Source organism: Hemicordylus capensis, chromosome 3 (assembly GCF_027244095.1).
Source record: "Hemicordylus capensis ecotype Gifberg chromosome 3, rHemCap1.1.pri, whole genome shotgun sequence".
NCBI lineage: Eukaryota > Metazoa > Chordata > Lepidosauria > Squamata > Cordylidae > Hemicordylus > Hemicordylus capensis.
In genome coordinates this window covers 349656750-349713820 of record NC_069659.1, presented here as the reverse complement: position 1 = coordinate 349713820, position 57071 = coordinate 349656750, and the positions used below count along the sequence as shown (strand labels likewise).

Below are 57071 nucleotides of genomic sequence, written 5' to 3'. Positions count from 1 at the left end.
CAAAGTTGTGCAGCCCTGTCCTAGAGCCAAATAAAATTTGTCAAGGCTTAGATTAGACAGCTGGAAGAAATTCAGTTTCAGGCTTAGTTCTTGCCAAGAGGGTAACTAAGCCTAATTATGTATCACCAGACTGCTGAGAGTAGGGGTGATGTTCCCATGACTGAATAATCCATATTAAAAAGATGCCTGCATATAGAAAACTGTGGTGTGGTAGGGAGAAGGGTTCTATCCTAGTCTCTTCACTACATCAATTTTTTACACACAGGGATTTTTTTTTTTAATGGGGGGGGGGTATTTTAATTTTTTTTAATATGCAAGTTGTCACCTGCAGTCTGGAGTAGAACAGCTCAGACCACGTGTACCACATCAGTGATCACTAGGTCTGTTTCAAGTCTGTAACATGACACTTTTGGGGGGCAGATGGGGGGAGGAAACCCATAATGCACCTTGCTTTTGGGTTCAGTGGTGTGCGGCTAGTCGTCATTCCCCTATAGCTGGAGAACTCAAGCTGCACTAACAGTCTTGAGCTGTTTCTTGTTGCTGCTCAAACTATGCGTGAACTGGCTCTAGTGAAAAGCTTTGTGCCTGGAGCTTGTTAAGGTGTTAGGAAAGTGGTCTCTGGTGCTTGAGCTGTGTTCTGGCTGTTTCACACACCAAGTCATCACTTGATGTTGTAGTCATCAAGTGCACATAGGAATGTACCCATGAGACTACAGCTGAACTGCTGTTTTGGTGCAAACGGAATATTCTAAACCCTACATCAAATTTTAAGATCAGAAAAACAAGTTTTTCTTGTGAGTCTCTAGTTGTCCTAAATTCTGGCAACAGGTCCTGTGCACTCCAGGATAGCTGAACCATCTAAACATACTTTGTGGCTTAGTGGGGTAGACATTTTGTTTTGGGGGGTGGGGGGGGAGAGATTGCAAACTTATATCTAACAATCCTTTCATAAGACTACAGATTTATCATTTATCTGAGTGGGGTGTGGTGGGGAGAGTACTTCTCTCAACTTCCAACCACATCACAGATCTATCAGTGGCTACTAGTGACAAGAGCCAGTATGGTGTAGTGGCTAGAGTGCTGGACTAGGACCGGGAGACCCAAGTTCAAATCCCCATTCAGCCATGAGACTAGCTGGGTGACTCTGGACCAGTCACATATCTCTCAGCCTAACCTACTTCACAGGGTTGTTGGGAGGAAAAACTTAAGTATGTAGTACACTGCTCTGGGCTCCTTGGAGGAAGAGCGGGATATAAAATGTAAAATAATAATAATAACAGTAGTCAGAGGGCTATAGGCCACTTCCAGCCTCAGAGGCAGGATGCCTCTGACTACAAGTTGCAGGGGAGTTACAGCAGGAGTGAGGGCATGCCCTCACTTCTTGCATGTGGGCTTCTCAGAGGCATCTGGTGGGCTGTTGTAGGAAACAGAATGCTGGACTGGATGGGCCTTGGGCCTAATCTAGCAGGTCTGCTGTTGTGTTCACATCCACTTCAAGGCCACAGAGTAGACAGCACCTTAATATTAAGCTACTGACAAAATATTAAGGTGCTATAAAATCAGGAAAATAGCCATTAATTTATAAATATAAAATATTGTCCACTATAATAAAGGGATGACAATGGAGCCTCTGCTTGTGTCTGCTGGGCCCAAACACCAAGAGGATGCCACTGCAAATAGGTGATGTCCTACAGCCTGATCCTATGTGTGTTGGTTCTGCTGAATACAGGATTGCAGCAAGCTGGTGTCCTTTTCTCCTCCCACTCTGACAGAGAACAGCTTCCCCATTTTTATACTTTTATAGAAAGGAGGATGAATCGTTGGCATTTACCTGAATGGTCATTCTCCTCAGACGTATGGATTGTATCCGAGGAACATGGGTTGTCGCCACCTACTGCTCCGAGACAGGGCCAATCAGAAAAGATCTTGATAGCAGGAGGGAGGGACAACCCCCTCGCCTCTTCAGTCATTAACAAAGCGCTTCGAAGCTCCAAAAAAGGCAAACTAGAATAAACACTGTAGAAAACTAAAGTAAGGCAAGGTGCCCAAAGAAGCAACTGACAAGGATGCCTGGCCCAAGCCTAACACTGAAACACCCCCTCAATTAAACCACAGAACAGAGGAGGAAAACACCACCCCACAGTAATATAGGGTACAGCAGAAGAAGGACAATCAGAGGGGAACAGGATCAGACACACAATTGGGTGGGTTGGATACAATCCATACGTCTGAGGAGAATGACCATTCAGGTAAGTGCCAACGATTCATTCTCCCTCAGACGAGGATTGTATCCGAGGAACATGGGACATACCCAAGCTATAACCCAAATTGGGAGGGCACACACCAGAAGGTCTGATCCTGAGTAGGGACCACCCTCTGCAATACACGTCGGCCAAAGGATGCATCTGCAGAGGCCCAATCGTGTATCTTATAGTGTTTAACGAAGGTAGAAAGGGACGCCCAAGTGGCAGCTCTACAAATATCAGCTAAGGGGGCCAAGGTAGACAAGGCCGCAGAGGCTGCTGCGCTCCGGGTGGAGTGAGCGGTAATACCCTTAGGCGCAGTCTCTCCTGCCGCGGCGTAGGCCAGCTGGATAGTTTGGCAGATCCAGCGTGCCAGGGAGGAGACAGAGACCTTCCTACCCATAGAACTGGCACGAAAGGACACAAAAAGGGATTCGGAGACCCTGAAAGATTTAGTCCGCCTCAAGTAAATACGGATCGCACGACGGACGTCCAATTTGTGCCATTCCCTCTCCTTTGGGGAGGAAGGATTAGGACAAAAGGAGGGGAGCATCTGCTCCTGCGCCCTGTGAAAGATGGAGTTCACCTTGGGAAGGTAAGTGGGGTCAGTGCGAAGAATCACATAGTCAGGAAAAACCAGGCACAGCTCCTTCCTGACGGACAAGGCACCCAAATCGGAGACCCGACGGGCTGACGTGATGGCTATCAAGAACAAAACTTTCAAGGTTAGAATCCGTAGAGGAACAGCGCGCAAAGGTTCGAATGGTGCCTTTGAGAGGGCCCCGAGAACTAAATTGAGATCCCACGTGGGAAAACAATGGATGGGAGGGGGCTTTAAGGCAGCTGCTCCCTTCAGGAAACGCTGTACATGGGGATGTGCAGCCATGGAAGGGACTCCTGGAACCCCTAGCACAGACGAAATAGCGAACACATGGCGACGCAGAGTGTTGGGACGGAGGCCCTTATCTAGACCCATCTGCAAGAAACCTAAGACCTGCGTCGCCGAAGCCGCCAGAGGGTCCCCCCCGGAGGCGAGACACCACTGAGTATAGGCTTGCCAGGTGGACTGGTATATACGAGCCGTGGACGGCCGCCTCGAGGCCAAGATAGTATCCTGGACCGCAATGGGGTATCCACAACGCGCTAGAGAGTCCCGCTCAATCTCCAAGTGTGAAGATTGAGCCACACTGGGTCTGGATGAAGGACGGGACCCTGGTGGAGAAGATGCGCTCGAGTTCCCAGAGGTAGAGGGGGCTCTATCGAGAGGGCGACCAGGTCCGAAAACCACGGCCGCCGTGGCCAATGCGGAGCCACGAGGATGACCTCTGCTTTCTGGTATCTGATCCTCCACACCGTCCGGGATAACACCGCAAAGGGTGGGAAAGCATAGAGCAGACCCTGCGGCCAGGGGGACATCAGAGCATCCACCGCCTCTGCCCCCGGAGATGGAAACCTGGAGAAAAATCTGGGTACCTTGGAGTTGACTGCAAGTGCAAAGAGGTCGACTAGGGGAACCCCGAACTGGAGGACAATCTCCCTGAACGCTCGATCGTCCAGGATCCATTCCCCCTGATCCAGCTGAGACCGGCTTAGCCAGTCTGCCACCGAGTTGTCCACCCCGCTGATATGATTGGCCTCCAATGAGGCCAGGTTCTTTTCTGCCCAGCACAACAGAGTCTCAGCTTCGCACATTAAGGGCCAAGACCTCGTTCCCCCCTGACGATTGAGATGTGCCTTGGCGGTGGCATTGTCGGTGCGCACAAGCACGTGCCGACCTCGAATCTCGGGAAGGAATCGAGCCAGGACTAGCCGAATCGCCCGGAGCTCCAACTAATTGATGGATTGGCGACGCTCTACGTCTGACCACGGACCCTGAGCCACCTGAGGGCCGCAGTGACCTCCTCATCCTGAGAGACTTGCGTCGGTCGTCACCACGACCTGGTCGACCGGCAGGAAACTCACCCCCCTGCGGAGAGCCTGGGACATCCACCACCTGAGGGACAGATGAACACGAGAAGTCAGGGACACCTTGAGTCTCGACCTGCTCATGATGAGTTCCTGAAGGGGTAGAAGGAGCCACTGTAGAGGACGAGAATGAAAACGCGCCCAGGGCACAATCCCGATCGTGGAAGCCATCAGGCCCTGTAAGTGGGAGAGATACAGAATTTGTGCCTGAGTTTGACCCCACAGCTTGCAGCAAGTGGCAAGCAACTTTTGTCTCCTTTCGTCGGTGAGATGGACCGTCCCCCAAGACATGTCTATTATCACCCCCAAATGTTGAATCACATTGCTGGGGACCAGGGAACTCTTTTTGTGGTTTACTAGAAACCCGTGACTGGCTAAGACCGCTAGGGTCTCCCTGATGTCCAGAAGGCCTTTGTCCTAAGATGGCGACCTTATTAAAAGGTCGTCCAGAAAAGGGTAAAGATGTATCCCCCTGGTCCTCAAGTGCGCCACGAGTGCCACCATAATCTTGGTGAACACTCGCGGCACAGTCGAGAGACCGAAGGGGAGCGCCCAGTACTGGTAATGGACCCCTGCATACGCAAACCGCAGAAACCTCCTGTCCAGAGGGTGAATGGGAACATGCAGGTAGGCCTCCTTGAGGTCTATGGAGACCAAGTAGTCCCCTTCCTGGAGGGCCATGAGGATGGACCTCAGGGTTTCCATCCGAAAATGCCTCCCCTTGAGGAAGCGATTGACGAACTTTAAGTCCAAAATGGCCCTCCATTCTGTGGTCTTTTTTGGAACCAAAAATAGTATAGAATAAACTCCATGTCCCGCCTCCTCTGGGGGGACCAGCTCGATTGCCCTGATGTCGAGCAGGTGGCGAATTACCTTGAGCATCAGGGCCTGCTTGCGTATGTTGCAGGATAGCGGAGAGGAGAGGAACCGGTCCGGGGGCCGGGATAGGAACTCCAGGCTGTAACCCTGGGAAACTATGCGCTGAACCCAGGCATCTGTGGACGTCCGGGTCCACTGGTGGGCAAAGAATGCCAGCCGGCCGCCCACCTGCGACTCCGGCACAGAGTCATTGTGGAGAGGGGCGTTTGAACCCGGACTTCACATACTGGCCTGAATGCTGGAACTTCCCTTGAGGCCGGTCTCTGGAGAAGCCCTGGGGTCTGGACCAAGAAGGCTTGTCCTGCTTGTTCTGTTGGGCATGAAAATTAGACCGGTACCCCTTCTGCCCAAAGCTGCTTGAGGAGTGGGAGGAAAAGGAAGAAGCATTAGAGAAGGATCTGCGCTCCTGCCGCTGAACGGAGGAGGGCATAGCCTTTTTCTTGTCTTTAGTCTCGACTAGCACAGGCTCCAATACTTCCCCAAAAAGCTTACCCCCTTTAAAGGAAGAATTGGCCAAATTGCTCCTCGACTTCTGATCAACTTTCCAGTTTTTGAGCCATAAGTGTCTCCTGACTGTGATGTCAGAAGCCATAGCCCGGGCAGACAGCTGGACAGCATCCAGGGAGCTGTCAGCCATAAAGGCAGAAGCCTTGCCTAACTTATTGAGACCTTGACGAAGGGCCACGAGCTCCGGCGGAACCATGGGAAGAAGGTCCCTAACCCATAAAACAGACGCTCGAGCAAAAATGGAATTGGCCACCGAAGCCCTGACAGCGAGGGCCGAGGCTTCATGTGATCTACGTAACGCAGCATCACACTTCTTGTCCTCCACATTACGAAGAACCTCATCCCCGTCCTTTGGAAGGACTGCCCCAGTTACGAGAGCAGCGACCTCCTTGTCCACCGGAGGGACCTGTAACATATCCATAACTGGTTTGGGAATAGTGTAAAGTCACCTAACCCCGGGTGGAGGACCCTTGCTTTCTAAGGGCCGGTCCTATTCACTTCGAATAATGTCTAGAAATATCTGGGGACAAGGGACAGCCACTTCCGTGGCCTTCAGCGAAGGTAACACAGCCAGATCCCCTTCTGGCACCTCCTGTGGTGGAGAAACAAACCCCTCCAAGCGGAGGGACTTCCGGGCCTTATGAAGGAGAACTGGGAAATCAGTTTGACTAAACAAACGATAGGGGGCCTGGGAAGGCGGCAAAAACTCTCCTTCATCTCCAGACAGCTCCCCCTCCTCCTTGCCTGAATCAGAGTCCTCAGAAGGCTGTTCCCCTTCTTCCTCTGAAAATAAGACGGGTGCTGCTGAAGTAGCCCCTTGCCCAGAAGGGTGAGAAGGAGCACAGGGCGACAGGGTAGGCGGTCCCAAAGGTGCCCGCAAAGACCCAGGAGCGCACGGCTGAGGCAGCAAAACGAGAGGGTTTCCCGCCTGTTCCCCCGAAACGGCGGCCGAATCGACTGTTCCCGCCGCCTGGGGATTCAAAATGGATGCCGGAGTGGCGGAGACGGGAATTTGCCGGGCGAGATCAGGGACAAGTTTGCCAAACTCCTCCGCGACTACCCGCCGGAGGAGGGCAGCGAAACTTGGAGGAATCTCCTCCTCAGGCGCACCAGGAGACCTCCGTTCTAGAGAGGGAGGAGAGGGACAGGCACGCTTGGCGGCAGGCTCTCCCGAGCGTGAAGTCCCTACCTGGGAGCCTTGCTGTTCCGAATGGGGCCGGGGCGCCGCGCCACAGTCCATAACTGTCGGAGGAGACGGGATTCCCCCGCCTGGCTGATCCCCCGCCTGAGTCCCCGAGCCGCTCTCCAATAGCGGCGGGAGGGACTGGGTCCCCCCGCCAGACACCCCATGCCCTCGACCAACGCCCGCAGGCGATTGAGGTGCGACGCGCTTGGCCGCGCACGCTGCCGCCTTCTTCTCCTTAGAGAGCTTTTGGGGCTTCTTCGGCTGGGGGGGCTGAGTCACGGGCGCGGGTGAGGTAGCCGCAGCCCACTCAGCATGGCACACCACCGGGGCGATGGAGTCCTCAGAGAGGGAGGGAGAGGCCTCCCTCTCACAGCGCGAGCCAGAAACCTCCATGGTTAAAAACTCACCGAGTGCTAGGACAGGTCTTTTCCCTCTTTATGCCCCGAACTGCCAGCTAAGAGAAGGCAGTAGAAAATACGAAGAGGTGAAAACTGGAGCGAAGCAAAAGGAGAGCACCTGCTTGGAGCGAGACCGGGCTAAGACTGAAGAGGCGAGGGGGTTGTCCCTCCCTCCTGCTATCAAGATCTTTTCTGATTGGCCCAGTCTCGGAGCAGTAGGTGGCGACAACCCATGTTCCTCGGATACACTCCTCGTCTGAGGGAGAACAATTATTCTGGATGGTGAAAACCCAAGTGGACTATTGAGGGGCTTCAAGAAAATGGGCAACAAAATGGCAAATGCGGTTTCAATGTGCAAAGTGATGCACACTGCAGCAAGAAATCCTGACTTCACATATTGGGCCAAATACGTTGATGGGGTCTGAAGTGGCAGTGGGTGACTAAGCAGAGAAGAGGTCTTGAAGTTGAGGATAGTTCTAGTTGAGAATGTCTGCTGAGTGCACAACAGCCATGAAGAGGTGAATCCTATGCTAGAGATGCTTTTTTTTAAAAGGGCAGAAAATAAAACTGCCAATACAGCAATGCCTTTATATCAGGCTTTGACAAACCTTCACCCCCTTTAAAAGTAACATACTTAGAACAGAAACAGGGCTACTTGGGACAAACACATTATTAAATAACTACCGTTGGGTGCCTGCATTTGGAATACTGTGTACAACTCTGGTAACTCCATTTAAAAAAAAAAAAGATATCCTAGAGGTGAAAAAGGCAAGGGGCAAATCCCTCCCTGCCATCTTTGAGATAGGGCTGGGAGAGAACCCTGTCTGCTACCTTGGAGAAACTGCTGCCAGTCAGTGTAGACAATAGTGAGTTAGATGGAGCACTGGCCTGACTCAGTATATGGCAGCTTCCTATGTTCCTAAGGTAGGCAACAACAGTGGAGGACTATCATCTTCATGTCCTGCTTTGGGGGCTTCTCAGGAGCACAAGAGAGTATATGCCTGTAGGCTTCCAGAGGCATCTGGTGGGCCACTGTGTGAAATAGGAAGCTGGACTAGATGGGCCTTGGGCCTGATCCAGCAGGGCTGTTCTTAACCATAGAACACAAAACATTGGACTTGATCAGGGCTGGACAACCTGAGGCTCTGCAGCTGCTGCTGTACTACAACTCCCATCATTCCCAGCTACAACTGCCCTAACAATTGTGGCTGGGAATTATGGGAGCTGTAGTACAACAGTAGCTGGAGGAATGGACTAGATACGGACCTTTAGTCTTGGCCAGCAAGGCTCTTATATTTACGAGACTTTGCAAAGATGATTACGCCCCAGCGCCTGGGGAAAAGGAGGAAGGTCAACCAGGGAGAGAGGAAATGAATATTCATGGCCAAGGAAGACAAGCACGAAAACAAAACTTCTGAACTTTATCCTACCCAGATGGTGTTGCCAACCTCGGTCCCAGCTAGCTAGCAGGCTCCTTCCTTGCAGGCGTTTCTAGCGCGGTCCGGTTCGTACTGTGGAAGGGAAAGGACGCTCGCCCTGCTAGTCCTCGCAACACGTGCACAGACACCAACATGCCGGCGTTCGGGGAGATGTCGCCCGTGCAGCTCTCAGCAAAAGTGTCACGTGTGGTCTGGGAAAGAAGTAGGACTGAGTCCTACTTCGGTTCCTAAGGACTCCTCCCTATCCCCTGGGAATGAGGGCATGGCTGGAGGTGCTTGGTCTGGAGACCCCCAACCCTACGCCGGCGAGGGGGAAATCAAGCCAGCCCCAGGCCACCACCCGCTTCTCCAACAGCAGCGTCTCCATACCCTTGCAAATAACGGTGAGGCAAGGCAGAAGCACCCCCTAAGGCCCGAGCTCGCCGGTGGCGGGAGTTTACCGCGGGGGAGGAACAACAGCAGCCCGCCCTGCGCCGCTCAGCTGGTGGAGTGGACGAGCCCAAGTAACATCCGGTGAGGGGGGAGACGCACTGTGCTGCTGGCTCGGAACTTCCCGCCCCCCCTCCTGCCCAGGTGGTTCCGCCTCCCGCCAGCCTTGCTGTTGGAAGCAGACGGGAAGAAGCGAGCTTGTTAGCTGCTCGGGAGCCGGCGCGGTGGTGATAGCAGCAGCCTGTGATCGGACGCGGGGAAAAGAGAGCGGCCACCCCCGTGAAGAAACCTCCGTCCTTGGGCTACTGCCGCAAGAGGGGAAAGCGCGACGACAGCCGCAGCAGCAGCCCCAGGCGACGGCCACCACCCTCACCCTCCTGGCGCGGGGTCCCACCGGAGCTGCGACACCTCCAGCCCGCCCTCCTTACTAGGAGGAAAGCAAAGCAAAGCTGCTCCCCTGCCCCGCTGCCGCCCTCGTCGCCGGCCCAGCAAGTTCGCCTTCTCTGCCCGCCGGCGCCGCGGAAAGAAGCCTGGCCTGGGGAGCGGCCGCCGGGTGCTCTCAGGTCGGAGCCCCCCTGCGCTGCATCCCAAAGGAGGAGGAGGAGAGGAGAAGGATGAGCGGCCCGGGAGAAGATGCAGGTGAGCCGGGCAGGGCGGCGGGTCTCGTCGGGCGTGGGCAGTGGCGGTACTGCGGGTGGGGGAGGGGGGTGGCAGCTAGAGATTGCTGGAACCGAAATGGGGTGGGGGGGTTGCTTGTCTACCCGCCCTTGTGGTGGGGAGCGAGGCTGGGCTGGATCCCCGCCGCGGAGTCGCCCCCTTTACTCCGGGCGAGGCCGGTGACTCCGGCGGGGTTGCGCGCAGGAAGGGCAGGCGGGTAAGCGGGGGGGGGAGCGGGCAGGGGCTTGGGCAGCAGTGTGGGGTCTTGGGGGAGCGGGGCGCTGCTGGGTCGGGGGTCTGCTGCTGCTCCTGGCCTGTCCTGCTCACCGTCACTTCTTTCTTTCCCCTTCCAGGCGCCAGCCCCCTGCGCAGCCCGGGCTCCCCCGGCTTCGACGAGGTGAGTCTGCCTGTCTGCCGCCTCCTCCTCCCCCCCCCCCGCCACCCCCGTCTCTTTCCCTTCTTCCTGGGCTGGCCGCTCCCTCGGTCGCCCCGGTGGGGTGAGAGGCCGCGGTCGTGTTGGGGGCATCCCCCGAGCGGCGGGAGGGGAGAAGAGCCGGGGGCGGTGAGAGAAAGCGCAAGAAGAAGCGGCAGCCCCCCGGAGAGGGGAGGAGGCCGCCGCGGGGGGTGACTCCGGATTGACTTCGCTTCGTTTTTCTCGCGGGGGTGGAGCGCCTTGGCTCTTCCCTTCTTTGCGGGCGCGGGGGGGGGGTGTAGGACTCGGTTCTTGTCGGGGGTGGGAGGAAACGAGGCTACTCTGGGTGGGTGGGGGGTGTCTCATTCGATTTCACTACTCTGAGCGTCTGGGGGGGGCTAGACGAATTGCGGGTGGGGGGGTGAATCCCCGAGGAGAAAGGGGAGGTGGGGGCAGAGGGAGGCGGGGCTTCGTGTCGAAGGCGCGGGTGGGGGGTGTTGCGCTCGGCGCATTTGGCGCGATGGCGGCTCCGCCCCCCGCGCTCTGGAGGCCGCCGGGCGGGGAGGGGTTCGGAGCGCCGCCGCCGCCGTCCCGCGTTTTCTGGGCTGGACGGCATGCGGGGGAGGGCGGGGCAGGAGGGAGAGGGCAGCTGCTCGGAAAGCCCTTGGAGCCGGTGGCGGCGGCGGAGGGGGGGATCGCGCTGGTGTGGGCGGCCGCCTGCTGCTGCTGCTTCCTGCGGAGCTGGGAGGCGGTGGCTTCCCCCGGCCCACCCCCGCACCGGTCTTCTCCCGGGACGGTCGCTGCAGCGCAGGCGCCATCTTAGGAGCCCGTGGGGCTGGGGTGGGAGCCGCGTTCCCGAGGGCGGCTGGGGGGGCAGGCAGAGTGTGGGGCGGGCGGTAGCAGCCGCGGGGGCTTGGCGAGGGAGACGCCTGAAGGGCCAGTCGCCTATTGGCGGAGAAGGGAGCCAGGAGCCCGCCGGCTCGCCCGCCCGCCCTCCAATATGGCTCTTCTGGTCGGTGTGTGTGCAGAGAGCCCGAAGAAGTAAAAACTTCATTCATATATACATACACTAAAAATTTGGCCTGATACGTGTGTGTCCAGGTAGTGTGCACAATTTAAAGCACAACAAATATAAAACAAAGTAAAAAACCAGCTGTGTAGAGTGAAAAAGTTAAAACAATTTCAAGCGCCAGAAACGATCGTTGAAAATTCTCAGTTAAAAGCCTGAGAAAACAGGTGTGTCCTGAAGGTCTTCCTAAAAGCAATCAGAGATGGAGATGCTCTTATTTTGACAGGGAGCCTACTCCTAAGCCCCTGGGGCAGCCACAGAGAAGGCCCAGCCCTGCCTCCAGGCGAGCCAGTGGCAACCACTGTGGACCTCATATACATTCTGAGTGGACCAGAAGGGCCTCACCCACTGCGGAAGAGATGTCTTGCACGCTGCTTTCTCACAACAATCCCTGAGAGGCACCATTCCCTGACTTAGTAGCCCCTGGAGTAGTCTGCCTTCATCATGGCTATTCCCTTTGGGCATCCTTGCAGTGCTTGCTTATTGCAGGGGAGCAGGATTAAGGGATGTGATTTTGGCAATGTGGCTGTAATGCTTCCCCGCCACCCCCACACATCTTTCTCTCCCTTCAAGAATGTGAATAACATCCCAGTGCTTTGGCCCTGAAGAAATCATTTAGATTTTTGCCCCTCGGTTCTGGCAAGGCTATGCATACACTTGCTTTATGGCATTGGTTCTCTTTTAGTGTCAGTCTGTTCATCCCCGTTTGTCCCACCTCAGATCTGTTTTATGTTAAGAAGCTGTTCCCTCCTCTCTCCTTTTTTAAAGGACTGGCAGTGGTGAGGGAGGAAGGAAGATAACAAGTTGTAGCATCTATCTATGACTGCTGAGAGGGGCACTTGTAGAAAAGCACTTGAGGACGTGTTATACTTTCCAGCTCCTTTCTTACTCAAGGGACTGCAAATTGCCCAATTCCCATTTGGGGCTTTTGCAGTGGCCTGAGTAAGGCCTGCTCTCCTCTGCCACAGGTGTTTATGGAAGTGATAGTTGTGAGTTCAGCTCTACCTTTCATGGAAGGGATGCTGGAGAGCCAGTGGTAGCCTGGCGCTTTTAAATGAGCTAATGCTAAAATCCATCACATTGAGCTTTGTCAAGTTGGTTGCAAAGGAAACCTTGACTTAACGGCTCTTCTTCCTCTTGAGTGGCTGCCATGGCATGCTTAGATGTGGGAGTGCAGTTCCCAGCTCCCTTGTTGTGACTGGAATTTGATCTGCTGCTGCTTCCCTTTGCCTGCAGTGGGAGGCTACATCTTGTTTTGTTTGCCCTGATAGGGAATCTACAGGGAACTGTCTTGACATTGCCATGGTTTATTATCATCGGGTAGTAGGGTAGTTCCTTGGAGCTCCTTTCCCTTGAGATCTGTCTCCTGCTTTCCCAAAAGCCCAGTAGTTAAACATATTGTACTTCCTCTGGGTTTTTATATGCAGGCAAAATCCAAGTTTCTGTGACTGCAGGAAATTGAGATCTCAACACTTTTGTGTATTTTGCTTTGGATAACGGTGGAAGAGTGATATTAAAGTCTTATCCCCTATGCTATGTTAAGGCAGGCTACTGCCAGTTATGGGCTTTTAGTGTATTGTTGGTGTTGTATTATAAGGTAGAAAAAAACCCTCTTCTTATTCTGAACTGCCCTACAACTACTAAAGTAAGCATGACTGGTTTTTTGTTGTTGTTGTTGTTGTTGTTGTTTTTGCTGCATGGGTGCAAATTACCCACATTACCCAAAGAGACTACATTATTCCCTTCCTAAAAGAACTGCATTGGCTGCCAATAAGCTTCTTGGCTAAATACAAAGTGCTGGTTATTACCTACAAAGCCTTGGATGGCTTGTGTTCAGGGTATTTAAGAGAGTGCTGCCTTCTTCATGAACCCCGCCACCATCGGGGGAGGTCTGGTTGCGGTTGCCGCTAGTGCAGCTCAGAATCATGGCCTTGCCTGGGGCTGCCCCACGACTCTGGAACGTGCTCCCAAATAAAACCAGAGCCTCCCTATCTCTGCTGGTTTTTTAGAAACAGCTGAAGACATACCTTTTTAATCAGGCTTCTAGTTAACAAGTCTTAAAGTGTATATTGAAATTTTAAACAGGGAAAAATTATTAGATCAGATTATTGGGCAGAAAATTATTAAATAAATAAATCTTTGTATCTTTCTAGCCGCCACAAAAAAGACACAGAACTGTAGAAGACTTCAACCAATTCTGCACCTTTGTGCTAGCCTATGCAGGCTACATCCCATACCCAAAGGAGGTAAGTGTTTATTTTGTCATGATGTTGCTGGGTGTCTGTCCTAAGTCTGCTTTTTGGTCCTGGAAGTTGGTGAGCCCTGTAATTTCTTCCCACCCTTTTCCTTCAGTCTATTTTATGACATTAAAAATTAACCTTGAAATAATGCAGATGCAGAACATTTAATCTCATGTTTTTCTCTCTCCCTTTTCCAGAATGAGCCTTGGCTTCTTAAAGGAAACATGAGCCCCCAGAACAGCACAGGCAGCACTCAAGACAGTGACAGCTGGACTTCATCCCAATCCTGTGACTCCCAGGTGTTGTCAGATGATGGAGGGAGCAGGAACTCTAAGTGCAAGGGTGCCGGGGACCTGCTCCTGAGCTGTTCCACCATTTCTAGCAGCTTCTGCGCAAGCCGACCACAGCAAACGAAGAAAAGGAAGCAGTCTGCAAAGAAGCTCATCTTGGACCGAGAGGTGGAGAAGGTGATGCCAGTGAGCATAAAAGACATCAAGCAGGAAAGAACTGAGCCAAGAGAAGAGGGTCATGGGAAAGGAGAGGAGCTTGAATTTTGTGCCCCAGGGGAAGAGCTCCATTCCAAATGTCTCCTGGAGCAATATGTAAAGGAGCAGAAGGACTGGATCCATGGGGTGCAGGCATCAGAGAAGCCAGAGAAACTGAACATGTGCAAGGAAGAAAGAATCAGTCCTGCCTGTTGGAGCACCATAGAGCAGAACAGTGAGGAAGAGCTCAGTAGAGATGGCTCTCAACTCAGTAGTAAGTGTGTGAATCTTGAGGCTTTTGGAAAGGTGTGGGGTTTTTTTAATTTCAGAAAGAGATTTCCCAGCCCTGCTGCTTGAGATCCTTCTCACTGGAGATGCCAGTGATTTGAAAATTAGTCTTTCTGCATGCAAAACATGTGTTGTACCATTACACTAGTCAGTGTTGTGATCAGAGTGCTAAATGCCCTATTTTCCATTGTCACTTGTTACATTTTATATACTGCTGTTCCGCATTGGTGCTCAAATTGGCTTGTGAAATTGGGATGGAGGGGAACAGGGCAAATGCATTACAGAAGAGTTTAAAGACTGTTTATATCTTAAACGTTGCTTGAGTGAAATTTAGTAGAGATGTTGGAAGGTGCAAGCAACTGTTTCAGTAGCCTGTATTGGCAGAGTTCAGAATACTAGTGCAGATGTGGGCACCCTAACTTATCTGGTCTTTCCCACCCATCTCTGTTACAGCTTCGTGTGGGGAGTTTGCAGCCTCAGGTGCTAAAGCAGATGGTGAGTAGATCATTGTGTAGTTGTAGCACCAAATTCCAGTAGGGGGAGCACGTGCCATTGCATTTCAGCCCAGCTGTTTTCAGAATGGCGGGGTGGGGGGGGGAGAGAAGAGCTATCTAAGTCAGGGGTGGGCAAACTTGGCCCTCCAGTTGTTGAGCTCCAACTCCCCAACAGTTGGAGGGCCAGGTTTGCCCACCTCTGATCCAAGTGATAATAGGCAGTTATTCAGAATCTTTTAAAACTGCAAAGGGTAGTACCAAAGCCTTGACTGTGTTGAGTGTCATGTGTAATAACAGTTTGGGGCTTCTTCTTAATACTGCTTTGTCTCATGCAGAGGATGACGCCTGGGATCTGATCACTTGCTTCTGCTTAAAGCCTTTTGCTGGGAGACCTATGATAGAGTGTAATGAATGTGCCACGTGGATCCACCTCTCCTGTGCCAAGATACGTAAATCCAATGTGCCTGACATCTTCATCTGCCAACGATGCCGTGATGCAAAGCAGGAGATCCGCCGCTCAAACCGAGCCCGCACTGTGCCACGCAAGCGCTTCTGTGACTGACTTAGGCTTGGGAGGTGGTGGGTTCTCTTTAAACTTGGACTTGATCCCAGGCTGGCAAGACAATCAAAATGCAGTAATTGTTACCTGGGGAATGAGTGAGGATCCTCTACCCTTTCAGCTTTCAGGACAGCAAAATGTCTTACTTAACTGGGGGGTTCTGCTCTCTTGAAAGGGCCTGCAAGCTGTGCTGTTGAGATCTCAGGGTGACATCAGAGCAGCAGATGCAAAGGTGCCTGGCAGACACAAGTGACTGGTTCTGTGGATTCCAGTGCACAATGCACTAAGTCAGCCAGAAGCCTCTCTATCATTGTGCAGATATGGCTTGGTGCCTTTCCTCATCAGCCTTACAGGAGTGGCCCAATTTAGTTTTTCTGTGGTATGATAGCTGCTCAGTTAGACTATGCCTCCCAATTTCTAGTTGTTTTGCCTAGATCTGAGCTATCCTCTGGAAAACGAGTTGAGCTTCTAGATGGCCTGTTCCAGAAGCTTGCTTTCTCAAAACTAAAGCACATCTAAAGTGGGCAGGTGTCTTCCTGGGCACACTCTGCTTGAGAGTGATTTCCTGTAGTTAGAGTGTGTGTCCTTCCTTTGCTCCTAGGAATGGCAACCTGAGCCAGTTGACATCAGACTTCACAGCTGAGGTCACTGTTTCTCCTCACTGCAAAGAGCCTGCCCTCTGCACAAATTGGATCACACTGTGCTATTCTCATTCTAGTCAAACTAGTCACAAGTAGTGGAGAGGAGGCAGAGCTACTAGTCACCTCATGTAAATATTTTGTACACAGATACTAGAAAACTAGCTGTATGTACTCCGAGCGCGCGCACACACACACACCCTGCTCCAATCGTAGACTTCCAGTTGCACTAGTATCTTCTTTGGAGGGAGTGCAGGAGTTGTGGGAGGAGACCAAAGTTGTGAGTGGTAGAGGTGATGGTGACTCTGCTGTAGAAGCTGAAGAGTGTGGCAGTAGTAGAGAACTATAGCCATGGCAGTGAGCTGTACTGAAGAAGCAGATTGGGTCCTGCTCTTTGTTTTTAAGCTGCTGTCCCCATTAAGAATCTTCCACTGAGGATGCCAGAGGTGAGGTTTGGTGAATGCTAAGAGAAAGAGACCTGTATACTATGCAAACCACTGCTTCTTGTTCTTGAAAACATGCCAACAGACCATGGCTTATTCTGGAGGGGACTTAGCTGCCTGCATTCTGCCCAACCCTCTGAGCCTCTCCTATTTGACCCATGTGCCTTCTATATCACATCTTGTGTACATATATATTCTGCCACATCTTTGGCCATACTTGTAACTGTTCCTTGTAGAAGGGATTTGCAGTAGCTTGAGGTGGGTCTTGGCTACTTAAAAAAAAAAGATGGGGCAGCCTGCCCTCTTAACACAGCAGGAAGGATTTAGGGAGCTACCCCATCAATCAGATATTTCTGTCCTCTTAAAGTGTTTACACTTTTATAGTTCATAGTCACTTTCTATTAAAGATGTATAGTAGTATATTCTGGTCCTTGCCCTGTGCTGAGTGTCTAGAACAAAATGTATAGAATAAAAACTTTTAATCCTTGTCACAGGTGTTTTTTGTTTTGCCTCAGTGCAGTATGTTCAAGTAGTTGCATTTATCTGGTATCTGGGGAGAGAACATCTTGCTAAACTCATGTACCAGCTCATGACTATCCACTTTGCACCAGTCCACTTGAATCTCTCTTTTTGTAAAGCTTAACTGCCTCGAATCTTTCATAAGATTGGTAGGATAACAGCCTTTGACACCATTTTTTTGTTTATTAAAAATAGGCTTACAGTGGAAGTATGTATTCAAAGCAGTTAGTTTTGGGGGGACCCCCCCAATCATCTGTGATGGTGAACAAGCTTTTTGCTGTTACACATCAGTTTTTGAAGTGCTTCAAGAACCTAGTAGAAATCAGCTGGGATCCAGTTTTAATGTTTATATAAAGCTTGATTTAATAGGGATTTCTATATATGTTAAGGCTCAGACCAAGCGGATTGATAAAAATTGATTTTTAAGAAGCATTTGAATAGGATTTTAATCATTAAAAGGGTATAATGAATGTTAATCAAATTCTACTGTTCTATGAACATAACAGCCACCTAACGGCACAGTGGGGAAGTAACTTGCCTAGGGAGCAAGAGGTTGCTGGTTCAAATCCTCACTGGTATGTTTCCCAGACTAGGAAACACCTATATCAGGCAGCAGCAATATAGGAAGATTACCCCTAGAAGCAGGGGTAAGCAGCAAGGTGGCCAAACTCGGGTAGTGAAATCCATAACTGATTGCGAAGAGCTCCAAAAGGATCTCTCCAAACTGGGTGAGTGGGCGACAAAGTGGCAAATGCGGTTCAATGTTGGCAAGTGTAAAGTGATGCACATTGGGATGAAAAACCCCAACTTCAAGTATATGCTGATGGGATCTGAGCTGTTGGTGACTGACCAGGAGAGGGATCTTGGGGTCGTGGTGGACAGCTCGTTGAAAGTGTCGACTCAATGTGCGGCAGCTGTTAAAAAGGCCAATTCCATGCTAGGGATCATTAGGAAGGGGATTGAAAATAAAACTGCTAATATTATAAATTCTGGTCACCACATCTAAAAAAGGACATTGTAGAACTGGAAAAGGTGCAGAAGAGGTCAATCAAGATGATCAAGGGCCTAGAGCACTTTTCTTATGAGGCTAGAATACACCACCTGGGGCTACTTAGTTTAGAAAAAAGACAGCTGCGGGGAGACATGATAGAGGTCTATTAATGCATGGTGTGGAGAAAGTGGATAGAGAAATTCTTCTCTTCCATAACACTAGAACTAGGGGTCATCCCATGAAATTGATTGCCAGGAAAACTAGGACCAGCAAACGGAAGTACTTTTTCACACAATGCATAATCAACTTGTGGAATTCTCTGCCACGAGATGTGGTGACAGCCAACAACCTGGATGGCTTTAAGAGGGGCTTGGATAACTTCATGGAGGAGAGGTCTATTGATGGCTACTAGGGAGGGCTGTAGGCCACTTCCAGCCTGGGGGTGGGCAGGATGCCTGAGTACCAGTTGCAGGGGAGTAACAGCAGGAGGGAGGGCATGCCCTCAACTCCTGCCTGTGGCTTCCAGCAGCATCTGGTGGGCCACTGTGTGAAACGGGATGCTGGACTAGATGGGCCTTGATTCAACAGGGCTGTTCTTATGCTGAAAGGCATCTCACACTGCAGGGGAGATGACAATGGCAAACCCCTCCTGTATTCTACCAAAAAACTACATGGCTCTGTGGTTGCCAGGAGTCAACACAACTTTATGAACATAGCAGTATGTGGGGATGAGTAGCAGACCTGATCAATCTTAATCTGCAGGTGATATACAGCATGTGCACACAGTCAAGCCTTTGCCGCCCCCCCCCCCGCTAAAAGTCCAAAGACATTAAGCCCATTCACATACTATGTTCAACTCGTTTTACAAGTGTACACTGTATACAAGTACAGATCTGTATTCACATGTTATGCTGAACACATATGGAAGTATGTACACTTTCTATATACACCATGCCTTTGAAGGGCCTGTACACAGGTTCACTTTTAGAATGAATACAAGTGTTCGGACAGCTGTACAGTCATACAGCATAACAACTGATTGGGCTGAAGGCCACAATGAATGGAGGATTTCAGTGGGGGAGTAGATCTGAGCAAGGAGGAAGTTTTTCCAAAGCTTGTTTCCATTTTCCTCGTGCATAAAGCAGTGGTTTTTTTAATCTGTGCGTGGAATGAGTTTTGTTGGTGACAGTATCAAGGCAGTGTGTGCACACATGCATTGACAATGGGGCCTTCCTGATTCACCCCAAGCGGGATCTAGAATTTACTGAGCACACACACGTCTTAGAGGAAACACTGGTGTACAGTGCTATTAACTCTCCAGAAATGGATTTGTGGAGGAAGGGAGAGGAGTGAGCGAGAACAGTATTCTTTACTGAAACTCGGGCCAGGTTTATTGAGCCTGTGCGAAGGTAAAGCTAGATACTCTGCAATCCCTATGGCACCATGTGGAAGTGACTGTTTCCACCATGCAGTGCTGTACTTCCCTCCCCCCCCCCCCGCCCCCACATCACTGAGCTCCTTTAAGGGAAATTCGGCCCCGTACCATTTTTGAAGGTGTGCTGGGAAGTGTGCCTTTTCCATAGAGCTCTTGAGTGGGCTTCATCTCTCTTAAAGGGTCCTCCCAGCACTGAGTACAGTACTGTACAGGAGGTTAGCATTGTGAGAACTGGCTCTCACATGTTTTTTTGCCAGAGTGGCTTCTGCTCAAAGTGAAGATCCATGGGGCTAGCCACACACCCCACACTTAGTATATATCTACAGAAGCAATGCTCAGTGCATGGAGGGTTCAAAATTTGTGCAGGGGAATGTTTCCTGTGCTCCGTGCTGCCTTGCACAGACACAGGCGAAATGTGGGAAAGTCTGGCTAGCCAGCAAACTATTGCTCCCCACTCATTCAATAAAATGCAGGAAGAGTGACTTCTCTACAGGGCTTTTGATAATCAACTCTGTTGCCCCTGCTCCAAAACAATCTTGCTAAGAGAGCAGTCGAGTAACTACCCCTGCTTTCTCTTTTCTGACCAGTTGAGCTTACACCAACATACTGCATGACATTTTTCACAAGTGTTTTTATTGAACATACTATCTTTTGTACAACAGAAGCCGTGGTCCACATTAAAGTTAACAGCTACTCAATCCAACTGGCTTATGTCTTACTACCAAACTAAGCTTTTCTAAACAAAACTGCAATCTGCAGTTGATTTTCTAAATATAAAATGAAGCATTATATAATTATCATCTTAAGCAGCAGATGGCCCTTTACTAAAGTGGGCATGGAAGGGATGTTTGGCAATGCAAAAGATCCAGTTTTCTGAGCAGTGTGGGGGCGGGGGAGCACCTAATCTCTGTTCACTGGAACACGTGGGATATCTTACGATAGATCACATGCTATCTTTGATACTGACAGAAACCTAGACTTTCAGCATACTCCAGAAATGAGCCCTGTACAATTCAATGGAACCAGTGCATGAATGGCAGGCTTAAATTCAGTCCTGGTTTACAATCAAGCCACCTGTCTCTTCATACCCAGGTACTCCATTCTCCTTTCTTTGGTTCAGAATGGTGGATGTCTAGCCATCATGTGGGCCTTTTCCTGGAAAAGAGTTTGGCTCTGTCTTGGGGGGTGGGGGGCAGCCTTCAAGCCCATGAAGCTCAACTACAAGTACTTTGGCTTCAACAAACATGTCCTTTCATTCTCCCAGTGGTTGGAAAGCAGAAGTCGTCACTTGAGAAGAGAGGCTGATCTTACATACTGCTTCTTGATGGGAAATTATCTGGAAGTTATTACAGTAGCAGTGCAGTTGTACGAAGTATGCAAGTAGGAGTTGTACTTGTTCTCTCCATCTCCACTGTCTAGCCATCTGCTTCCAAATGATCCCTGTTGCCTCTTCTGGTCCACTAATATAAAGTGATGACAAGCAGAGGGGACAGTCTGGTTGTGCCACTCTTTGCAGCAGAAAATGGCAGCAACTGTGCACTTTTCTCTGATCTCAAAATGTCAAGAGAATGCTTTTCCTTAAAAGCCACGAGAAAGGATACACACAGCCCCTGTAGTTTCATCATTCTGTGGCTAGTTGTCAGGCAAGGAGAAAGGTGTGATGTGTGGGAAAAAGGTAGACAGTACTGGGTTGCTCTAACTATTTGCAAGGATGTATTAAGGCACAGAAATGTGGTTTATTTTCCAATGCTGGGTAGGAAACTAACATTGCGTTACTGGCTGAAGGCACATCTTTCAAAAGGAGGGAATAAGTAAGGATCAGTGTTCCTCTAACAGGGGTTCCTAGATGTTGACTACAACGCCATAATCCCTAAGCAAAGGCTATTGCAGCTGGGGATGCTGGCAGTTGTAGTCAACAGCATCTGGGAATCCTTGTTAGAGAGAACACTAGTTAGGATTCCACCCCACAACTTTATTCTTCTTTAGCCCAAACTGCAGCACTTTGCTTCTGTTCCAGATGAGGAACCACAGCATCGGTGTAGAACTTCTCCAGCTTGGACACGGTAGTCTCCCAGAAAGCAGGATCAAAGTCCACTGGGGTGATCACAGTCTCTTTGTTGGTGTGAACCACAAGGTCTGCCTTCCCAAGGCCGGTGACTCCCATCTGGCACTGCACCTGTGTGTAATAGGGGTGGGTTTTCTTCAATGAGAAAGAATCTCCTTCTTTCTCCAGGCAAAAGGCTTTGTCCTTGCAGGCTTCTGTCATGGTCTTATCTCTGTGTTTATAGGGACACTTGACCTCCAAAACCCCCAGCTCTTTGCCGGTATCGGCTTCTCTGACAATCCCGTCAGGGCTGGCAGCAAGCCACGCCTTGCTCTTGTCAATGAAGAGGCCACAGTCGTCAACCTTCACTGGCTTGTTAGCCTTGCTGGACTTGAGTGCCTCATAGGCCTCTACCGCTTTCTTCTCATTGCGGATGCCCCAAGACATGGCTGGGGTCTGAACAGTGGAGCCAGATTCTACTACAGCTTTAAGGTATGACTGAGGCACTTCAGAGCTCCGGCCATTCGCAAACTTGCTGCTGGCAATCCTGGGAGCTACAGAGGCTGTGATACGGTTTTCCCGCCACTTGTGCCATTCGGGGTTGGTCCTCTGACCCCGCGTCACCCTTTCTATTTCAGCCACTTTTCCAGGGAGAGGTGGGGAGTGGAGACCACTTGCTTTGCCAGCAGCCTGCAATGGCTTCGCAGACACACTGGAAGAGGTTTGGGTTGCTGCGGCAGCATCAGACTTCTCTCTTCCGGCTGCTGAAGAGGCCTTCGCTCTTGCTCCACGGCTGTTCTTTGCATCTCCTTGCTCACTGCTGAGTGCTGCTGTGGACCTGGTTTGGCATCTTTGCCCTGTTCCTCTGGAGCTCGTGGCACAGGCTGGCTTTTCAACCTGCCCCCTTCTGCCACTTTCACTCTTAGCTGCTGGAGCACCTGAAGCTCTGCTGCTTGTGGGTGTTGTCCTGGATGAAGCAGAGGATCGAGGTGTTGCCGGGGCTGCTTTTGGCACAGTAGCAGCAGGCTGAGGGGAGGATACGTTGTCAGAAGTTTTCCTTGGTCTGCCCATTGTCTTTATTTGGGAGATTCACGTTCTGCAGGTACAGAGAGAAGAAAACAACTGGGGGAACACAGGTAATAAAAGGCAAAAACTATATCACAAAACCCATGAACAAGGACAAAGGCAATGATAACAGAGGCACAATGCAGGTAGTGACCAAATTAAACATGTAATAACAAATACCCACAGGCACCCATATTATGACAATAAATGAATACAGTGATAAGGGCTAAGCAAGCCCCACACGATAAAGAATGTTGAACTGGCAACAGTCACTGGAATGCTGGTCATAAACAATGATATATATGGTGCTGCTGTAGCGAAAGACAGTCCTCAAAAATGCGAAGTGCTGCACTCTGAACAAAAACCTTCGCCTGAAAGGCTAGGCACAGAATTCTAGAAAGTAGAACTGGAATCTTGACAGACTTCCTAGGTTGTGGTCTGTTTCGTAAGTATCTTCATCAGAAGTGTGGTAATCTGTGCATCAATGATCATGATAATGAAGCCTCAATCACACAAAATACATGGTGAAAACATGTAATAAATACAAACACACCAACCTTAAATCTGGAAAAGCCTTGTCACTAAAAGCAGCATCTCACCACCGTGCCTGCTCGGACATGCTATGATCCTTAATGAATGATGCTTAAACTTAAGAGTTAAATACTCTCCCCAACCATCAATCAATTATACAATGAGTGGGAATATTGGACCAGCTATGCTGATTTTAATATCCCTTTCTTTGTAATTTAATTATTTAAAGGAAACAGGAGAAGTCACAATTAACATTTAACCCATTGGGTATACATGTATTGAACTTGTGAATGAAAAATGATTCTTTTTGAAGAAGGATCCTCTGCTTATCTTGTTTGTTGAAGGACCTTGGTGTAAATTTAAACAGCACAAAAAACTTGAAATCATCGGGTGAGTGAGATTTCTCAACAAAATGTGGCACTAGTGGGGCATCTAATATACTATGCTTGAGCCTAGATCTGTGTTCAAGAGCACGGGTCTTAACAGGTCTTATAGTGCTCCCAATATACCACAGATTACATGGACACACTATGACATAAACAGTCCCTTTCGTCTTACAGTTAGCAAAGAATTTTAAGCTGACATGTTTCTTCAAACTCGGGTCCCAATATTCAGTGGTGGGAAGGCTGAACGAACAAGCTGCACAACTCCCACAGGGGTGGAAACCTTGTGCAGCCCTACTCACTGGTGGTCACTACCTGCATTGTGCCTCTGTTATCATTGCCTTTGTCCTTGTTCATGGGTTTTGTGGTACAGAGAGAAGGGAAGGTAAAACAGATTGCAGAAAGACAACCATCATTCCTTGTTCTAGCCCAGGGCTACACAACTGCAGCCTTCCTGCAACTGTTGGACTACAACTCCATGATTCCTGACTATTGGCCACTATGACTGGGAATGATGGAAGTTGTAATCCGGAAACAGCTGAAGGGCCATAGTTGTGCAGTGCTGTTCGAGCTGAAGACTTGGAAGTGGCAATGTGTCTCTCAATAGCAGCCAGAATGGCAATAACCACCAGTCTTAGAAAAATATAACCCACATCACATAATTAAGCTGTTAAGGACTTAATTTGGAGAGGAGAGCTGGTCTTGTGGTAGCAAGCATGACTTGTCCCCATAGCTAAGCAGGGTCTGCCCTGGTTGCATCTGAATGGGAGACTTGATGTGTCAGCACTGCAAGCTATTCCCCTCGGGGGATGCTGCTGCTCTGGGAAGAGCATCTAGGTTCCAAGTTACCTCCCTGGCTTCTCCAAGATAGGGCTGAGAGAGATCCCTGCCTGCAACCTTGGAGAAGCTGCTGCCAGTCTATGAAGACAATACTGAGCTAGATAGACCAATGGTCTAACTCAGTATATGGCAGTTTCCTATGTCTTGGGAGAGATATTGTGTCTATAGTCAATGGGTTTCCTCTTCCTGCTATCTGCAGGACAAATAAAATATCAGAAGCAGATGCCATTTTGTCCTTGTCGAGTGAGAAGATCTACAGTTAGGCAAGGAAATGCAGAATGGATTGTTAGCACTTCCATAAGCCCAAAAGGTTTCCTTTCAAACACTAAGTTAAGGCCTCCGCTCAATATAAGAGGGAATAGTCTGCTGTATTCCAGTTGTGCAGACTACAGACTTTAAACCATATTCTAACAAAAAACCAAGCATTTAAGGCTCTTCATCCGAAAAACTAGATCTCTCAAAGTAGTATTATAATTTTAAAATGCTTGCTCTATTTTTCTGAAGTTCTAGATTGCTAGTCTAAGTTAGGAGCCTCATCAGAGAAGTATCTAGTCCAGTCCTGAATGTTATTTCCCCTTCTATTTGAGTTTAGTATGCAGTCCCTTACAGTTCAGACTAGCAATTTTAAATATTAGGTATTTGGTCTGTCTGAACCAAAGCCCTAGAAGGGCTTGCAGCAAACTCACAGAAACGAAGCTTAATCCTGCATTCTCCGCCCAGAATCCCTGTTTACTCCCCTTGATGAGCACAGATAATAGAACAAGCATTCTCCTGCTGAGTTTCCTGTATCTCTACTACACCTTTTGAATTGGAGCTAGTTATCCCAAAGCCTGCTGGAGCTTGGCCATCATCACCTCATTCACAGATTTCAGAGACAAAGGAAGAGAAGCTCCCCAGAGCCATGAGTAACAATTGCCATGGCAATTGTGCATCTTTGTGTACCTTAACCATGCCCCTCCCCAGCTGCCATGTAAATAGCTTGCATACCAATTTGGCGCGCGGGGGGGGGGGGGGGGATTGCCCTAAGCATAAACAAAAAAGGGAATTAATCACCTCACTAGGCAATCATTTAGATGGGGCCCAAAGAAACTGAAAATCCCCCAAGGGGATGCAGCAAGAGTATAACAATCCAAAATCAGAGCTGTATCTATCTTAGGACCAACTAGAATATCAGAAGTTTTTCAGCAAGCCCAATTCTTCTCCAGAATTCTTCTTCAGGAAGTTAAGCAAAACAAAACAGGGGAGGAGGACAAGTTTTGGCTCAATGGAAAAGCCTCAACTGGGCCCATTTTTGACCCCCTGAATTTTGCTTAACTTCCTAATAACTCTTGTGAACTTATTTGAAAGGCTGATATAAATGCTTAATAACTAATCCTCCAAGTGTGTGGAAGCAAACAAGTTGTCACTAAGGCAGTCAACCAATTAAAGAAATCTTAGCCGATTATATGAGTGTTTGTTGATTATATTTTCATTTGAGTGAAACAATTATTTGCGGGGCGGGGGGGGAATGGCGTTCTGACAGTGCATGTCTATGTCAAAGCAAAAAGGCAGAAGCGGCATAGTCTCTTCTGTGTGATGAAGGGAAGGCACCTTCCATTTGTAGGGTTGTGGTTTTTTTTAAGTAGCTGTATTAAAAATGGGCTTGTTTTCTAATTAATCAGGGGATCTATTAGTCTATCAAAATGTTTTAAAATCAGTTAAGCTATTTTTCACAGAGGCACCAAAAAAGAAGAAGATCTCTCTCCTTGAAAGACAGCCTGGAAAACATATTTGGATTTCCCACTACATGGCAGGATAAACAGAAGACATTGGGTAGCATGGTGTAGTGGTTAGAGTGCTGGACTAGGACCGGGGAGACCCGAGTTCAAATCCCCATTCAGCCATGAACCTCACTGGGTGACTCTGGGTCAGCCGCTCCTCTCTCAGCCTAACCTACTTCACAGGGTTGTTGTGAAAGAGAAACTCAAGTATGTAGTACACCACTCTGGGCTCCTTGGAGGAAGAGTGGGATATAAATATAATAATAATAATATTAAAAAATATATAAAGCACACCTTCCTTCTGAACAGCACATGGACCATCCCTGCTTACAGAGTTTATTATTATTATTTTGCATTTATATCCTGCTCTTCCTCCAAGGAGCCCAGAGCGGTGTACTACATACTTAATTTTCTCCTCACAACAACCCTGCGAAGTAGGTTAGGCTGAGAGAGAACTGACTGGCCCAGAGTCACCCAGCTAGTATCATGGCTGAATGGGGGTTTTGAACTCAGGTCTCCCTGGTTCTAGTCCAGCACTCTAACAGGGGGCTCTTCAGTCTCACTGGATTTTCTCTAGCTTTTAGTCTTGAGGTTTAAAACCCTAAGGACCCTTTGTGAACCCTAAGGATTGTTTCTGGATAATAATTAGAACAGAGTCACTTTCTTGGGATCCAACAGAGACCTCTTTTTAACACAGACCTCATTAATACAGACATAGGTTTGCACCAAAACCATTCCCCTCACTGTGCCTTTCCCCTGGGGCCAGAAGATAACTTAGAAGTATGCATATACATACAGCTATACAAAAGGAGCACAGAGGAATACGAATGATAATGGTGTACCAACAATAGAATGACAAGGAGTGTCTGTTTGATCCTAGAAATAGAGGGCATGGCCCCATTTTCAACCAGCTCAGGGAGAAACTGGAATGGGCAAGGGACACTATGATTCCAACATCAACTTGTGAGTGAGTGTGTGCTACAATTGCATGTGCATACACACACACCCTGAGAATATGGCTCTCGGTTCATAATTCAGCTAAGAATCTCTATTTCCCTTTTTAAAAGCAGCAAGTTTCTACCCCTCATGGTTACAAAGAAATTTCCTCTTTGCTAATATAGCTCCACAAAGCCCTGAGGTCAACCGATAATGCATTATAAAGCTTATAATATTAAATTATTAATTTAAACTCTGCAAACAACTTGGCATGTACAGTAGAAGCCAGCAGAGCAGAACATACAACTCCTATCCTACAGTTTCAACAAAAAACACAAGATATATACTAAAAGAAACAAGAAGCTCCCCAACAACATTCTGAAAATAAGTGTCAGGCCTAGTAGGCCTCTTAGAAGAAGGAATTCCATAAGGAGGATGCCACAACAGAAAAGAACCTGCTTGCTTTCAACCTAAATCTAGCCTCCAATACAAATACAACAAATATTTATATGCCGCTTTTCAACAAAAGTTCCCAGAGCGGTTCACATAGATATAAATAAATAAATAAAATGGCTCCCTGTCCCCAAAGGGCTCACTCACACTCTTAAAAAAGAAACAGCGTGGTGTAGTGGTAAGAGTGCTGGACTAGGACAGGGGAGACCCGAGTTCAAATCCCCATTCAGCCATGATACTAGCTGGGTGACTCTGGGCCAGTCACTTCTCTCTCAGCCTAACCTACTTCACAGGGTTGTTGTGAAGAGAAACTCAAGTATGTAGTACACCGCTCTGGGCTCCTGGAGGAAGAGCGGGATATAAATGTAAAAAATAAACCAAACAAACAAAGGGTAGACACCAGCAACAGAAACTGGAGGGATGCTGTGCTGGGGGTGGAGAGGGCCATTTGCTCCCCCCACCCACAGGGCTAAAATAAAGAGAATCACCACTTTAAAAAGGTGCCTCTTTGCTCATTTAGCAGGGTACTAAGATTTTATTTTATTTATTTACTTATTTAACATATTTGCATACCACCCCAAACGCAAGTGTCTCAAGATGCAAAGATGGTTTTCAGAGTAGGGTCACTTTATGAGAGAGTGTGAGTGTGAGTTGGAAGGTGTCTCCTCTGGGAGGAAGCACTCTACACCAGGACTGCATAACTTCCAACTCCCAGAAGTAATTGGACTAGAGCTCGTATTATCCCCAGCCATAGTGGCTAATAGTCAGGAATTATAGGAGCTGCAATCCCAACATCTGCAGGAGGGCTGAAGCTGTGCAACTCTGTTCTAGACCAAACCACAGCCATTCAAGGCTTTAAAGAGCAAAACCAGCATTTCGAATTATGCTCAGAAGAAATTGGGATCTAATACAGAGTCTTAAAACAAGTGTGACGTGCTCCCAACAGCTCACTTAGGCCAATAATCTGGCTATGGTGTTTTGAACTAGCTGAAGCTTCCAAGAATTGTTCAAAGGCAGCCCCACGTGGAACATATTCTAATAGCCCAGTTTAGATAGCAGAGCATCACCCTATTACTAGACTTTATTACTTTTTATAATTTATATCAATCATATTATAGATTATAGTTATTGTTCTAATTTCATTGCCTTTGTACACTTACTTTCACAGATTCAAGCTTTAGGGCAATTTTATTTATAGTTCTTATGGTACCACCTATTAACCCTATAGTTATTATTTCTACAACTATTGGGCATAGACTTTATTGTTTTTAATGTCAGTTACCTTCATAGCTTCTTTCTATCTTATGCTGGTCAAAAACCAAAATAAAGATATTGATTAATGTACATGCATGCCTTGCACAATGCATGTGCATTGTAGTTACATCTTCCTAATCTAGGACTGGTTAATTGTAGAATACACTCTTGGACACAGCCATCACTTGATGCTGATGCTGCTATTGAAACCTCAGGTTCAGAGGTATCCCTCAGACAGAGCAGAGTTTTTCTGAGATTTCAGATCAGGTGATCCTCCAACTCCCAAGTGAATCTGACCTTCAATTACGGTTCAAATTGTCTGAGCTTCTGAGTTACACAGAACATTTCCTCACACTGAAGTATCATAAAAACTGAAGGGGGGAATGAGAGGATAGACATAGACGTATCGTATTGTGGATTTTTTTCAATCTTGCTCAGAAGCAAATCTGAGTTCCATGAGTCTTTAGAATTACAACTTCAATTATGTTCAACATAGGCAATATAGTGAGGTTTCAAGATGTATAAACTTCTCTCCCAAGGAGGCAAAGCTCTAATTTTTTTTAAGCACTTCCCTTCAAAATATAAGCCATCACCATTGTGAAACAATATTGCATCTCCAACAAAATATGCACAAAGGGATAACAGAAGGCTGAAAAAACAGAGCAGAGGATTGGGGTTGGGGGGCAGGCGGGTTTAGTGTATAGCAAAGAACCTAGTCCTTATATTAAAAGTTCCAGAAACTAATTCTGAAAGTAAAGTACATTCACTAGAAGCCAAATAATTCTGAAGGTAAAGTACATTCACTAGAAGCCAAACAAGATTCAGAATGTGCCTGTTTCTCACAATCTACTGACTAATTCATTCATATTTTGCTTCATCTCCCTAAAGCCTAAATTTTACATTAAAAAGCATTTGGGGACACAAGTTATTCAATCTGTCTTCCCATTGTAGGAATCTCTCCCTAATCCTAAGCATTTTATCTTGCAATACGCCTGTCCCTCTCCATAATCAATAACACTTACTATGCCAAAGCACTAACCCAAAACAGATTTATCCTGGGAACAGCATTCTCACTTCCTTGCTGTGATGAAATGGAAAGCAAAATGGAGAGCAAAACCATTCTTGGTTCCTAGATGACCAGGATGACTGATGCAGAGGCATGTCTGGGCACAACACTTTGCAGACTGTTTTTCAGATGACTCGAAATAGCAACTGGCCGATTACGCCTCTCTGTGGTCTACATATCCCAGTTCTAGCTGCGTAGGTGGGAGTGCAAGCTGAGATTTTATGAAATGCAACACTCCATGGAAGAAAATATTCCAGCAAAATGTTAGTGACTGGAACAGGGTGTGGGGGGAGGCAAGCACTACCGGATTAGACCAAAGGTTGATTGTGTCCAGCATCCTGTCTCCCACAGTGGCTACCCGGATGCCTTAGTGAGGAACACTGTGGAAGCGGAGGCTGAAAGGGTTTCATTCATTCAAAAGGGATCCAGGGGCAATCTGGGAAACAACAGGCCGGCTAGCTTATGTGCCGGGTAAATTGATGGAAAGCATACTTAAGGAAAAAACTGTTAAATGTATAGAACAGGCCTTGCTGAAGGAGAACCAGCATGGCTTTTATGAGGGCAAGTCTTGCCTCACTAACTTTCTGGAGTTCTTTGAGAGTGTCAACAGGCATGTGGATAAAGGTGATCCGGTTGACAAGAGTATACTTGGACGTCCAAAAAGGTTCTGACAAAGTTCCACACCAAAGGCTCTTAGCAGTCATAGGATAAGGGGACGGCTTCATGTGTAGATTGGTAACTGGCTGAAGGACAGGAAACAGAGGGCAGGAATCAATTTCACAATGGAGGGAAGTGAGAAGTGGGTTCCCCAGGGATCTGTACCTGGACCAGTGATCTTTATTTTATTTATTTATTTATTTAAACTTTTATACCGCCCTTCCAAAAGGCTCAGGGCGGTTTACATTAAAACACCATTAAAATCAGTTAATAATTAAAACAAAAATTATAAAGCATAAAACAATGATTAACCATTAAAAACATCATAAAGCAACAATTAAATAATCAGAACAATTTAAAAACAACTATTAAAAAGCTGAGAAAGCCTGGTTGAAGAGATGTGTTTCAGGTGTTTTCTGAAAATTCCCAGAGATGGGGAGGATCCTAGCTCAGCAGGGAGCGAGAAGGCCCGTCTCTGTGTAGTCACCAAACGAGTTGGTGGCAACTGGATACGGACCTCCTCAAGTGACCTCAACGGCCGGTGGGGCTCATAGTGAAGAAGACGCTCTCTTAAATACCCAGGGCCTAAGCCGTTTAGGGCTTTATAAGTTATAACTAGCACTTTGTATTTTGCCCGGAAACCTATTGGCAGCCAGTGTAACTCCATCAACAAAGGAGTAATGTAGTCTCTCCGAGATGACCCAGAGACCAACCTGGCTGCTGCATTCTGAACCAGCTGAAGTTTCCGGACTACATACAAAGGCAGCCCCACATAGAGCGCATTACAGAAGTCCAGTCTGGAGGTTACCAACAAATGTACCACTGTTTTGAGGTCATTGATCTCGAGAAATGGGCGCAGCTGGCATATCAGCTGGAGCTGATAGAAAGCACCCCTGGCCACCGCCTCAACCTGAGAAACCAGGTTGATCCAGAAGTACTCCCAGACTGCGAACCTGTTCCTTTTGGGGAAGTGTGACCCCATCTAGAACAGGTAGATCAAAATCGTTTCTAGAGTTCCGACCCCGCACAATAAGTACCTCCATCTTATCTGGATTCAGCTTCAGTTTATTCTCCCTCATCCAGCCCATTACTGCTTCCAGGCAGGCATTTAGGGAGGATATGCCAACTCCTGAAGAAGTTGACATGGAGAAGTAGATCTGGGTGTCATCAGCATACTGGTAACACCCAGCTCCAAATCCCCTGATGATCTCTCCCAGCGGTTTCATGTAGATGTTAAAAAGCATTGGAGAGAGTATGGAGCCTTGAGGAACACCATACTTAAGCTCAGATTTTGAAGAGCAACAATCTCCAATCGACACCATCTGGAACCTGTCCGAGAGGTAGGAGCGGAACCACTGTAAAACAGTGCCTCCCACCCCCAACACCCTCAGACGTTCCAGAAAGATACTATGGTCGATAGTATCGAAAGCCGCCGAGAGATCCAAGAGGACCAACAGAGTCACACTTCCTCTGTCAATTGCCAATTGGAGATCATCCATCAGGCCGACTAAGGCAGTCTCCACCCCATAGCCCGCCCGAAAACCAGTTTGAAATGGGTCTAGATAATCACTTTCCTCCAAGACCGCCTGGAGCTGAGAGGCCACCACCCTCTCAATTACCTTGCCCAGCCATGGGAGATTGGAAACTGGCCTATAATTGCTCAACTCTGAGGGATCTAACGCAGGCTTCTTTAGAAGAGGTCTAATAATTGCCTCCTTAAGACAAGGAGGCATCCTGCCCTCCCTCAGAGAAGCATTTATGATTTCTACCAGGCCACCTACAACAGCCTCCCAGCTAGATAGAACAAGCCATGTTGGACAAGGATCAAGAGGACAAGTGGTAGGCCTCACCGCTCCAAGCAGCTTGTCCACATCATCAGGAGTCACAAACTGAAATTGATCCAGTTGAATCGTATAAGAGGAGTTGTCGGACACCTCCAGTTCAGACATCAAATTAATTGTGGAGTCTCCATCTAGGTCGGCCAAAATCCGAGAGATTTTGTCTGCGAAAAATTCATTAAACACACCACAGCGGGTAACTGGTGCCTTCAGATTCTGGTTCAAGGGAGAGGGAGCAGATACTAGTCCCCTCACAACCCTGAACAACTCCGCCGGACGTGAACTCGCAGAGGCAATACGGGCAGAAAAGAACCGCTTCTTTGCCGCATGTATCACCCGAGCATAGATCTTTAAATGTGCTCCATGTCATAATCTGTCAGATTCGAGTCGAGTTTTTCTCCACTTGCGCTCCAGTCGCCTACCTTGCCGTTTCAGCCCCCGTAGATCTTCTGTATACCAAGGGGCCAATTCTGAAGCAGGTCGGAGGGGACGCTTAGGAGCAATCATGTCTACTACCCTGGTGAGCAAGTTGTTCCAGTTCTCAACCATGGCATCAACAGGATCACCAGCAGAGCCAACATTAAATCCCTCCAAGGCTTCTTGGAATCCTACCGGATCCAGTAACCTCTTCGGGTGGACCATTCTAATAGGCCCCTCACCCCTGCGAAAGTGGAAAGCGGTTGTAAGTCCAACCTTAACCAGATGGTGGTCCGTCCATGACAACGGGGAGATTGTAGGAGTCCCCACCCACAGAACACCACCCTGATCAGAATAAAAGACCAAATCAAGCGTGTGACCTGCAATATGCGTCGATCCAGAGATTGCTTGGGATAGGCCCATAGTCGTCATGGCCGCTATGAACTCCTGAGCTGCCCTGGATAAATTGGTTCCAAAATGAACATTGAAGTCCCGCAGCACCAAAAGTCTGGGAGACTCCAACGCAAGTTCCGCAACCAAGTCCGTGAGCTCAGTAAGGGATTCCGCTGGGCAGCGGGGCAATCGGTACACCAACAGAAGTCCCAATCTATCCCTGGTCCTCAAACCCAAGTACACACATTCGATATGGTCTGATACCCTGACAGGGACCCTGGTAAGGGAGATGTTATCCTTATAGACCACAGCCACTCCACCTCCCCGCCCACGTCCCCTCACCTGCTCCTCTACAGAATATCCTGCTGGGACCAAACTGGACCACTAGCCTCCCCCAACCAAGTCTCAGTAATACACATCAGGTCGGCCCCTTCATCCATGATCAAATCATGGATGAGTTCTGGTTTATTTTGGACCGACCTGGCATTGCAGAGGAGCAAAGTAAGGTTATGTGGGATGTTGGCAGTGCTCCCCAAGGTCAAAGAATGTGTCTTTAACGTGTTCGTGAATGATCGAAAAGTTGGAGTAAGCAGCAAGTGGCCAAATTTACAGATTACAAACTTGCAAACTTCGAACCCTCTACTTCTACAATGTTCCCCAAAAAGTCAGATAATTTTGTCAACTATCCCTTGTCTAGCTGCTACATCCAAAGAAAAATTTGTCAAGCGCTAAAATTGCTCTCTGGCAATTTTTTAAAAAACACCTGAAAACCATCTTTTCACCCAAGCTTTCTCAGCTTTTTAAAATGGTCTGTTTTAGTTTTATGGTTGATTTTAAACTGTTGATTTGTATTAACTTTTATATGTGTTTTAATTGTTTTATGTTAGCCACCCAGAGATGAAAGTTTGGGCAGTATATAATAAGTTTAATGAATAAATAAATAAATAAAATGGAACCTCCATATTCAGAGGCTGTGTATCCCTGGATATCAGTTGGAGGAGTGCAATAGTGGGTGTGAGGAGCTGCTGAATTCATGTCTAAGACTTTGGGTTTCTCAGAGGCATCCGGGTAGCCACTGTGGGAGACAGGATGCTGGACAAAATCAACCTCTGGTCTAAGCCAGTAGTGCTTGTCTCTCCCCACACCCTGTTCCAGTCACTAACATTTTGCTGGAATTTTATCATTCTATGGAGTATTGCATTTCATCAAATCTCAGCCTGTACTCCCACCTACTCAGCTGGGATTAATAGCCCACTGCTATTTAGAATCATCTGAAGAACAGCCTGCAGAGTGTTGTGCCCAGACATGCCTCTGCATCAGTCATCCTGGTCATCTAGGAACAGACAAGAGAATGGTTTCGCTCTCCATTTTGCTTTCCATTTCATCACAGCAAGGAAGTGAAAATGCTGTTCCCAGGATAAATCTGTTTTGGGTTAGTGCTTTGGCTTTGCTGTAGTGTTAAAGATTATGGAGAGGGACAGGCGTATTGCAAGATAAAATGCTTAGGATTAGGGAGAGATTCCTGCAATGGGAAGAGAGACAGAATAACTTGTGTCCCCAAATGCTTTTTAATGTAAAATTTAGGCTTTAGGGAAATGAAGCAAAATATGAATGAATTATTCAATAGATTGTGAGAAACAGGCACATTCTGAATCTTGTTTGGCTTCTACTGAATATACTTTACTTTCAGAATTAGTTTCTGGAACTTTTAATATAAGGACTAGGTTCTTTGCTATACCCTACCCCGCCCCCCCCATCCTCTGCTGTGTTTTTCCAGCTTTCTGTGATCTTTGTGCATATTTTGTTGGAGATGCAATATTGCTTCACAATGGTGATGGCTTATATTTTGAAGGGAAGCTCTATTAAAGCTCTATTAAAAAATAGAGCTTTGCCTCCTTGGGAGAGAAGTTCATACACTTCGAAACCTCATTATATTGCCTATGTTGAACATAATTGAAGTTATAGTTCTAAACATGAGAGAGCAAGACTCATGGAACTCAGATTTGCTTCTGAGCAAGACTGAAAAAGTCCACAGTACGATACAGATACATCTATCCTCTCATTCCCCCCTTCAGTTTTTATGATACTTCAGTCTGAGGAAGAGTTCTGTGTAACTCAGAAGCTCAGACAATTTGAACCGTAATTGAAGGTTAGATTCACTTGGGTGTCGGAGGATCACCTGATCTGAATGGTGTTGCATTCCCTGGGGTGCACTGTCTGAGGGATACCTCTGGACCCGATGCTGCTCTTGAAAGCTCAAGTGAGGGCCGTGTCCAATCAACCAGCCCTAGATTAGGAAGACATAACTGCCATGATACATATACATGCCTTAGTATCCTTCAGCCTTGACTATTACATCAATCTTTTTTAATGGATTGTGCCACGATTCGGTTTCCAAATCACATTCCAAGCACATCCCTACTCTGAATATCCTAGTTTGCCACGGATTTGTCAGGCCCTGATTTAGCCTACATGCCTGACAGCTGTTGGTAGACCTATCTTTCCGCAGTTCTGCTTAAGTCCCTTTCTTTTCTCTCTTTTTAAAGCCATCTAAACTAGTGGCCACCACCACATCCTGTGGCAATGAGTTCCATAAGCTAATAATGGGATATGTGTGAAGAAATGCTTTCTTTTATTGGTTCTCAATCTGCTGGTTAGTTTCACTGGAAGAGCCCCCTATTCTAGAATTGGGGTGTGGGGAGAGGAGAAGTGGGGGGAAGCAAAAATTCCTACACATTATGCCTGGCTTTTAAAAGCCTCAACTCTCCCCCCCCCCCGCCCGCAAAAATAAAATTACAAAGCCTAAGGGCCTGTAAACGCTTTCTTCTGGGAGAAGATACTCCATCCCCTTGATCATTTTTGGTCCCCCGTTTTTTAGTTCTAGGATATCCTTTTTGAGATGGCAGAACCGTAAGATGTCCCTTTTTTGAGATTTGCAGTCAAAAGCAGGGAAAGCTATGCCTCCCTACCCAGCTGCTGCCAAGCACACACTTTTTGCTTCCCTCCGGGGCTGCAGCTCTAGCTCCCACTACAACGACCAGGGAGAGAAGCGGGCGCGTGCACAAGAAACCTACCTGGTCCTGCACAGGCACGGCGCTCCTCTCCAGTCCACGAGCCTCGTCCGGCAGCTTCCCCGGGGAAAAGAACTAGTTCTCAGCAGCGCACGCGCAATGCACCCAAAGGCAGGAACTCCCAATGCTTCCCGTCGGTCTTTCGAACATATAGAGAGGAGGCGGGGACCAAGGAGGCACAGCGCGGCTCTAAAAGTCGGGCATGCGCAGCGGGGAGGGGTGGATCAGCACAGAGATAAAAACTAAGCAAAACAAAACTCCAGAGTGACCCACCCCGTGGCGTAGGAAACTTCCAGGTTCATGTTGGAGTCCTTTGGGATGATGTTGGCGTTTGGCCTCCTTGGGGCATCCAAGACTTGCAGGATCACCTCAAAGGTTCATCAGTTCCAGCATTCTGTTTTTCAGAGTGGACTACCAGATGTCTCTGGGAAGCCACAAAGCAGGGCATGAAGACCAAAGCCCTGCTACTGTTGAACCATCCCAGCAACTGGTACTCAAAGGTAGCTGCTTCCTATGTTCCAACTGTGAGGTTCGGTTTAGCCATCCTAACGATCAGTGATGTACAACTAGTATTCCTATACCACTTTTCAACAGAATCATTCTCGACTTGGTTTACATAGAAAAGTAAATAGGCCCAGATTGTTCCCTGTCCTCAAAAGGGCTTGGAATCTAAAAGAAACATAAGACAGATACCAACAACAGTCGCTGGAAGGATGCTGTGTTCAGCCTCTCCTTCATTAATGGTCACTTTTTAACCCTAGTAGACACCCCTGCATTCTGTGGCAGTGAATTCTATAAATTAATTGCACATTGTGTGAAGTGGTATAATTTTTCCGAAATCTCTTGTCAAGCAATGTCACTGAAATCCCGAATTCTAATGTTAGGAGACGGAAAAAAGGTCACTTTATCCAAACTGTGTATATTTGTATCAGCTTCTATTGTGTCCCCTCTACCTCGTTCACTAAACTGAAGAGCACCAGATGCTCTGGCCTTTATCTATAAACATCCAGTAACTGGCTGGACAGCAGCATATCCACCAAGAAACAAAATGTAACAGCAAAGACCACTCATATTCATTAGAATATGAACCCTTGCTAACTGAGCAAAGGTAAGGTGTGCCGCCAAGTCCATTTTGACTCCTGGCGCCCACAGAGCCCTGTGGTTTTCTTTGGTAGAATACAGGAGGGGTTTACCGTTGCCTCCTCCCGCACAGTATGAGATGATGCCTTTCAGCATATTTTTATATCGCTGCTGCCCAATACCAGCAGGGATTCCAACCGGCAACCTTTTGCATGTTAGTCAAGCATTTCCCTGCTGTGCCAGCAAAGAGACACCTTTTTAAAGTGGTGATTCTATTATATTTAGCAGGGGGAGAGCAACTGGCCCAATCCAACCCCAGCACAGCATCCCTCCAGTGGCTGTTGCTGGTGTCTACTTTATGTTTCTTTTTACACTGAGCCCTTTGGGGACAGGGGGCCATCTTATTTATGTATTATTATTTTTATGTAAACCACTTTGAGAATTTATTGAAGAGCGGTATATAAATATTTGGTAGTAGTAATAGAATGATATGGATAATAGCTAGGAACATAGAAAGCTGCCATATACTGAGTCAGATCATTGGTCTATCTAGCTCAGTATTGTCTTCACAGACTGGCAGTGACTTCTCCAAGGTAGAATCTCTCTCAGCCCTGTCTTGGAGATGCCAGAGAGGGAACTTGGAATCTAGATGCTTTTCCAGAACAGCTCCATCTCCTAAGGGGAATATCTTACAGTGCTGACACCTCTAGTCTCCCATTCATATGCACCCAAGGTAGACCCTGCTTAGCTAAGGGGACAAGTCGTGCTTGCTACCACAAGACCAGCTCTCCTCTGCCAAGCCCACTAAAAGCAATAAGGATGTGCATGCACCATGAGCATGCATTGCTTTCCTCCTCATTGCAGGCCAGTGTGCTTTTAATTTATCTAATTATCTTTAATATTTCTCTTTCTTTAATCTCTATTTGCATGAGCTCCCCCCCCCCCCCCGCTCCAAACAAATATATAGCCGAACATATCCAAACTGCTCTGCCATGTGATTGGAGAAAGACATTCCCGACAGCATGCACACTTGGCACTTCCTTATCAGGTGTGTTGGGGCTGGCTGATGAAGTATGATCTGAACCAGCCCATCAAATGTTAAGAGTTGGAAGGGATCATGGAGATCTTCTAGTCAATCCCTCAGCAAAGTGCTGGAAACTGCTACAGCATCCTAGACAGATGGCCATCATTCAGCCTCTGTCTGGAAACCTCTAATGAAGCAGAACCCAAGCAGACTGTTCTGCTATACTGGACATCTCATACAGCCACAAAATCCCTCCTAATGTTTAGGCTGAATGTGCTCCCTTGCAATTTCAACCCACTGGTCCTGTCCTTTCTGCAGCAGCAACAGGAACAAGCCCATTCCTCCTCCTCCTGTGTGACAGTCGTTCAGATATTTGAAGTTGAAGATGACTATCATATCTCCCTTCACTCTGCGGGCTAAATTCACCAAGCTCCTTCAATCATCCCTTATAAAACTTGGTTGGTTTCCAGATTGTTCCTTCGCCATCTTTGTTGCTCTCTCCTCTAAACTCCTGCCAGCTCATCAACATGTCCTCCTTAAAATGTGGTGCCCAGAACTGGACACACTATTCCAAGTGAGGTCAGAGGAGCACAGAAGAGAATGGAACACTTATCCCTCTTAAATTACTTCCCCTTCTAACTTAAGCCTTATTTTCAGGGGGCGGAGAAGAGAGAGACTTTTAAATTGTCTGTGTGACACCTATAGGGAATCATGGCCATTGGTGGGTTCCACTTTTCACCAGACATTTATGATGTGCCTCACTCAAGTATCTCCTTTTTAAACATTTTTTCTCTGTGTGGAACAGCTCCCTGCGTATGTGCGCCAGACCGTTGAAGCAGCTTTGAGAGGGAAACTGGATCCCGCAATCTTGCAGTCCTGCTCAACTTAGGCCCCTCTGCTGTTTTTGGACTACAGCTTCCATAATCCGCAGTCACAATGGCCAATAGCCAGGGATTATGGGAGTTGTAGGCCAACATCTGCAGAAGTGTCGGAGCTGAGCAGGCCTCAGCGGTTCCAAATAAGCCCGCCTCTTGAGCTGTGCCTGAGCGGCCTTTGCACAATTCAACATTAGCGCACCCATTTAAACAAGGAAATGAGCTGCGGCCACCACCACCTTGTGGTTTCTTAGCTCAAAATACCTCACGGAGAAGACTGCAAATCTGTGTTTTGATCTGGCAATAGCCAAGCCTTGGGAAGGGGAAGCTGCTGTGTCCCTCTAATAGGTGGGCAAAAGTATTGTGCAGCACAAGCCTCTCAGCAGGTTTGTTTTTTTAACCCAATGGGATTTAGTACTGAGTAAGCCCATTGGATGCAATGAGTTACACTTGAGCAAACATGCAGAGGCTTGTGCTGTACTTCAATCGCCCATACATGTGCTTGCCACCATGATCCTTGTTTCTAATATGTTGGAAGAGACTGTTAGGGACCCAAACCATAGACCCCATTCCAACTTTGTCCTCGGGCAGCCAAGCCACTGGGCACCCGGGAATGGAAGAAACCCCCTCCCTTCCCCTGGAACTGTTATACACAGCAGGCTTTTCTGGGCGTTTATCGGGAGGCTTTACTGCAAACTGAAGTTGTCCCAAAAAACCTACACAAAAAGTGGATCTTTTTTCCTCCCCCAGATATAAATCGGGCTACACTCTAATCGTGAAAAACCTGAATTGTGTGTGAACTGCTCCCTGATAACTCGCAGGGACTTTGGGGTAAATCTGGCCGATATGTGAACTGCACCCTCTCCATTCCGGAGGAGATGTGAGTTAAAGGGCTTTAAGAGCCCCGTGTGAAAAACATCCTGGAGGCCCTCAGCCCCATGGTATAGGGCAGTGTTTCTCAACCTTTTTGGAGTCAAGGACCGCTAAATTCGTCATGCAGAGTTTCAAGGACCGCTACATTTTTGTGTGCAGTTTCTAGTCCCAGACCAGCAGTTAGCAAAGGGGTTTCAAGTTTATCTATTAGTACAGGCGTTCACAGGTGTTCACCACTCAAATGTCCTGATGGGCCAAAACTGACTGTGACTTGGCTCATGGGGGCCGAGGTCAATTTTTAGGGTGCTGATTACAGGTGAAACTCGGAAAATTAGAATATCGTGCAAAAGTCCATTAATTTCAGTAATGCAAATTAAAAGGTGAAACTGATATATGAGACGGACGCTTTACATGCAAAGCGAGATAAGTCAAGCCTTAATTTGTTATAATTGTGATGATCATGGAGTACAGCTCATGAAAACCCCAAATCCACAATCTCAGAAAATTAGAATATTACATGGAACCAAGAAGACAAGGATTGAAGAATAGAACAATATCGGACCTTTGAAAAGTATACAGTGTACTGTGCTTGATTGGCCAGCAAACTCGCCTGACCTGACCCCATAGAGAATCTATGGGGCATTGCCAAGAGAAGGATGAGAGACATGAGACCAAACAATGCAGAAGAGCTGAAGGCCGCTAATGAAGTATCCTGGTCTTCCATAATACCTCATCAGTGCCACAGGCTGATAGCATCCATGCCACGCCGCATTGAGGCAGTAATTGCTGCAAAAGGGGCCCAAACCAAGTACTGAATACATATGCATGCTTATACTTTTCAGAGGTCCGATATTGTTCTATTCTTCAATCCTTGTCTTCTTGGTTCCATGTAATATTCTAATTTTCTGAGATTGTGGATTTGGGGTTTTCATGAGCTGTACTCCATGATCATCACAATTATAACAAATTAAGGCTTGACTTATCTCGCTTTGCATGTAATGCGTCTGTCTCATATATCAGTTTCACCTTTTAATTTGCATTACTGAAATTAATGGACTTTTGCACGATATTCTAATTTTCCGAGTTTCACCTGTATTAAAATAACACTTAATCAATCAATTAAATCAAAGTGAAATTAATGAAAATGAATTTAATCAATATTTAACTTTTGAAGTTCTGGCTCAAAAGGGGGAGGGAGGAAAGGATGAGACATCATGGCTCCCTGGCACCTGAGATTCGTCCAGTCCAGATTTAACATTACCATATTTTAAAAATAGGTTGCAACCTTACACTCCATTCTTCCAATTCTGTCTTTTCTTACTCCTCATCTATCTATTTTGCATATAAACATGCAGGCAGGAACTTGTGTCAAGTTCCTGTATACATAATATCTTGCTTCTTAAATGCATAAAAATAGTAATTTAATATTGCTTTTAAAATAGTACTCTCTCTTACACACACAGTACTCCCCCTCCAGCTTTCCTCCTCTCTTCATTTGGTAATCACTGCCCTTGCTCTCCTTAGCAAATGGGACAATGCATGTTTGCTACCATAAAACCAGCTTATCAACTTAATTGATAGGAAGCTTAAAACATGACATCTCATATCATACTGGAAGTCTGTAACCAAACATCATCCAAAAAACCTCCAAGCAGTACACTCAGAACTAAAACACTCATAAGGTAATGGTAGAAAAGGTAATGTTATGGTAATGAACTTTACACATCAATATGGCATCCACATTAGGAAAGTAAACCACAGGGAATGGGGGGGGGGAGATTTAACCCTTCATACCACACATTCATATATCTATCCAGGTTTTTACAACTGTAATGATTTTTAGGCAGAGGTTTAAGGGAGGGGGGAGTACTATGTACTCACACATGAGTGGGAAGACTTTAAGTGGGTCTCTTCTTCATCCTTCTTTCCCTCCTTCTCTCTTCTCTATTCACCATTTCATACCTTGCTACACCCAGCCCCCACTCCACCCCCTTTCTCGTGATCTCTTTTTCCCACTGGTTTTCACAGTTCACACACATTGCACAAGTTCTCTCTCCTGCCTGCATGTTTGCTTTTAAAAATCCCAGTTTATGTTAGCTTCATCCCCTTTTTGGTAAGTCAGTAGCTCACCCTAGCCACCCCTTTCTTCATCTCCCTCATCCCCCCCCCACATTTTATTTCTCAGTTCACACAGATTGTACTTGTTCTCTCCTGTATGCTTGCTTTTAAAAATCCCATTTTATTTGATCTTCATCCCCTTTTGTTAAGTCAGTACATGATCAGCCCACCCCCACCCCTTTCATTCTTCTTATCTTTCCCTTCTTTTTTCATTTGATCAGCACTGTTGCTTACTTTTGTTTGTTTTCTTATCTTTTGCCTGCCTGCCTTCCTCTGTTCCTCCTCTGTAGTAGTTCAGAACAGAGTTTATGCATGCAGAAGTTCAGAACAGAGTTTATTCATGCAGCAGCCAAGCCAAGCACTCCCTCTCACTCACCCTGCTACCTGCCATCACTCACTCTCGCTATCTCCTCTCATCAAAGAGACTGGAGAGATTAGCTGGGAGTGAGAAAAGGCTGTCTGGGACTCCCGAGGAAGACAGAGCCCTGCAGCGAAGGCTGCCTGGTTAAAGATTAGCTCCTGGGAGCTAATCTCCAAGGTGTTAATGGACTGGCATGCTTGAAAAGGAGGGGGTGTTAAAGGACTTTCACAGACCGGCACTCAACCCCCTGGGGACCGGCAGCCATCCGGGGACCGGCGGTTGAGAAACTGTGGTATAGGGCACCCCCGTAACACGAGAAGGCCGCAGTTTGGTCCATCTGCCAGCAAACAGTACTTTCTTCTTTTTCCTGCCCCACTGTCGCTTTTTCTTTGGTGATATGTTGCTACTGGGTGTGTTAGCCGCTTTGTTCTGATTTTGTGAGTCACCTTGGAAGGTTTGTGGAAGGAATATAGAATATAAATGTTGCTAATAATAACAATATAATTCATAATAGGATCGGGCTTGAAGATGCATCTACTCACCTTGTTGTCTCAGACAGTTTTCAGTGTTGTCACTGTGATCTTTTAAAAATAGATCCTCTGTTATACTCCTTGAGATATTTCCCAGTCCAATACAGAATGTCTCAATGCTTTAAGAGCCTGATAATATTAGGACAAAGAATGCACTTTTTCTCTTGGTGCAGACAGTGATTTGGATTTGTTTGAAGTTTGTATGTGGTGGGGCAGGTGAAGCTGTGCTATCTGACAATAGTGTGGGAGTGATGAATGGAAAGAGAAACTTTTGCTTCTTTGGCCTTTGGAATGAAAAACAACCAAGAGTTTTGTGGCACCTTAAAAACTAACTTACTTTTGCTTTTGTTTTCATGCCCTAGAGTCCACCTTCTCAGATATATTAAATCTGCAGCTAGTAAATACACACACATAGGTACCAGGAGGTGGGGGAATGCAAGTTGTGGGACCAAAAGGCCAGGAAACATAAGAGGCAGCAGTACATATGCAGAGCCCACTTGCATATAAAATAAACTGGTAATAGTAGTAGTAATTAATTAATGGGTTATAGCCTAATGTTTTGCTGCATAATTAGAATGAACTTCCAAATTGCAGAAGGAGATTTCTGCTTTGAATAGAAGCTCATCTTCCTGCTCATAGAGCAAAAGCTTAGGATAATCTATCTATCTAGAGATCCAAAGAGATAGCTATGTTAGTGTGCTTATAGCACAAACACAAAACCCTTGTGGCATCTTAAAGGCCAACAAATCTGTTGTGGTGTAAGAAGCCTTTGTGGATTAAACTCCACTTTATTAAAGCATGATGGTATAATGGCGATGAAATACACATTCTCCAGAAGAACACAAGCTTTTTTCAAGACCTCTTTTTAATGTGCAGATAAAATAAAATAAAGCAGATGTTAAAATAGCAGATATTTCAATGTTACACATCAGCTTCAGTGCATGATGAAGTTGGGTCTAGTTGACTAGTCCACAAGAGTCTTGCATATGTGTGTTTTCGAGCTTCATGATGCTAATGAAGCTAGAATGATGCTAATGAAGCTCTCCAGGTTGCTCTCTGGTTATTACCTTTAAAGCCTTGAACGGCTTAGGTCCAGGTTACCTCGGAGAGCACCTTATTCTGCGTGATCACCGCATGTTAAGGTCATCTGAAGAGGTCTGTCTCTAGCTACAACCGGTACATCTGGTGGCAACAGAAGCAGGCCTTCTCTGTAGCCACTTTTGGACTGTGGAATGTACTCCCTGAAGAAATCCGCAATTTGAATTCTTTATTGGCCTTCAGGAGAGCCCTTAAAACCTATCTGTTTGGCCTGGCCTTCCAGGGTTTTTAAATAGTTGTAACTGGTTTTAATGTTGTAACCTGGTTTTCAGGGTTTTTTAATTGTTCAGATTGTTTAATTGCTGTTGATGATGTTTAAATTGTTAATTGTTGTTGTTTTACGCTGTTTTATAATTTCGGTTTTAATTGTTAACTGATTTTAATGGTTGTGTTTTAATTGTAAACCACCCTGAGCCATTTTGGAAGGGCAGTATAAAAATTGAATAAATAAATAATAAATTCAACATTTGCAGTGCGAAAGAAACCCAAGGCTCTGCTTAAGCTTGAAATGAATAGAATAGAATTTGCTCTTGCATTCTAGGCCAACAGTTTTATGTCAGCATGAGATCCATAGCAGACTCTTAACTTTGAGTGTAAAGTAAAGTAAAGTTGTGCCATCGAGTCGGTTTCAACTCCTGGCAACCACAGAGCCATGTTGTTTTCTTTGGTAGAATACAGGAGGGGTTTACCATTGCCACCTCTCGTGCAATATGAGATGATGCCTTTCAGCATCTTCCTATATCACTGCTGCCCGATATAGGTGTTTCCCATGGTCTGGGAAACATACAAGTGGGGATTTGAACCAGCAACCTCTTGCTCCCTAGGCAAGTTACTTCCCCGCTGATTAGTCCAGCATCTTGTTTCTGATAGTCCCCCAGGAACTGGATTTCAGGGGTGCATTACCTCTGAATGTGGAAGAAAGAATGCTAAATGATTCACTGGTAGATTGGTGCTCCATAAATTTGTCTAATCCCTTTTTAAAGCCAACTAAACCAGTGACTTCACAAAATCTGTGTTAGTGAATCCATACATTTATTATTATTTAATAATAATTTCTGCAGGCTGTGCCTACAATCTGGAACTCCCTCCTCCTTTTGGCCCCATCGTTGATGACCCTCTGCCAGGAAGTGAAAGCTCTTCCGCTCCATTATGGTAAGACTTTAATCTGTAGTTCTTATTCTGCTGACTGGTTATTGTTTTGAAATCTATCTCTTGTTGCTGTTGTATCATTGTTTTATTTTTAATTTTGTGTATGGTTTTTATTTTTTGAAATTCTTGATGAGAAAGAAGGATATATGTATAAAGATCAGTAATGTCATTGTTATTATTAACTACTTTTGTATACTGCCTAAGGAATTATGCTCAAAACAGTGTACAAAAACAAAATATACACATAAAACAATATTCTGGAACAGTTAAAACATACTAAAACACAACTACAAAATCTACAATTGAATATAAGACAACAGCATTATAACATCTCTAAAATATATGAACTAAAAACGTCTTTAGCACAGTAGAATATTAAATATCAAAATGATGTTTAAATATGTGAGTTTTCAAACTCCCTGCCTAAATGGAGCTCAATGGAATATTCCTAACCTTCACTGCCACCATTGAAAAGGCCCTATGCCTTGTATCTGCCCATCCGGTCCCAAATGGTAACAGGATGGAAGAGCGGGGCCTCAGAGTCCGAAGTCAGGGGGCTCAAGCACCTTCATACTATAGGAGGTGGTTTTTAAGAGATCCTGGTTGTAGGATGCTTAGGGCTTTAAAATAAATTCAGTACTTTGAATTGAGCCTGGAAACAATTGGGTAACCAGTGGAGTAAGTATAAGATTAGGGTTATATCATGTTCTGAACTCTGGGCTGTAGTCAGCATTCTGGCAACTTCATTCTGGACCAATTGCAGTTTATGAACCATTCTTAAATGTAGTCCAGCATAGGGAGCATTGCAGTAAATCTATCCTCGATGTAATTAAAACATCCAGTTTGATTTCTTTAGGAAAGACTGCAGCTGGCATTACCACCTCAAGCCAGTTAAAAGTACTACCTAACCACTGCCACCAATTGGATATCAAGCGAAAGCTTCAGAAAGGAGGTACCAAGAAGATACTTCAGAAGTAGTGCAAACTCATCCAGGATAGGCTGCATACACAATCCCAGATGCAAAGCACAACACATTCATCTGACATTTTCTGACAATTATCATTCATTCATTCATTCATTCATCTGACAATCTCATGTTTATTGCATTGCATCTCACGTTTATTGCATCTCACGTTTATTGCATTCATTCATTCATCTGACAATCTCACGTTTATTGCAGTTGCCTCCCATCAAAGTCAATAGGTTTCAGTGCTGCCTCACTATCAAGGATCTTCTCCTGTAGCAGTGATAAATTACATCGGTAATACACTTCACATACCATATTTAACCAAATCGAAGTTGACTCTAAATTTAAGAAGCCCTCCTAAATTCTAATATCAAAAAACTTGGGGAAAATCTGGTCTTGGATTCAGGTAAATCCAATAGTATCTATACAGTGTGGAGGTGGAGCTTTATTAGCCCAAGCTTTATTATAGTGTACTTTTTATCGAGATTGTTTTATTTCTATTATAGCTCCTTTACTAAGACATTTTCCAGGTCGTTCAGATGAGTTTTTTGTTGTTTCTTCTTACTGACAATGATTCGGAGGTTACATATAATATAGCCAAATATTATGTGGTAGAAAAAATAATCAGACAGACTCTAATAAAGAAATCTAATTGCTTTGCATTAAAACAAATTGTTATCAATGTTTAAAGGGTTTTTAAAAATTTCTATTCCAGCTCAAAGACAAAATTGAAAATGAAAAGTAGTATCAGTTATTATCTGTATATTTAACCTCAATTTTCTCTGAATAATTTCTCCTTTTAATTGATACCACTGTAGCTCCAAAACACTTTCCATTGGACATATATGGGCTCCTGACAATGCAGGATCGATACTGCTAGAATAAAGTCTAAAGAATAAAGAATAAAGTTTGTACAGACAAACTTGATATGATTGCAGCAGGCTGACAAGAGCCGCTGTACAAACATGACATTCCAAGTTTTTAAGGAGGCAGGCTAACACAGCATGAAAGAAGCAGCAGGACATAAAGGACTGCAGTTTGCCTCCAAGTTGCAAGCATGACTGGCCCACCATGACCCAACCCAGGAGCATGGAGGTAAAAGCCTACAGCAGCCATATTCCAGGTGGTCTCCCATCCAAGTGCTAACCAGAGCTGAGATCAGGCCTCTGATGTGTTTGTGACATCCTCAAATGGTGGAGTCTGCCTCCAGTTCGAAAGCATGATAGGGTCACCATGAACGATTCAGAAGCAAAAGTCTGAGCAAAGAACCCCTCTTCTTCAGGCAGAGGAGGCTCGGGATGCTTTTCGGCTAACTCCCAGTGCCATCTCCTGCTGAAGCAAGCAGCCGGGCAGGCGGATGAGGCAAGCCGCCTGCCCAGCCACCTTCCGCCAGTGGGAGGCGCAAGGACACCCCACCTTTCCAGGCCTCTTCTTCTGGGGCCAAGAGAAGGAGGAAGGAGGCCACCTTGGAAGCAGAGGCGGGAGAGCGGAGTGGAAGAAAGAGGCCAGCCACACGCCAAAGGCAAAGGGCTCCATCCTTTTCTCATCTCTCCCGCCCCCCCCCCGAGACAGTGCTGAAAGGGGAAGCGAAGGTTGGTCTCGCGGGCGCAGGGGGTGTTGGTGTTTGGGGGGTAAGAGGGAAAGATGTTGTCCACTAGGAAGTGTGCCAAAAGCAGCAATCATGACTAAAAAGCCTACAGCACCCGGTATTCCCAGGCGGTCTCCCATCCAAGTACTAACCAGGCCTGACCCTGCTTAGCTTCCGAGATCAGACGAGATCGGGCGCGTTCAGGGTAGTGTGGCCGTAGACGCTTGCTATGCCTGCTCTGACCCATCTTAAGCACAGTGGCGCCAGTGACTCCGCCTACCACCAAGGGAGAAAGCAACACAGTCTCGCCTCTCCCTGCCGCTCAGCCTGCTTCCACCCAAACAGGACCCACCTCGTGCACCCCACAAGTTGCCGCCGCCGCTGCTGCTGCTGCTGCAAAGGCCCAGGCACAGCCCAGTGCCAGAAAGACAGCTGCATTGGCTGGCTGCGCCTGCTGCCAGCTGCAAAGACCCTCTGCGGCGTGCCTCTGGCCCCCGGGATGGTGCTGGAGTCTGCCTGCGAGTCGCAAGCAGGACCACCGGGCCACCGGGACCCAGCCCGGGAGTCTGGAATCAAGACCGGGCCTCTTCTTCCTCATGCAGAGGTGGCTCGGGATGCTTCTCGGCTAACTCCCAGTGCCATCTCCTGCTGAAGCAAGCAGCCGGGCAGGAGGATGAGGCAAGCCGCCTGCCCAGCCACCTTCCGCCAGTGGGAGGCGCAAGGACACCCCACCTTTCCAGGCCTCTTCTTCTGGGGCCAAGAGAAGGAGGAAGGAGGCCACCTTGGAAGCAGAGGCGGGAGAGCGGAGTGGAAGAAAGAGGCCAGCCACACGCCAAAGGCAAAGGGCTCCATCCTTTTCTCATCTCTCCCGCCCCCCCCCCCCAGACAGTGCTGAAAGGGGAAGCGAAGGTTGGTCTCGCGGGCGCAGGGGGTGTTGGTGTTTGGGGGGTAAGAGGGAAAGATGTTGTCCACTAGGAAGTGTGCCAAAAGCAGCAATCATGACTAAAAAGCCTACAGCACCCGGTATTCCCAGGCGGTCTCCCATCCAAGTACTAACCAGGCCTGACCCTGCTTAGCTTCCGAGATCAGACGAGATCGGGCGCGTTCAGGGTAGTGTGGCCGTAGACGCTTGCTATGCCTGCTCTGACCCATCTTAAGCACAGTGGCGCCAGTGACTCCGCCTACCACCAAGGGAGACAGCAACACAGGCTCGCCTCTCCCTGCCACTCAGCCTGCTTCCACCCAAACAGGACCCACCTCGCACCCCCCAAGTTGCCTCCACCGCTGCTGCTGCTGCAAGGGCCCAGGCACAGCCCTGTGCCAGAAAGACAGCTGCATTGGCTGGCTGCGCCTGCTGCCAGCTGCAAAGACCCTCTGCGGCGTGCCTCTGGCCCCCGGGATGGTGCTGGAGTCTGCCTGCGAGTCGCAAGCAGGACCACCGGGCCACCGGGACCCAGCCCGGGAGTCTGGAATCAAGACCGGGCCTCTTCCTCCTCATGCAGAGGTGGCTCGGGATGCTTCTCGCCTAACTCCCAGTGCCATCTCCTGCTGAAGCAAGCAGCCGGGCAGGCGGATGAGGCAAGCCGCCTGCCCAGCCACCTTCCGCCAGTGGGAGGCGCAAGGACACCCCACCTTTCCAGGCCTCTTCTTCTGGGGCCAAGAGAAGGAGGAAGGAGGCCACCTTGGAAGCAGAGGCGGGAGAGCGGAGTGGAAGAAAGAGGCCAGCCACACGCCAAAGGCAAAGGGCTCCATCCTTTTCTCATCTCCCCCCCCCCAGGAGACAGTGCTGAAAGGGGAAGCGAAGGTTGGTTTCGCGGGCGCAGGGGGTGTTGGTGTTTGGGGGGTAAGAGGGAAAGATGTTGTCCACTAGGAAGTGTGCCAAAAGCAGCAATCATGACTAAAAAGCCTACAGCACCCGGTATTCCCAGGCGGTCTCCCATCCAAGTACTAACCAGGCCTGACCCTGCTTAGCTTCCGAGATCAGACGAGATCGGGCGCGTTCAGGGTAGTGTGGCCGTAGACGCTTGCTATGCCTGCTCTGACCCATCTTAAGCACAGTGGCGCCAGTGACTCCGCCTACCACCAAGGGAGACGGCAACACAGGCTCGCCTCTCCCTGCCACTCAGCCTGCTTCCACCCAAACAGGACCCACCTCGCACCCCCCAAGTTGCCTCCGCCGCTGCTGCTGCTGCAAGGGCCCAGGCACAGCCCTGTGCCAGAAAGACAGCTGCATTGGCTGGCTGCGCCTGCTGCCAGCTGCAAAGACCCTCTGCGGCGTGCCTCTGGCCCCCGGGATGGTGCTGGAGTCTGCCTGCGAGTCGCAAGCAGGACCACCGGGCCACCGGGACCCAGCCCGGGAGTCTGGAATCAAGACCGGGCCTCTTCCTCCTCATGCAGAGGTGGCTCGGGATGCTTCTCGCCTAACTCCCAGTGCCATCTCCTGCTGAAGCAAGCAGCCGGGCAGGCGGATGAGGCAAGCCGCCTGCCCAGCCACCTTCCGCCAGTGGGAGGCGCAAGGACACCCCACCTTTCCAGGCCTCTTCTTCTGGGGCCAAGAGAAGGAGGAAGGAGGCCACCTTGGAAGCAGAGGCGGGAGAGCGGAGTGGAAGAAAGAGGCCAGCCACACGCCAAAGGCAAAGGGCTCCATCCTTTTCTCATCTCCCCCCCCCCAGGAGACAGTGCTGAAAGGGGAAGCGAAGGTTGGTTTCGCGGGCGCAGGGGGTGTTGGTGTTTGGGGGGTAAGAGGGAAAGATGTTGTCCACTAGGAAGTGTGCCAAAAGCAGCAATCATGACTAAAAAGCCTACAGCACCCGGTATTCCCAGGCGGTCTCCCATCCAAGTACTAACCAGGCCTGACCCTGCTTAGCTTCCGAGATCAGACGAGATCGGGCGCGTTCAGGGTAGTGTGGCCGTAGACGCTTGCTATGCCTGCTCTGACCCATCTTAAGCACAGTGGCGCCAGTGACGCCGCCTACCACCAAGGGAGACGGCAACACAGGCTCGCCTCTCCCTGCCGCTCAGCCTGCTTCCACCCAAACAGGACCCACCTCGCACCCCCCAAGTTGCCTCCGCCGCTGCTGCTGCTGCTGCAAGGGCCCAGGCACAGCCCTGTGCCAGAAAGACAGCTGCATTGTCTGGCTGCGCCTGCTGCCAGCTGCAAAGACCCTCTGCGGCGTGCCTCTGGCCCCCGGGATGGTGCTGGAGTCTGCCTGCGAGTCGCAAGCAGGACCACCGGGCCACCGGGACCCAGCCCGGGAGTCTGGAATCAAGACCGGGCCTCTTCTTCCTCATGCAGAGGTGGCTCGGGATGCTTCTCGCCTAACTCCCGGTGTCATCTCCTGCTGAAGCAAGCAGCCGGGCAGGCGGATGAGGCAAGCCGCCTGCCCAGCCACCTTCCGCCAGTGGGAGGCGCAAGGACACCCCACCTTTCCAGGCCTCTTCTTCTGGGGCCAAGAGAAGGAGGAAGGAGGCCACCTTGGAAGCAGAGGCGGGAGAGCGGAGTGGAAGAAAGAGGCCAGCCACACACCAAAGGCAAAGGGCTCCATCCTTTTCTCATCTCTCCCGCCCCCCCCCCAGGAGACAGTGCTGAAAGGGGAAGCGAAGGTTGGTTTCGCGGGCGCAGGGGGTGTTGGTGTTTGGGGGGTAAGAGGGAAAGATGTTGTCCACTAGGAAGTGTGCCAAAAGCAGCAATCATGACTAAAAAGCCTACAGCACCCGGTATTCCCAGGCGGTCTCCCATCCAAGTACTAACCAGGCCTGACCCTGCTTAGCTTCCAAGATCAGACGAGATCGGGCGCGTTCAGGGTAGTGTGGCCGTAGACGCTTGCTATGCCTGCTCTGACCCATCTTAAGCACAGTGGCGCCAGTGACTCCGCCTACCACCAAGGGAGACGGCAACACAGGCTCGCCTCTCCCTGCCGCTCAGCCTGCTTCCACCCAAACAGGACCCACCTCGCACCCCCCAAGTTGCCTCCGCCGCTGCTGCTGCTGCTGCTGCAAGGGCCCAGGCACAGCCCTGTGCCAGAAAGACAGCTGCATTGGCTGGCTGCGCCTGCTGCCAGCTGCAAAGACCCTCTGCGGCGTGCCTCTGGCCCCCGGGATGGTGCTGGAGTCTGCCTCCGAGTCGCAAGCAGGACTACCGGGCCACCGGGACCCAGCCCGGGAGTCTGGAATCAAGACCAGGCCTCTTCTTCCTCATGCAGAGGTGGCTCGGGATGCTTCTCGCCTAACTCCCAGTGCCATCTCCTGCTGAAGCAAGCAGCCGGGCAGGCGGATGAGGCAAGCCGCCTGCCCAGCCACCTTCCGCCAGTGGGAGGCGCAAGGACACCCCACCTTTCCAGGCCTCTTCTTCTGGGGCCAAGAGAAGGAGGAAGGAGGCCACCTTGGAAGCAGAGGCGGGAGAGCGGAGTGGAAGAAAGAGGCCAGCCACACACCAAAGGCAAAGGGCTCCATCCTTTTCTCATCTCTCCCGCCCCCCCCCCGAGACAGTGCTGAAAGGTGAAGCGAAGGTTGGTCTCGCGGGCGCAGGGGGTGTTGGTGTTTGGGGGGTAAGAGGGAAAGATGTTGTCCACTAGGAAGTGTGCCAAAAGCAGCAATCATGACTAAAAAGCCTACAGCACCCGGTATTCCCAGGCGGTCTCCCATCCAAGTACTAACCAGGCCTGACCCTGCTTAGCTTCCGAGATCAGACGAGATCGGGCGCGTTCAGGGTAGTGTGGCCGTAGACGCTTGCTGTGCCTGCTCTGACCCATCTTAAGCACAGTGGCGCCAGTGACTCCGCCTACCACCAAGGGAGACGGCAACACAGGCTCGCCTCTCCCTGCCACTCAGCCTGCTTCCACCCAAACAGGACCCACCTCGCACCCCCCAAGTTGCCTCCGCCGCTGCTGCTGCTGCAAGGGCCCAGGCACAGCCCTGTGCCAGAAAGACAGCTGCATTGGCTGGCTGCGCCTGCTGCCAGCTGCAAAGACCCTCTGCGGCGTGCCTCTGGCCCCCGGGATGGTGCTGGAGTCTGCCTGCAAGTCGCAAGCAGGACCACCGGGCCACCGGGACCCAGCCCGGGAGTCTGGAATCAAGACCGGGCCTCTTCCTCCTCATGCAGAGGTGGCTCGGGATGCTTCTCGCCTAACTCCCAGTGCCATCTCCTGCTGAAGCAAGCAGCCGGGCAGGCGGATGAGGCAAGCCGCCTGCCCAGCCACCTTCCGCCAGTGGGAGGCGCAAGGACACCCCACCTTTCCAGGCCTCTTCTTCTGGGGCCAAGAGAAGGAGGAAGGAGGCCACCTTGGAAGCAGAGGCGGGAGAGCGGAGTGGAAGAAAGAGGCCAGCCACACGCCAAAGGCAAAGGGCTCCATCCTTTTCTCATCTCCCCCCCCCCAGGAGACAGTGCTGAAAGGGGAAGCGAAGGTTGGTTTCGCGGGCGCAGGGGGTGTTGGTGTTTGGGGGGTAAGAGGGAAAGATGTTGTCCACTAGGAAGTGTGCCAAAAGCAGCAATCATGACTAAAAAGCCTACAGCACCCGGTATTCCCAGGCGGTCTCCCATCCAAGTACTAACCAGGCCTGACCCTGCTTAGCTTCCAAGATCAGACGAGATCGGGCGCGTTCAGGGTAGTGTGGCCGTAGACGCTTGCTATGCCTGCTCTGACCCATCTTAAGCACAGTGGCGCCAGTGACGCCGCCTACCACCAAGGGAGACGGCAACACAGGCTCGCCTCTCCCTGCCGCTCAGCCTGCTTCCACCCAAACAGGACCCACCTCGCACCCCCCAAGTTGCCTCCGCCGCTGCTGCTGCTGCAAGGGCCCAGGCACAGCCCTGTGCCAGAAAGACAGCTGCATTGGCTGGCTGCGCCTGCTGCCAGCTGCAAAGATCCTCTGCGGCGTGCCTCTGGCCCCCGGGATGGTGCTGGAGTCTGCCTGCGAGTCGCAAGCAGGACCACCGGGCCACCGGGACCCAGCCCGGGAGTCTGGAATCAAGACCGGGCCTCTTCTTCCTCATGCAGAGGTGGCTCGGGATGCTTCTCGCCTAACTCCCAGTGCCATCTCCTGCTGAAGCAAGCAGCCGGGCAGGCGGATGAGGCAAGCCGCCTGCCCAGCCACCTTCCGCCAGTGGGAGGCGCAAGGACACCCCACCTTTCCAGGCCTCTTCTTCTGGGGCCAAGAGAAGGAGGAAGGAGGCCACCTTGGAAGCAGAGGCGGGAGAGCGGAGTGGAAGAAAGAGGCCAGCCACACGCCAAAGGCAAAGGGCTCCATCCTTTTCTCATCTCCCCCCCCCCAGGAGACAGTGCTGAAAGGGGAAGCGAAGGTTGGTTTCGCGGGCGCAGGGGGTGTTGGTGTTTGGGGGGTAAGAGGGAAAGATGTTGTCCACTAGGAAGTGTGCCAAAAGCAGCAATCATGACTAAAAAGCCTACAGCACCCGGTATTCCCAGGCGGTCTCCCATCCAAGTACTAACCAGGCCTGACCCTGCTTAGCTTCCGAGATCAGACGAGATCGGGCGCGTTCAGGGTAGTGTGGCCGTAGACGCTTGCTATGCCTGCTCTGACCCATCTTAAGCACAGTGGCGCCAGTGACTCCGCCTACCACCAAGGGAGACGGCAACACAGGCTCGCCTCTCCCTGCCACTCAGCCTGCTTCCACCCAAACAGGACCCACCTCGCACCCCCCAAGTTGCCTCCGCCGCTGCTGCTGCTGCAAGGGCCCAGGCACAGCCCTGTGCCAGAAAGACAGCTGCATTGGCTGGCTGCGCCTGCTGCCAGCTGCAAAGACCCTCTGCGGCGTGCCTCTGGCCCCCGGGATGGTGCTGGAGTCTGCCTGCGAGTCGCAAGCAGGACCACCGGGCCACCGGGACCCAGCCCGGGAGTCTGGAATCAAGACCGGGCCTCTTCCTCCTCATGCAGAGGTGGCTCGGGATGCTTCTCGCCTAACTCCCAGTGCCATCTCCTGCTGAAGCAAGCAGCCGGGCAGGCGGATGAGGCAAGCCGCCTGCCCAGCCACCTTCCGCCAGTGGGAGGCGCAAGGACACCCCACCTTTCCAGGCCTCTTCTTCTGGGGCCAAGAGAAGGAGGAAGGAGGCCACCTTGGAAGCAGAGGCGGGAGAGCGGAGTGGAAGAAAGAGGCCAGCCACACGCCAAAGGCAAAGGGCTCCATCCTTTTCTCATCTCCCCCCCCCCAGGAGACAGTGCTGAAAGGGGAAGCGAAGGTTGGTTTCGCGGGCGCAGGGGGTGTTGGTGTTTGGGGGGTAAGAGGGAAAGATGTTGTCCACTAGGAAGTGTGCCAAAAGCAGCAATCATGACTAAAAAGCCTACAGCACCCGGTATTCCCAGGCGGTCTCCCATCCAAGTACTAACCAGGCCTGACCCTGCTTAGCTTCCGAGATCAGACGAGATCGGGCGCGTTCAGGGTAGTGTGGCCGTAGACGCTTGCTATGCCTGCTCTGACCCATCTTAAGCACAGTGGCGCCAGTGACGCCGCCTACCACCAAGGGAGACGGCAACACAGGCTCGCCTCTCCCTGCCGCTCAGCCTGCTTCCACCCAAACAGGACCCACCTCGCACCCCCCAAGTTGCCTCCGCCGCTGCTGCTGCTGCTGCAAGGGCCCAGGCACAGCCCTGTGCCAGAAAGACAGCTGCATTGGCTGGCTGCGCCTGCTGCCAGCTGCAAAGACCCTCTGCGGCGTGCCTCTGGCCCCCGGGATGGTGCTGGAGTCTGCCTGCGAGTCGCAAGCAGGACCACCGGGCCACCGGGACCCAGCCCGGGAGTCTGGAATCAAGACCGGGCCTCTTCTTCCTCATGCAGAGGTGGCTCGGGATGCTTCTCGCCTAACTCCCGGTGTCATCTCCTGCTGAAGCAAGCAGCCGGGCAGGCGGATGAGGCAAGCCGCCTGCCCAGCCACCTTCCGCCAGTGGGAGGCGCAAGGACACCCCACCTTTCCAGGCCTCTTCTTCTGGGGCCAAGAGAAGGAGGAAGGAGGCCACCTTGGAAGCAGAGGCGGGAGAGCGGAGTGGAAGAAAGAGGCCAGCCACACACCAAAGGCAAAGGGCTCCATCCTTTTCTCATCTCTCCCGCCCCCCCCCCAGGAGACAGTGCTGAAAGGGGAAGCGAAGGTTGGTTTCGCGGGCGCAGGGGGTGTTGGTGTTTGGGGGGTAAGAGGGAAAGATGTTGTCCACTAGGAAGTGTGCCAAAAGCAGCAATCATGACTAAAAAGCCTACAGCACCCGGTATTCCCAGGCGGTCTCCCATCCAAGTACTAACCAGGCCTGACCCTGCTTAGCTTCCGAGATCAGACGAGATCGGGCGCGTTCAGGGTAGTGTGGCCGTAGACGCTTGCTATGCCTGCTCTGACCCATCTTAAGCACAGTGGCGCCAGTGACTCCGCCTACCACCAAGGGAGACGGCAACACAGGCTCGCCTCTCCCTGCCGCTCAGCCTGCTTCCACCCAAACAGGACCCACCTCGCACCCCCCAAGTTGCCTCCGCCGCTGCTGCTGCTGCTGCTGCAAGGGCCCAGGCACAGCCCTGTGCCAGAAAGACAGCTGCATTGGCTGGCTGCGCCTGCTGCCAGCTGCAAAGACCCTCTGCGGCGTGCCTCTGGCCCCCGGGATGGTGCTGGAGTCTGCCTCCGAGTCGCAAGCAGGACTACCGGGCCACCGGGACCCAGCCCGGGAGTCTGGAATCAAGACCAGGCCTCTTCTTCCTCATGCAGAGGTGGCTCGGGATGCTTCTCGCCTAACTCCCAGTGCCATCTCCTGCTGAAGCAAGCAGCCGGGCAGGCGGATGAGGCAAGCCGCCTGCCCAGCCACCTTCCGCCAGTGGGAGGCGCAAGGACACCCCACCTTTCCAGGCCTCTTCTTCTGGGGCCAAGAGAAGGAGGAAGGAGGCCACCTTGGAAGCAGAGGCGGGAGAGCGGAGTGGAAGAAAGAGGCCAGCCACACACCAAAGGCAAAGGGCTCCATCCTTTTCTCATCTCTCCCGCCCCCCCCCCGAGACAGTGCTGAAAGGTGAAGCGAAGGTTGGTCTCGCGGGCGCAGGGGGTGTTGGTGTTTGGGGGGTAAGAGGGAAAGATGTTGTCCACTAGGAAGTGTGCCAAAAGCAGCAATCATGACTAAAAAGCCTACAGCACCCGGTATTCCCAGGCGGTCTCCCATCCAAGTACTAACCAGGCCTGACCCTGCTTAGCTTCCGAGATCAGACGAGATCGGGCGCGTTCAGGGTAGTGTGGCCGTAGACGCTTGCTGTGCCTGCTCTGACCCATCTTAAGCACAGTGGCGCCAGTGACTCCGCCTACCACCAAGGGAGACGGCAACACAGGCTCGCCTCTCCCTGCCACTCAGCCTGCTTCCACCCAAACAGGACCCACCTCGCACCCCCCAAGTTGCCTCCGCCGCTGCTGCTGCTGCAAGGGCCCAGGCACAGCCCTGTGCCAGAAAGACA

At 49.3% G+C, this 57071-nt stretch overlaps 2 protein-coding genes and 11 non-coding genes across 19 annotated transcripts; 1 reads left to right on the top strand and 12 right to left on the bottom strand.

Moving 5' to 3' along the window:
* The first annotated feature begins 9042 nt into the window (after positions 1–9042).
* LOC128352029 (PHD finger protein 13-like) lies at positions 9043–16819 on the top strand. 4 transcript variants are annotated; one of them, XM_053312168.1, is made up of 7 exons: positions 9043–9531; positions 9562–9685; positions 10057–10100; positions 13338–13430; positions 13622–14183; positions 14651–14692; positions 15027–16819. In XM_053312168.1, exons 2-7 carry the CDS (start codon positions 9661–9663, stop codon positions 15251–15253), a joined length of 993 nt encoding a protein of 330 aa, XP_053168143.1. In that variant the 5' UTR covers positions 9043–9531; positions 9562–9660; the 3' UTR covers positions 15254–16819. The 4 variants fall into 4 exon arrangements, with proteins under 4 accessions (XP_053168143.1, XP_053168142.1, XP_053168144.1 ...); XM_053312167.1 differs by having other exon boundaries at positions 9043–9685; XM_053312169.1 differs by lacking the exons at positions 9043–9531; positions 9562–9685; positions 10057–10100 and adding an exon at positions 10755–11156.
* Positions 16820–19887: 3068 nt separating this feature from the next.
* On the bottom strand, positions 19888–36177 carry LOC128352187 (uncharacterized). Of its 4 annotated transcripts, none has more exons than XM_053312515.1 (4): positions 35988–36177; positions 35074–35200; positions 28571–28595; positions 19888–22416 (listed from the first exon to the last, which is right to left on the bottom strand). In XM_053312515.1, exon 4 carries the CDS (start codon positions 22389–22391, stop codon positions 21249–21251), a length of 1143 nt encoding a protein of 380 aa, XP_053168490.1. In that variant the 5' UTR covers positions 22392–22416; positions 28571–28595; positions 35074–35200; positions 35988–36177; the 3' UTR covers positions 19888–21248. The 4 variants fall into 4 exon arrangements, with proteins under 4 accessions (XP_053168490.1, XP_053168491.1, XP_053168488.1 ...); XM_053312516.1 differs by having other exon boundaries at positions 35142–35200; XM_053312513.1 differs by lacking the exons at positions 28571–28595; positions 35074–35200 and having other exon boundaries at positions 35988–36175.
* Positions 36178–47750: 11573 nt separating this feature from the next.
* On the bottom strand, positions 47751–47869 carry LOC128352733 (5S ribosomal RNA). Its single transcript, XR_008320628.1, has one exon. It is a non-coding gene; the product is annotated as a 5S ribosomal RNA (ribosomal RNA).
* Positions 47870–48655: 786 nt separating this feature from the next.
* LOC128352731 (5S ribosomal RNA) lies at positions 48656–48774 on the bottom strand. The gene has a single exon (XR_008320626.1). It is a non-coding gene; the product is annotated as a 5S ribosomal RNA (ribosomal RNA).
* Positions 48775–49550: 776 nt separating this feature from the next.
* Positions 49551–49669, bottom strand: LOC128352730 (5S ribosomal RNA). Its single transcript, XR_008320624.1, has one exon. It is a non-coding gene; the product is annotated as a 5S ribosomal RNA (ribosomal RNA).
* A 776-nt stretch (positions 49670–50445) lies between these two features.
* On the bottom strand, positions 50446–50564 carry LOC128352729 (5S ribosomal RNA). Its single transcript, XR_008320623.1, has one exon. It is a non-coding gene; the product is annotated as a 5S ribosomal RNA (ribosomal RNA).
* A 785-nt stretch (positions 50565–51349) lies between these two features.
* On the bottom strand, positions 51350–51468 carry LOC128352576 (5S ribosomal RNA). The gene has a single exon (XR_008320505.1). It is a non-coding gene; the product is annotated as a 5S ribosomal RNA (ribosomal RNA).
* A 786-nt stretch (positions 51469–52254) lies between these two features.
* On the bottom strand, positions 52255–52373 carry LOC128352728 (5S ribosomal RNA). The gene has a single exon (XR_008320622.1). It is a non-coding gene; the product is annotated as a 5S ribosomal RNA (ribosomal RNA).
* Positions 52374–53149: 776 nt separating this feature from the next.
* LOC128352575 (5S ribosomal RNA) lies at positions 53150–53268 on the bottom strand. Its single transcript, XR_008320504.1, has one exon. It is a non-coding gene; the product is annotated as a 5S ribosomal RNA (ribosomal RNA).
* A 776-nt stretch (positions 53269–54044) lies between these two features.
* Positions 54045–54163, bottom strand: LOC128352727 (5S ribosomal RNA). Its single transcript, XR_008320621.1, has one exon. It is a non-coding gene; the product is annotated as a 5S ribosomal RNA (ribosomal RNA).
* Positions 54164–54939: 776 nt separating this feature from the next.
* LOC128352726 (5S ribosomal RNA) lies at positions 54940–55058 on the bottom strand. Its single transcript, XR_008320620.1, has one exon. It is a non-coding gene; the product is annotated as a 5S ribosomal RNA (ribosomal RNA).
* Positions 55059–55843: 785 nt separating this feature from the next.
* LOC128352725 (5S ribosomal RNA) lies at positions 55844–55962 on the bottom strand. Its single transcript, XR_008320618.1, has one exon. It is a non-coding gene; the product is annotated as a 5S ribosomal RNA (ribosomal RNA).
* A 786-nt stretch (positions 55963–56748) lies between these two features.
* On the bottom strand, positions 56749–56867 carry LOC128352724 (5S ribosomal RNA). Its single transcript, XR_008320617.1, has one exon. It is a non-coding gene; the product is annotated as a 5S ribosomal RNA (ribosomal RNA).
* Between the last annotated feature and the right edge of the window lie 204 nt (positions 56868–57071).

Coding starts and splice junctions, on each gene's coding strand:
- LOC128352029 (XM_053312168.1), top strand. CDS start 9,661: ATGAGCGGCCCGGGAGAAGATGCAG. Junction 14,184..14,650: donor AGATGGCTCTCAACTCAGTA/GTAAGTGTGTGA, acceptor TCTCTGTTACAG/CTTCGTGTGGGGAGTTTGCA. Junction 14,693..15,026: donor CTCAGGTGCTAAAGCAGATG/GTGAGTAGATCA, acceptor TGTCTCATGCAG/AGGATGACGCCTGGGATCTG.
- LOC128352187 (XM_053312515.1), bottom strand. CDS start 22,391: ATGGGCAGACCAAGGAAAACTTCTGACAACGTATCCTCCCCTCAGCCT.